Raw genomic sequence first — 72,089 nt, 5'->3', positions numbered from 1 at the left:
ATAGAGTTTAACCGATGTGCTCTTTCCTCTGCCGATTCTTGAGAACGCGCATTTCTCATCCTTTTAGCATCTCTCGAATTTCGAGATAAAGATGGTCGTTTTTTAGGTGGCATTGTGTATTTTTAATCGACGGTAACTGAAGCTACCTTACACTTACAATTATATATAGTTATTATGTAATAATTACGAAAATAAACTATTAATATAATAAAACACTACCAATTACGAAAATAAACTATTAATACAATTAAACACTACCAAAATAACTAATATAATAATAACGAAAATAAACTATTAATATAATTAAACACTACCAATTACGAAAATAAACTATTAATTTAATTAAACACTACCAATTACGAAAATAAACTATTAATTTAATTAAACACTACCAAATTACGAAAATAAACTATTAATACAATTAAACACTACCAAAATAAATAATATAAAAATTACGAAAATAAACTATTAATATAATTAAACACTACCAATTACGAAAATAAACTATTAATACAATTAAACACTACCAAAATAACTAATAGGTGTACCTACTACTAATACTATTAATCTAATACCTATTATATAAACTAACAACAAAACAATTCTAAAAATAAACTATTCAAAGACTAAAAGTCGTGCTGATAAGCACGGTTTGCAAATAACAATTATTGATTGTCAATAAGGTCGAACAGTCTGAACGTCTATTCGCATCAACAGCCAAATATTGTATGACGCACGAGCGCGGACCCCCCGCCTTTTTATACCTCCCGCCACGACGCGCGTCGAGCGCGGCAACCGATACACAAAAATAATCCTTATAGCATGACTCTGTATTCACGCGCGATTTCTTATTATTTCATGTATAACTTTGGTGTTTCTACACCGATTAACATGATTCTTTTTTTATTGAATAGGTAATAATGTTAACTTTTTTAATTGGGGATGAGTGATAGTGTTGTAAACGTTAGAGTAGACAAATACAATCAGAAATCTCCGAATTGCTAAGCTATCGGGAGTTTCACGTGTTATTGTGAGTCAACCATAAAAGTTAGACATATGCTGTCGAGGAATATTTTTTATATAATTTTAGGGAAAATATTTCCGTCATACATGATTTCTATGTAGCTTTAACCTATAAGCCTGCACACGTGACGGAAGCTTAAAAAATGGAGTAACTTACCCCGTTTTCCCAATATTTCCCTTCACTGCTCTGCTCCTATTGGTCGTAGCGTAATGAAAAGTATACTATAACCTGCCCAAGAGTATGAAGAATAATTGTGCCAAATTTCGTTAAAATCCGTCGAGTAGTTTTTGTTTCTATAACGAATATACAGACAGACAGACAGACAGACAGACAGACAGACAAAAATTTTACTGATTGCATTTTTGGCATCAGTAGCGATCCCTAACCACCCCTTGATAGTTATTTTTTAAATATATTTTATGTACAGAATTGACCTCTCTACAGATTTATTATAAGTATATAGAATATAGATAGATAATAATTAAAGAAAATGAACATTCTGGTGAGTCAATTTTTAAGAATGAAATTATAGCTCATTAAAATAGCTATTTCTATTTTAGCCATAATATTGAAGGTAATAAAGAAAAAAAAGTTATTGTTATATACATCAAATTGAAGTCAATTTCATAAGCACTTCTTGAATTTAAAAACAATTCTTCATGTTATTTTTTTTATAAGCAGACTCAGTAGTACCTTAGCTGATGTTTTTGTTTAACGAAGTAGTATTGCTAAAAAATATCAGGATTTCTAACCGTAAAATCTTATCTAAACATAAGACAAGCCTAGTAAAAGTCTGGCTCACGACTATTGATAAATAGGACCAAGACTTTCGCAGTTGTTTGAATGAGCATCCAGATGTTTAACCTCTACTTTGAACAAAAAAAAACGTGATCTTTCTGGCCCTATTGATAAGCAACAATATCCAGATTCCAAAAATTCTAGCCCAAGATTCTTTCCCGATAATTGTGATCGATACTTAATCAAACGTTTTGGGTCAGCCTGTTGGAATTCTTGCTCAAGTCTAAATAAGCTTCTAGACCAAGAATGTGGTCGAATCCTAACTTAAGAATTATCAAACTCATTAGACTTAATAATATTGCTCAATACTCTGATTAAAAATATTGACTAATTTGCCACTTTTCTAGATACTAAATCCTGATCAGCAATCATAATAAAAAAACGTTCAATTCTTTACCCATATTATGTTCACGTCATCGTGAAAAACCCGCCAGCACTCGATTTGAAAAATGTATTTGCTATCATTCAAAGGTTGAAGATCACACAAACAAATTAAGTACTAAAAATTTTAATCGGCTCGGTGATATTTTCGAGAACATGTGCCGAGCTTTGTTCTGACGTTAACGTCGCGTGTCAGATAATCAGTAGGATAAAACAGACAATTGAGATCGAGGCCTTCAGTGTTCGTTGAACATCGGTACAATCGTGTTACGCAGCAAAGCTACTGTAGCAATACTCTTCGCTCTTATTGGAACCTCTTGTAAGTAAAATAATTTTCTGTTTTATTTTCTTTAATGCTCTACGTATTGCGCAGTGAAGCATTAGATTGAGACCAGGAGTGGGAGAAGCGATTCTTTCTTTTAAGTTGTTGGTTCTTGAGGTGTCTGAAGTAAAACGATCCAGTATTTAACGAAGTTTATTGAAGAACGAAAAAAACGAAACATGCCTCGACCGTTGTGATCGGCGAGTGACGCTTACGCTCGCGTCGCCGCGTCGCGTTGGGCGTTCGCGCCCCCCGTCCCGCGCGTTCCCCTGTGCAATAGTTCGCGCGCTAACATACTCCCCCCCTGGAAACTTGGTTTTCAGCAGGAACAATGTCGACAGGCAGTGGACAAATCTTGCTGAAGCTGCGGAGTATGTCTCCGGAAGCCGTCCGGATCTTAGCCACACGAGAAACGCCATCTCTTCCTGTGTGCACCGCTATAATTCGTCCCAGTCGCCATTTTAATGGAGGCAAGTTGTCTTCTTTGATAAGAACGAGCGCGTTGACTGTAACTTCACTCTTGTTCTTCTTCCATTTTGTGCGCGTTTGTAATTCGCTGACAAACTCCTTCGACCAACGTTGCCAAAAGTGCTGGCGCATTTGTTCTATTCTGTCGTAACGTAGTAAGCGGCCGGTGACAGCGTCTGTGATGTCGTCGCAGGTCGGGGCGGTAAGTGGTCGCCCAACCAAGAAGTGAGCAGGTGTTAACGCTGCCAAGTCATTTGTGTCGGAAGACAAAGGCGTTAGCGGGCGGGAATTGAGTACGGCCTCGACTTGCACCAATACCGTGTAAAACTCTTCAAACGTTAGATTACTATTTCCTACAACACGTCTTAAATAATACTTGCAGGACCGCACTCCTGCCTCCCACAGGCCACCAAATTGAGGGGAATATGGAGGAATAAATTTGAATGAAATCTCATCCGCCGCCATACTATCTATTAATGCTGAGACTGAATCGCCAGATAGAAAATCTCCTAAGTCTCTGGCCGCGCCTACATAGTTTTTTGCATTATCGGAATAAATTATAGCAGGTTTCCCTCTACGGGATATAAACCTCTTGAGACAAAGAAGATACCCATCAGTAGACAGAGTTGTTACAAGTTCGAGATGAACTGCTCGCGTTGCAAAGCAAATGAATAAACAAATGTAACATTTAATTAGCCGTGCACCTCTGCCTTGACGATTTAAAATGTATACGGGACCACAGTAATCGGTACCCGTGATCATGAACGGAAAACCGGGTTTTAACCTATCAGAAGGTAAGTTGCCCATTATTGGGCTTAACGTTTTGCCGCTTATCCGAACGCAACGAACGCATTTGTGGACGACAAGTCGTGCTAAATTTCTCCCACCGAGAGGCCACCATTCCTCGCGAATGGTCGATAGCAATAACTGAGGACCTGCGTGAAGTAAGTATCTATGTTTATATTGAAATAAAAGCAAAGTGAATTTATGTTTGCTACAAAGCAATATAGGGTGCTTCTTATCGTAAGTAAACTCATTAGAATTACTCAGTCTACCTCCCACTCTGATTACTAAGTCATCACTAAAAAACAAATTTAGACCGGACATATTACGTGAATATTTAATATCAGACGATTTGTTCATCAACGAATCATACTCGTGTGGAAACGACTCCATTTGACACAATCGCGCAAGCAGAATAGTTGAATCGCGTATCTCGTCAACAGATAATGTACCCTGCCTACGTTTAGTTTTATAACGAGTGTTGTGAGTAAATCTCAACATGTACGCAACACATCGTGTCATACGAACGAAAGATGAAAATTTATCGAAAGGAAAACTATCACATGACGCATGTAAACCAACTGCTTTGTTTGATTTAAGTTCAGGTAAGTCATCAGGTAAGTCAGGCAAAACGCATTCATCAAAGGTATTTTCGAGAATGAACCCGGGACCGTTCCACCATAAGTTATTGTGAATAAGTTCTGGTAGATTTACCCCGCGAGTTAACAAGTCAGCTGGGTTACGCACGCCCTGCACGTGTGACCAAACACAACCAGTAGTCAAATCATTGATTTCAACTACTCTGTTTTGAACAAAAGTTTTTAAGGCGGTTGGATGAGTTCGCAGCCAACCCAAAACAATGGTTGAATCACTCCAAAATATACTTTATCAATGTTAAATTAAGTGACTCAATAATCTTTTTGTAAAGACGCGCTCCCACTAATGCGCCACACAGCTCGAGACGCGGAATGCTTACCGCCTTCAATGGAGCAACCCTACTTTTCGCGCAAAGTAACCTAGTAATTGGTTCAATTGATTGTATACTAACGCTACGTATGTAAGCACAGGCGCCATAAGCATCCTGCGAGGCGTCTGTAAAAATGTGTAGTTGTAAGCGATTCGCGTGATCTGTGGTCACGTGACGTGGAACGCGTATTTGTGACAAACATTGAAACGAACTAACGACTCCACTAAACGAACGAGCTAAATCAGAAGGAACAGGGTCATCCCAGCCGATTTTACGAAGCCATAATTTTTGTATGAGCATTTTTGTAATAATAATAAGTGGCGCTAATAACCCTAACGGATCATAAATTTGAGCTATGAACGAAAGTATTTTACGTTTTGTAACTTGTGAAAAATCAGAGTCGATATTAAAATTAGTATTGAAATGTAATTCGTCGCTACTGTTGCACCAGCCTAGACCTAGTGTTTTACATTGTGTAGTCTTATCAAGTGATAACGATTTCGTGAAGCTTTCTGAACAACTAATATCAAAATTAAATGACCACTTACGCAAAGGTAAACAACTTGCTTTTAAAACCTTACTATTTTTTTCACTCAATGTTAATAACTCCTCTTTACTTTCATGAGAAAATATTAAATCATCACAATAAAATGAATTGAATATAAGAGAAGAAACTTGCTCGTCGCCACATTCTAGTGCTAGTTGTCGTAAACACCTCATTGCGAGATACGGCGCTGAGGCAGTGCCATACGTCACAGTGTTCAACTGATACACAGATAACGGATCTTGTTTATTTTCCCGCCACAAAATGTGTGTAGTGTGGTACTTTCTCGTTGTACGCAGTGATGCGGTAAGAAATAATAAGGCGATGAAAATGTATCAATACGTGTCATGTGACCTAATGTTAAATATTCCTTAAGAAAATCAGAGTACATACACTTCAGTTCGGGTGAACGATCTAACCTTTTTTCTAACGACAGAAACCTATTTTTGGCTAACTCGTAAGAATCGCCAAGCGAGTCAGCTGATTCACGCAACGGCATTCGCACCGCGAATCTACCGTCATAGTCACGGGTGGTGGTGGACGTAAAAAGCTCTTCACACAACCTATCATCTGCTGTGTAAATGTTACTAGCCGATTTACCGCCGTCAACCTCCTCTACTTCCCAAAAACGTCTTAATTGATTATCTAATGAAGTTGAAAGTGAGCAACAAATCATATTGTTACGTGTATAATTATTTTTTAAACATTTATTAGCGGAAAACGTACCCGAAATAATCCAGCCTAAATGTGTATTTTGTAGGTAAGGCCCACCAGGTAACCGCAATAAACCTTCTTGTAATAAATTCCAAAATACATCCGCTCCAATCAATATGTCTATATCAGAGGGTATATTGTATTCTGGGTCCGCGAGCTTAACGTGTTGCGGTATTTGTAACGAGTTAAAGTCAATATGACTATTTGGTAAACGAAATGTAATTTTAGGCAAAACGGAACAATTTAGTAGTGTACTAAAATTACTAGTTCTTGAACGCATGACAAGGTCACAGGACTGTTCTGATCGCATGACGCTGTTACCTATGCCTGTTATGGTGAGAGTGGACTGTATAGTAGATAAACGTAATTTTTTGCATAACGCATCTGTAATAAAACATCGCTGGCTTCCACTATCGAGGAGGGCGCGCGCAGCTATGTATGTATTATTGTTATTACATACTTCAACGAGTGCTGTTGAGAGCAAAACCTGTTCTAATGTATTACGACCGCTTTCTATATTCGATCTCAATCCCTAATTTACGGATCGAGATTGACATTTGAATCCATTTACAACTTTTAGTGTTTCTATAACCGATCCATGGATCGTTTTTCTCGATCTTTTTCTTAAATCTATCTTTGAGAGGGCGGATCGAGATTTTAGATTGGTATTTGTATGAAAGTGACAGTTATGCGTTTTCTATAACCGATCTCTGGTTTTGACAAATCGATTTTTGACGTTTTTGATCTATAATTGCGATCCCCAATTTTTTACGGATTGTAATGAGAAATCTGTTAAAATGGAAATATTTTCAAGTGATAGTGATAGCGATCTTGAAGTATTAGCTCAGCTATTGGACTGGGATAGTAGTGACAGCGAAGTAGAACAAACTCTGTCCTTAAAATTTGTAATTGTGATTGTGATGTAGGTATCGAGTGGTTGTTCTGTACTTTACTTGTAAACGGGGGTCAAGGATTTAAGCTGAAGACCAGCGCTCAGTAATTCTTTTGGATTGCTAAGCATAAGCTGACGCTTAAACTTTTTTGCTTTCGGTATTATAGTTTTTGTGTACTAAGTACACTTTTACCAATATCTGTAATACTGGAATGAATAGATAACGAATATAATATTCTCGTTTTGATTTATTTATTTAAAATCATGAAGTATCATTACAGGGTTTACCCTAATGTGACAGCAAAGAACTTAAACTAAACAAAAATTGAAACACATTACATTATTAAAAACACATAAACACGTCAGTCTGATTTTGAAGAAGTTGGTGGTGTGGAGAGCTCTTGTAAGAGGTGCTTTGGCGAGCAAATATATTCTCGCTGTAGGAATTATCAGTAGGTGCGGGCTTCGCCGCCGCCAAACGTAGCGGTCCGGTACACACACTCAAGCGCTGCAATACTTCCGGATGATTCTCCACTCCACGAAGCACCTTCACCAAGTAGACGACCAGTGCAGCCTCCCGTCTCATATACAGTTGATTATTGCAAACCATGCCCAGAATAGAGTGGGATCCATGAGTAGGTAGAAAGGATACACCCCATACAGTTTCTTGTACAGATGGCGCGTGAACTTATTCTGAACGCGCTCGAATATTACCGCTGTATTCTATTCTATAACTGAGACATCGGAAAAACAAACAACAAATAAACTTGCGATTTTAAAATATATTATGTTAATGTCAAACTGACTGACAACTTTTTGATTGACTGACGTTCCGTTGCTCATCAATAAACGTTTATCGTCGTTTATGCTTTTTCTAATCTTGAGGTAGAATTACAGTATTTGTCCGCTACGACTTCCCAATCTTTTATTTTTGTATTTTTTTGCAATTTCTAGTGATTATACATAAAATAGATAAGCTCTAAGAAAAAAGCCACCATTTTACTCATTAATAATCGCTGAAGTACTTTTTCTGCACATGCGTAAAACAAAACGTTTAGCAGGGCGATCTATCCGTTCTTTTTCGATGGATTTCGAGACGAGATCGATTAATGAAATGCAGATTCAAGCTCAATCGAGGGATTGAGTAAAATCTGGATTGATCGGAATCTTAGATTCGGGATCGAATATAGAAAGCGGCCGTTAGACTGCACGGCTTGCTTTGTGTGATAAGAAATGTTTGAATGTGTATTTAATAAAGAAGTGTTAGCATGCGCACCGTCTGTCGCGGTGCGAGTCAGAGCGTCGTGCGCTTTAGTGTGCGCAACTGTAGGCATAAACGAAGTGAATTACAACTCGCGCTGCTATCTGTATGAATTAAGCTGTTATGTTTTTGTGAACATTGTTTACACGACCCGAACTGATAATCTTGTATAGTATGTCCGGCACGCAAACAATTTGGGCATATTGCACCTTTATTATTCGAAACGAATGTATGTCGATCTTGTACAGGTAGATTAAGAAATTTAATGCACGAGAACAACGCGTGATTGCCGTCGCACATAACGCACTTGAGGTCGCGCGACGAACCTGCACGATACAACAGCTGTTTATTTGTAACAAAGGTACGCACTTGCTGGGGAGGTTGAGATGGACTAATTGTTAACCTTTTTGTCGATTCGATATTTTGTTTGTGACCTTGAGCTTGCACCATATCAAGAACGTCCGAGCGGTCCTTTAAGAACTGTAATAGGTCGTCTAACGTTACTTTAGATTCTTTACTACACGTGTTTTTTTTATCCTCCCATTCTTTGCAGGTAACAGAGTCTAATTTCGTGACTATTAAATAAATAATAAGCGTGTCCCAGTGTTTCTGTGGGCTCACCCATAATTTTAATGACCTTAAGTTTTTTAATACAGAATCTATGAGTTTTCTAAGTTGTACAGGAGATTCCTTTGTAATCGTTTGTAACGTAAACAAAGATTTTACATGATTATTAATTAACAACCTATTGTTATCGAATCTATTGGTCAACAATTCCCAAGCTACCTCGTAACTATCTGAACAAAATTCTAATGATTTTATAACCTGTAAGGCACTCCCTTTTAATGAAGAACGTAAATAGTGATATTTTTGAATTGGCGTGATGTCGGTTGCGTTATGGATAAGCGAGACAAAGGTATCACGATATTCAAGCCAATTTTCAAGAGAACCGTCAAATGAAGGCATCGAGATGGTAGGTAATTTTATGGTTTTAGTATTTTGCGGCACACTTAGTGGATTTATCGTCACTTTTATTGCAAACACACTTAGCTGACGACATAGCCGCGTAATACTGTGATTCAATGGAGTCACGTATGTCCAACTGTGATAACAACTCTGCCTCGTCAGCGGCATCTTCGAGGCGACTTTGAAAATCACTAAAAAGTTTCTCCCGTACTAGTAACACGTAATTGCAGTTCCAAAATTTGTTCCTCTACTAACACAGATTTATCTTATGAGTTAACGTATTTCACAAAGAGTGTTAACCTGCCACGAATATTACCTCTTTTTTTAATTAAATCGCGTAGATCTGTATCTAAACCCATTTTGGTGGCTGCGTAAAACAAAGGGGAAGTACTTACAAGTATCACCAGGAACCTTTGAAGTAGACGATCACTGTTAGTTCACGGTAACGAATAAAAACGGTATTAATGCAATTCGAATCGTAATTCCACCCGCGCACACGCGACGCACTTGCGCTTCGATTTATGTTATTTCTTCGGTTTATCCGGCGTCGAAGGTCCAATGTTGGTTCTTGAGGTGTCTGAAGTAAAACGATCCAGTATTTAACGAAGTTTATTTAAGAACGAAAAAAACGAAACATGCCTCGACCGTTGTGATCGGCGAGTGACGCTTACGCTCGCGTCGCCGCGTCGCGTTGGGCGTTCGCGCCCCCCGTCCCGCGCGTTCCCCTGTGCAATAGTTCGCGCGCTAACAAAGGATTTGAGTAAGTCACAGTTGGGTTGGTAAAATTCTTAGAAGTTTTACTGTAATTAAAAAACAAAATAATAATGCAGTAATAGGTTATTTTTTTTTATTTATAACTACAATATTTTAAATATTACAATCTATCTATATACTTATAATAAATCTGTAGAGAGGTCAATTCTGTACATAAAATATATTTAAAAAATAACTATCAAGGGGTGGTTAGGGATCGCTACTGATGCCAAAAATGCAATCAGTAAAATTTTTGTCTGTCTGTCTGTCTGTCTGTCTGTCTGTCTGTCTGTATATTCGTTATAGAAACAAAAACTACTCGACGGATTTTAACGAAATTTGGCACAATTATTCTTCATACTCTTGGGCAGGTTATAGTATACTTTTCATTACGCTACGACCAATAGGAGCAGAGCAGTGAAGGGAAATATTGGGAAAACGGGGTAAGTTACTCCATTTTTTAAGCTTCCGTCACGTGTGCAGGCTTATAGGTTAAAGCTACATAGAAATCATGTATGACGGAAATATTCTCCCTAAAATTATATAAAAAATATTCCTCGACAGCATGTCTAACTTTTATGGTTGACTCACAATAACACGTGAAACTCCCGATAGCTTAGCAATTCGGAGATTTCTGATTGTATTTGTCTACTCTAACGTTTACAACACTATCACTCATCCCCAATTAAAAAAGTTAACATTATTACCTATTCAATAAAAAAAGAATCATGTAAATCGGTGTAGAAACACCAAAGTTATACATGAAATAATAAGAAATCGCGCGTGAATACAGAGTCATGCTATAAGGATTATTTTATTTTCGTAATTGGTAGTGTTTAATTATATTAATAGTTTATTTTCGTTATTATTATATTAGTTATTTTGGTAGTGTTTAATTGTATTAATAGTTTATTTTCGTAATTGGTAGTGTTTTATTATATTAATAGTTTATTTTCGTAATTATTACATAATAACTATATATAATTGTAAGTGTAAGGTAGCTTCAGTTACCGTCGATTAAAAATACACAATGCCACCTAAAAAACGACCATCTTTATCTCGAAATTCGAGAGATGCTAAAAGGATGAGAAATGCGCGTTCTCAAGAATCGGCAGAGGAAAGAGCACATCGGTTAAACTCTATGAGAGTTAGTGCCTCAACCTCTCGAGCCAATGAAAGCTCTCCAGAGAGAGAGATGCGATTAGCAGCTGACAGAGCGAGACGAGCTACATCACGGGCGTCTCAAAGCTCTTCTCAACGAGAGCTGAGGCTTACCATTGACCGAGAACAACATGTGTTATCCCGAGATGCTGAAACTGCGTCACAACGAGAATTGCGTCTCACTGCTGACCGCGAACGGCATACATTGTCTCGCGAGTCAGAAACCTACACTGAGAGGGAATTGCGTCTCACAGCTGACCGCGAACGTCATATATTGTCTCGCGAGTCAGAAACCTTCACTGACAGAGAATTGCGTCTCACAGCTGACCGCGAACGTCATATATTGTCTCGCGAGTCAGAAACCTTCACTGAGAGGGAATTGCGTCTCACAGCTGACCGCGAACGTCATATATTGTCTCGCGAGTCAGAAACCTACACTGAGAGGGAATTGCGTCTCACAGCTGACCGCGAACGTCATATATTGTCTCGCGAGTCAGAAACCTACACTGAGAGGGAATTGCGTCTCACAGCTGACCGCGAACGTCATATATTGTCTCGCGAGTCAGAAACCTACACTGAGAGGGAATTGCGTCTCACAGCTGACCGCGAACGTCATATATTGTCTCGCGAGTCAGAAACCCTACACTGAGAGGGAATTGCGTATCACAGCTGACCGCGAACGTCATATTTTATCTCGAGAATCTGAAACTTTAACTCAATATGAAGACCGTTTGACAAATGATAGGGTGCACCATAATGTTATTCGATCTCTCGAAGACGCACATGAGCATGAACAACGACTAGAGTCGGTACGCGAATATTATAATTCTTTGAGACAAGAACGATCAGTAAGTTTGTCTAATGAAAGATTAAGAATCGAAAATATTCGGTCTCTTGAAACGGACGAACAGCGAGAGGCCCGTCTTACTGCAGACAGATTTCGACATAGCCTTAATAACTTAGATGTACACATAGAAGATCAATCTAGAAATTCGGTGGCTTGGTCCGACAAATATAAAAGTGGGTTTGCTTATAACCTCACAATTGATTATGGATCATCTTCTGTAATAGGCGATATGAACGTGGTATGTCGTTTTTGTAATGCTTCAAAGTGGAGTAAGGAGTCAGCTGGTTTCTGTTGTTCTACAGGTAAAATAAATTTGCCTTCATTCGAAGACCCACCGGAACCTTTGAAATCACTACTTTTAGGGGAACATATACAATCTAAACAGTTTTTAGATAATATTCGCACTTATAATAGTGCATTTCAAATGACATCCTTTGGCGCTCAACAAATCTCAGAAGGTCATTTCATGCCTACTTTTAAGATACAAGGTCAGGTTTACCATTTGATAGGATCCCTTTTGCCTGAAAACCAACCTAAGTTTCTTCAAATATATTTTGTATCCGACTACAACGAACAGTCGAATATAAGAAATCAATATTTCCCGAATTTAAATACTGAACTCATATCACAACTTCAGAACATGTTGCATCAGGTTAATTCGTATGTATGCAGTTTTAAATCGGCATTAGAAGCTCTTCCTCGAGATGATGATAACAATTATAAAATTGTTATAAATGCCGATAGGCGTCCAACTCAGGAACACCCTGGGCGTTATAATGCTCCATCCACGAATGAAGTTGCTGTGGTATTGGTCGACCAGGAATGTGATAGGCGTGATATCGTTATCCGTTCCAGAGATAATCGTTTGCAACGTATTTATGAAACCCACAGGGCTTACGACAGTTTGCAATATCCTTTGATATACTGTCGAGGGGAAGATGGTTATAATTTTGCTTTATACCAAACTGATCCGCGTACAGGCGCACCTAATTATAATAAAAAGATTTCATGCCTTCAATTTTACTGTTACCACTTGCAAGTAAGACGGAATAGGTTTGTATACTTTCAACGTTTTCGTGGCTTATTCAATCAGTTTATTGTAGACATGTACGCAAAAATTGAAACCGAAAGATTAGTTTATATACGATCTAATCAAAGGCAGCTGCGCGTTGAAGAATACGTGCACCTTCGCGACGCCATGCAGCAAGATAACGATACGGTGAATATGGGTCGTTTAGTTATTTTGCCCTCTTCTTTTACTGGTGGTCCACGATACATGCACGAAAGTACTCAAGATGCTTTTTGTTACGTAAGAAAATATGGACGTCCCGACTTATTTATTACTGTAACTACCAATCCTAAGTGGGATGAAATTACTCGGGAGCTTCTTGAGGGTCAAGCACCGCATGACCGCCATGATATCATCGCAAGAGTTTTTCATTTAAAATTGAAATCAATGATAGATCTACTTACCAAAGATAAAATTTTTGGAGAAGTATTGTGTTATATGTATAGTATTGAATGGCAAAAAACGCGGCTTACCTCACGCACATATCCTGCTTTGGTTAAAAGATAAGGTTTCGACCTAATGATGTAGACAGTTTAATCAGTGCTGAAATTCCAAGTCCGATTGCAGATCCCGTGTTATACGACATTGTTAAAACTCATATGATACATGGTCCATGTGGTTCGTTTAACGGGAATTCTCCTTGCATGCAAGACGGTCGTTGCACTAAAAGATATCCAAAAGCCTTAGTGGATGGCACTGTAACAGGACATGATGGATACCCATTATATCGTCGCCGTTCAAGAGATAATGATGGTTTTACTGTTGAAAAGCGAGTGTCTGGACAACAAGTTACTTTAGATAATAGGTGGGTCGTTCCGTATTCTCCTGTGTTGTCCAGAGCATTTCAAGCTCACATAAATGTTGAAATGTGTAATAGTGTAGAGTCAATAAAATATATTTGTAAGTATATTAATAAGGGCAGTGACCAAGCTACATTTGCTTTGAGAAATGAACATGATGAAGTTACAAGATTTCAGTCAGGCAGATATATAAGTTCTTCAGAAGCTGTGTGGCGGATCTTAAGTTTCAACATTCACGAAAGATTATCCACCTGTGACTCATCTGGATGTTCATCTTGAAGGCGGCCAACGTATATATTTCAACGCCGAAAATGTCACAGAACGGTTAGAGAACCAAGTTTATTAGCATTCTTTCGACTTTGCCAAACTGATGATTTTGCAAAATCTCTTTTGTATGAGGAAGTTCCATCGTATTATACCTACGATAAGCAACGGGGTGTCTTTAATCGAAGACGCCGTGGCAGGCCTGTAGATGGCGAGTCAGGTATTTTTAAAGAACATGTTCTTGGTAGAGTGTACACCGTTCATCCTAACAACGCTGAGTGTTTCTATTTGCGATTATTATTACATACCGTGCGAGGACCAACCTCATTTATAGATTTGAGAAAAGTAGACGATGTTGTTTATCCCACTTATCAAGCAGCTTGCCAAGCGCGTCATTTGCTTGAAAAATGATCAGCATTGGGATGACGCTTTAGCAGAATCCTGTGTTAGTGATAATCCACGACGGTTACGCCCATTTATTTGTAACATTACTCACATTTTGTAATTTGTCAGATGCTGTAACATTATGGGAAAAATATAAAGAAAAATTTTCAGAAGACTTTCTTAGAAATATACCTAACAATGATGAAGGCACAACTAATGATAATTTCCGTGATCTTGCCATAAATCAGTGCTTATTAGCTCTTCAGGATGACTTAACAGCAGTAGGCGGTAAATCACTCTGTGAATATGGTTTGCCAACACCAACCTCAGTCGGAGAGGTAACTAATAGGGAATATTCCGCAGAGATTGGTTACAATTTAACGGAACTGCTGACAACATTAGAAAACGGTGTCCCAATGATGACTGCAGAACAACGTTCAGTTTATGACCGCGTGTGCAATAGTGTTCAAAATAATTTGGGAACAATATGGTTTTTAGATGCACCTGGAGGAACTGGAAAAACCTTTTTGACTAAATTAATATTGGCTTATGTTCGAAATCAGCGTAAAATTGCTCTTGCCGTAGCTTCATCAGGGATAGCTGCAACATTGCTACCAGGAGGTAAAACTGCTCACAGTATGTTTAAAATACCAATTGATTTAGATCGCACGGAAAATCCAACCTGTAGTATTTCAAGAAATAGCGACAAAGCTAAGGTATTACGCGAGTGTAGTTTAATCATATGGGATGAATGTACGATGGCCCATCGAAAAGGAGTAGAAGCGGTAGACAGAACCTTAAGGGATATAAGACAAAATGATCGACCAATGGGCGGTATCACGGTTTTATTTTGTGGTGATTTCCGACAAACCTTACCGGTAATACCACGGGGAACCCGAGCTGATGAGGTTAGGGCTTGCCTGAAAAGCTCTTATTTATGGCGAGATATACAATCGGTGCATTTGACTATAAATATGCGAGTGAGAACTGGAGATAACCCGGATGATAGTCAATTTTCTGACACATTGTTAAAGATTGGTGAAGGTACCTATCCACAACTACACCAAGGAAAACTTATACTGACGCCTGAATTATGTTGTATGGTGCAATCTCAACCACATCTTATATCGTCGGTTTACGGTGACGTAACAAATATATTAAATAGGGACAATTCTTGGCTATGCGAAAGATCTATTTTAACTCCTCGCAATGACCAGGCATCTGAGATCAATAACAAAATACTGTCGAATATACAGGGGGAAAGCAAAGTTTATAGATCAATAAATAGAATGGTCGATGAACAAGAAGCCACTAATTACCCGATAGAATTTTTAAATTCTTTAAATATGCCCGGACTTCCCTCTCATGAAATTTGTTTAAAAATTGGGATACCGATTATTATGCTCCGAAATTTAAAACCACCACAACTTTGCAATGGAACTCGACTAAAAGTAACCCAGTTGCAACAAAATATAATCGAGGCTCAAATTTTAACAGGTTGCGGTGCAGGAGAAACCGTCTTTATTCCCAGAATACCCTTAATACCAAATAATTTTCCATTCCAATTTAAAAGGACGCAATTCCCAGTATCGGTGTGTTATGCAATGACAATTAACAAGGCTCAAGGGCAGACTTTTCGTGTTGCTGGAGTAGATCTCAGTGTCAGTTGTTTCTCACATGGTCAGTTGTATGTTGCTCTTTCCCGTGTTAGCAGTTCTAAAAGTCTTTATGTTCACGTGCCGGACGGGTCAACTTTCAATATAGTTTACCCGGAAGCTTTGCACTAAAGTATTTTCGTTTTATAGGTACCTTTACCTTACCTTTATAAGGCAGTGGTACTTATATTGCCACCAGAATTTGAACCTTAACACATTATTATAAAGTTTAAAAGCTATAAATATTTTTAAGTTCTGTGTCTTATAAAGGGTTAAGCCTTATGTGAACGTGATCTAAACAATATTACCAATATAAATAATAATAATAAATATTACCAATACATTAACTTAATACACAAGGAGTTACACGCTGACGGAGTCGCGGACACAGCTATCTATACTTTTCTGCCGGAAGTCACTATTCCACGCGGACGAAGTCGCGGGCACAAGCTAGTATTAAATAACTGGTGGGTTTTGAGTCATTATAATCAGGTAAATATTTGTTATTTGCTTCAGCATGGCGGAGGAAGCATTGTGCTAAACCCCCACGTATGCCTTTTTCAAGAAATGTATAAATTTCTAAGTTACTAAAGAGCTCTAATTCAACATTAATGTAAAGAAGCATTGCATCCCAGCTTAAACTAGGTGAAGTCACATAGTGAGCAGGATCTAGTTTGTAAAAATGTAAACTTGTCTCTCTAAACTTCTCAAATATGTCACATAACAATAAAACATCACATTTCAAATACAGATCGTTGTACTCACCCAAAGTTTTTATATTAAAATTATCCCAAATATCTTGAGCGTGAATATTGATTCCATGGTTAAACTATTATAAAAACTAGCTTTTGAAGGTAATTGTCTTTCATCAAATTTTGACCAGTCGTCCATATAATCATATGGATAAATCCCTTTGTTATACAATAACTTAGGTTTACTTTTATCCGGAAATTCTATTGACAAATTGATAAAATCGTTCTCCGACAGACTTTTGCTTAAAGAATCTAGGCTTGAGCTAAGAAAATGAAACGAATCTATAAATTTAATCTGTATTGTGCGCGTACCTTTTGTTGTTTCAATTAACTTAGTTATGGACATATATTTTTCTTTAGTTTTTGGTATTATTTTAATTGAACCTTCATATTTAGCCAACTCTCTAATAAATATATGCGAGTCGTAACCACTTAGATTATGAAATACTACCGGTATGAATGGACACACTCTATATATCAAATTACAATTCGAATGAGCGGCTCCTCTATACTCGGAAGTAATATGATCATGATCACGGACTTTATCTCCAGACAATGTCTGCTTACATATATTTATGACACATAGTTGCATTTTGATATTCTTGTTCTTGTTTATATGTCAAAGGTTTCATTGATAAATGAGTTGATAAAATTTTGTTTAATCGCTTAACATCTTTTAGTAAACGTTTAATAAAGACTTCGACACAATCTTCACCCCTGTATGTGACGAACTTGTTAAGTTGGTTGTCATGAGAACAACATATGTAATATGCAAAACTTGACGGTTTATGTTTTTTTAGTGTTGTAGTATTTTTAGAACTATTATCACTGCAATTTATTAGCAAACTTTCAAAATCAGCATAAATAATAAAATTACTTTAAGTTTTCTTTCATAGTGATTAAATTTCAACATGGTATGTTTTTCTGGTAGTATAGTCAGTACTTTGGAACAAGAATGATTAATATATGTATTTTTATTTGTAAAAAATTGTAAACATGAATCACATAAAAACATTTTACCATGATGACGAGTAACCTGACGTCGCTCTAATCGAATGAGATCTTTTATTAAACAGTAATGTCCTTTACCGTTCCGTTCAATATATAATAAATTAATATGATTCTCTTTTTTCTTAATCGTCATATATAGAGGTCCAACAATTGTACACTTGTTGTCTAAGCCATATACGCTAATGCTTATTGTAGGATTAATCAATTCAAAAAGTTTAATATCATTGTGTGAAGGAGGTAATAACATTCCTTGTATATTGAGAACCTTGCTATAATGTGGATAGGATGTCGTTCTACACACATTTTTTACACAAGGAAATAATGCGGCTACGACACACCATAAAAAACAACATTCATCATTATTTCGTAAATTTAAATAACTTTTAGTATTTTTTATTATTGAGGGTAAATCAATATACGTGCCACCTCTCATAGGGCTATATTTACTTATATTCATTTCAATATGACTTAGCGAAAGGTATGTCCATCCTGACTGTACATGTTCAAATTCAGACATTTTCTGCATCAAGACATGTATTATATTTGAAAAAAACTCACGTGTGCATGTATTTTTATAGATAATGTTGTATTTAGTGTTAAAAGATTTCACCTCGATTTGTTCATGTTCAGATTTTATCAGGAGAAACTTTGCATATAGCTCAAAATTTACTTTTATACAGTCATACTTTTTTAGTATCATAGTTATTAATTTATCAATATTTGGATGTACAGAATTCAGGATCGCCTCAGGGGTAAGGTACTCGACATCCTGATCTGTGCGTATACATGTCTGACTGCCACTTGGGATCGCCTCGCAGGTGAGGTGATCCTCATCTTGAGCTAAGTTCAGACGAAAAGTTACAATTCTATTTTTAAGTGCTGTTGCCACAATAAACACATTTTTAATATTCAGTAAGCTATTTGTCTTGTGAAAATTAGTTCTTTTATGATATGCATACTGATTTTGTGGTATTTCAGTTTTGCATTTGGTACAAGTTCTCATCGCATTAGTTGGTCTTGTTATTGATGTTTTGCAGACATCGGACTGTAGAACTGTGAATTAAAACAACGGTTTTGTAAACTATGACATATTTTATTAAGATAATTATAATATGAAATATAGTATAAATTAATGAAATTAATTATAGTATGAATTATAGTAGGAATTAATGAAATTAATAATAGTATGAATTAATGTAGTTAATTATAATATGAATTGATGAAATTAATAATAGTATAAATCAATGAAGTTAATTATAATATGAATTGATGAAATTAATTATAGTATGAATTTATAAGAGTGACTGGACAGTTACTAAAATCTTTATCAACAGATGACATGAATGTTTTTAAATGACGCCACATTTCTGTATCAGTATCAAGTCTAGTTTTAATTGTAGCAATTGAGTGGCGCCACCTATTTACTGGCGGTAAAGCTCTTATTTCATCACAATTATACACCTTCACTTCTATATAATAGGGTCCTTTTTTGGTCTCAGAAATTTTTCGAGCATAGCCTTTATCGACTCGTTTTGTGTAGTACGAATAAAGAGGAGACTGTTTTTTACCCGTTGATGTAGATGCCTTTGTAGATGTATCTTCCTCCTCGCTTTCACTGCCGAACAAATCCTTTGCCGTTAACTTATTTTCGGATAAAGGCACTGGGTTTAATCACGTACTAAGAAGAGTACGCGATTTAGATCCCTCAGCAGGCTTGGAGCGCTTGCTTACAGTCGGCTTTGGAGTTGATTGCGGCTGCTTCGGCTGCTTTCAACATCCGATTCTTCATCAGGTGAGAACAATTGAGGCATTGACTTGGGCCTGAAACAATATAATTTGAAAGATTATATAACCTGATAGAAAATAATAAATGAATGGATTAATTATTATCTATGTCTCTCCGTTAAACTGGAAATTCAAAATATTAAATTATATCAACACAGGGAGCATCTAATTTATAGATTACGAGACCACCAAAAGCCCCGATAGGATGAAAAAAATAATTTATATCATTCATTTAATCATTTATATTTTCATTCATGTGTTCATTCAATTATTCATTCATGCGTTCATTAATGCATTCAATCATTCATTCATGTGTTCTGTTAATCCTAAGACTTAATAACAACTAACTACTTGGTTCACTACATTTCACGGAACCCTAATAAAGGGTTTAGGACGACACGGTTGAGATTAAGTACAGTAGCTGAAAACCAACAAGTTGGGGCGGGTCCTAAGATCACAATTATATCAGCAAACTGGAACTGTAAAAACTGAACGATGTCAAGAAAACGTAAATATTTATAGAGGATTATTGCTGATTTCCAATTCAATATTGACGTCAATTTTGTGCATTAAAATAAGAAATGCAAGTCTGCAATATGTCTGTAAATTAGGGATGTAACAGTTCATTCAATTATTTATTCAATCATTAATTATTTCTTTCATTTATACATGCATTCATTCAAACATTCATTCATTCATTCGTACATACATACATTCGATCATTCATTCATGCGTTCATTCATTCATTTATTGCATCATTTATAGCATTTATAGCATAGATGTACAGGGCATAGGTGTATCCATTGGTGGCTGTAATGGCTGCACTGGTCCCGGTAGTTGGTGATGTCGCGCAGCAGGTGTTGGTGAAAAAGTACCATGGATCCCTTCGGATCCCACTACTGATATGGGATTCGCCGCAAATCTGTACTCCCACTTTAGCGTTAAAGTCCCCCATGACAACGGTGTAATGGGTCTTTGTAGTGAAGTGGAGGGCCCTTGATATATCATCAAACATATCCTCCACTTCATCGTCTGAATGTGTCGAGGTCGGTGCGTACACTTGCACTACCTTGAGGCTATACCTGTCGGTAAGCTTTATGATAAGGAACGCTACCCTGTTCGAGACACTAGACACTTCCACAACGTTATCAGCTAGGGACTTATTAACCAGAAACCCAACGCCACCTTGGGATTGTTGGTCTGGGATCTCTGAAGTACATTAGGTGACCTGATTCGAGGGTTATGGTGTGCTCCCCCTCTCTTCGAACTTCACATAACCCTAATATGTGCCACCTAATCTTCCCAAGTTCCACCTCGAGTTGCGCCAGATGCGAGTCAAGCCGTAGCGAGCGGCCGTTGTACGTCGCAAGAGTCAGATTTATTTGGTGGCCTCCCGTAACCCGGAGATTCTTCGCACCCCCTGTCCCGCCGTAACCACGGTCGCCACCGTGACCGGGAATAGCGGGACTGCCGGGAACTAGGGGCCGTGGCTTTTGTGTGCTGCCCATAGAGGTATTTAGCCTACTGCTATCACGCTGGCCAGACGGGTTGATAGAGGGTTTTTTTCCGAGTTTTCCTTCTCTCGCACTGGTGTTCGGTGCATTTTTAGTCGACTTCTACGACACCCACTGGAAGAAGGGGTAGCGACATATGTATTCTTAAGCCGTCGCTACACGGCCCGTTCTAAGTAGCTTTAACTTTATTATGAGAATGGGCTATGTGTCTTTGATTACACATAGCTTGAAGATTATACATACATTTTCTTAATATTTTTGAATAATTTTAATACCTATTTTTATTTTCACTATTCTTATTTAGATAGTAGATAAACCTTAATGACCTTTTATTTTTACTACTAGTTCTAATCCCTCTGCTTATCCATTCACTCAACCTCCGTGGTCGAGTGGCATACGCACCGGTTTCAAGATGTCGCTAGCTCTGAGGTCCCGGGTTCGATTCCCGGTCGGGTCAATGTAAAAATTCACATTTCTACATTGTCTCGGGTCTGGGTGTTTGTGGTACCTTCGTTGTATCTGAATTCCATAACACAAGTGCTTCAGCAACTTACTTTGGGTTCAGAACAATTTATGTGATGTTGTCCGCATTTATTTATTTATTTAGGTTTGTTAATATCATATTTTTTCTTTACTCTTATACTCGGGAAACATAGTTTATAAAATAATATCAATGTATCATGAAATCTCTCAAATGCCTCATTACTATCTGAAATCTCATAAATTTCATTAAAACTTAAGCAACTAATATAATTTATAAACTTAAGTACGTTTTCCCTACTGAGATCATCATGATTTACAAAGTAATAGCTTTTTACATTACTAGCTTGCTCTTTTACCGTAACAGTTTGAGCTGTGTTGTGATCCGAAAGGTACAGATTATAAATTTCACCAACACCATTATCAACATTACCAATGATATTATCTATACATTTCTTTTGCCTGGTTGGCTCATTTATGTAGTGTTCTATGCCGTAATTAAGCATCAATTCTTTGAAAGTTGTGCTATTCTTATCTGATAGTAATAAATCTATATTAAAATCTCCACAAATTATTATGTTTTGTTTTTTATATTGAAGTCTTATAAGAATTTTTTCAAGATTATTAAAGAATTTGTTTACATCGGAGTCCGGAGTTCTATAGATACATAGTACTATAAGTTTGAGTTTTTTTATTATTATTCCACATATTTCAAAGTGTTTTTCTACTGCAAACTCCCTTGTTATATCAAGTTTAGAACTTTAATAAGAATTTTTACATAGTATACAAGTACCTCCGCGGCGTTGGTTATCACAAGAAAATATATCCGCCAGGTCGAACCCGCTTAAATTGAAATACTGTTCCTCGTGTTTTTTTATAAAATGTTCACTTAAACACACTACTGCAATATTTTTCTTTAAGTCGCAAAGTTCTAGTAGGGCTACTTCCAGGTCCTGTATCTTATTTAAGACACCCGCAATATTTTGGTGAAATATAGTGTAGGAAGACTTATTTACGAAAATTCAGGTTGTGATATTTTTGTTATAATAGGAGAATTTACTGAATTTACTTTTGGTTCATTCATCGACATTTTTTTATAGTAGGAAAATAGAAAGGTATTGTTCCTTTTTTTATTTCTACATTACGATCCAATTTTTGTGGTACATGAGGCTTTCTAGAGTTTCTTGCTAATATATTTTGCGAGCCAGTAAACCTTTTAGGTGTGCGACCGTTATAAGATAAGAATGTTCCACTATATACTTTTACATTGATGTGATAGATAATTTATTTTACAACGTTGTGAGTTCTTGTCTCAACAAATGTACAGTTTTTATAATTTCGAGTTAATAACTTCAACTTCTCATTTAATTTACATTCATTGAGATAATTATTGTGGAGAACATTAACAACATACACATTGCAATTTTTAAGATAGTGTAACGCTATAGACATTTCAGACATAAATTCAAGTGGGTTCGAGTCATTACTCCCAGTCATTATAATGACGTGATCTTTCTGTGAAATTATGTCAGTGTAATTATTACAGCCTGCTAATACATGTTTTGTTTTGGCATTTGGTTTTGTGATAGATTGCATTTTATAATCATGAATAATAAACTTATGCTTATGATTTACTTGTGTTTGTACAATGCCCTGTCCTTGATTATCCGAGAAAAGAAATTGTAGTGTATGTAAGTACGCGTGCATAGATGTAGGTGTGCGCGCGGGCTGCGTCCTCCCACCTTGCCTTACAAATAAATAGTGTGCAACGAGCTAGCGCCTTTGATTGACGTATGTCGCATTCCCTTAGCTTCCGTGCATAACACGTGGCGACGAGCGGACTCACAGTATTTTAAAAATGTCTACGGGGGCGGTGTATGGGGTTTTGACCACCTTTGACCACACAACACAAGAGTGGAACAACTTTAAACCGCGTTTAAACCAATGGTTTGTCGCGAACGACATAACCTCCGAATCGGACAAGGCGGCCATTAAAAGAAGGGCGATATTATTAACGTCTTTATGCGAATCGACGTTCAAGCTCGCTAGTGACCTGGCGCTACCCAGCAAGGTGGAAGAATTGGAATATGAGGCGATTGTGAAACTCCTCGACAACCACTTCACGCCAAAAAGGTTTGGGTTTGCTGAAAAATCTGTGTTTTATTCGGCAACACAGCGACCAGGAGAAACGCACACTCAATGGGCCGCGAGGATTAGAGGACTGGCGACTCACTGCGCATTCAAGAATGACATTCATGAACTCACAGCGCCAAACTAAGCCGGTCATCCCTAGGACCAGGAGCGGTCAACTACGCCGACGCGCTGAGGTCTAACGACCTTTGCGTGGCCGTGCGGTATGACCCTCACCGCGCCATCACAGAAGAGCAGTATCAGCTCATTCAGGAGAGAATAATGGAGGAGTACGATACAACCATCTTCTCCACCGACCCCACAGTGCGGACGCCAGCGTTCAGAGGAAGAACCTTCCTCAGCGAAGGCGTCATCAAGATGTGGTGCGAGGACGAGTTCGCCCTGAACTGGCTGCGCCGCACGACAAATAAGATACCCTCGCCGATACCCGGCACCAAGCTGGTCGTATGTCGGCAAAGGGATATCCCACAACGTGTCAAGGGGGCGGTCTACGTCCCCGACTTCACCGACGGCGACGTAGACCGCCTCCGCATCCGTCTACACAAAGCCAACGCCGACACCTACGACATCAACAGCTGGTGTCTATATAACGCACAGCGTACGCCCGAATGCGACGGGATCAGGCTACTGCTGGGGATACCCATGCAGGAGGCCGAAGTCCTGAAGCAAAAGGAACGGCGCTTGCGTTATAAGCTAGGGTCGGTCTACGTTAAATTCGTAGACGAAAAAGAAGAGGACGCCAACAAGGGGGAAAAGGCGCCCATCACCAACGCACCGAACGACGAGCCTCTTAACCTCGCCCCTGGCGAGGCAACAGAGGCTCCAGTAGAGGCGGTTACCAGCGTCCTGCGACACCCGGGTCCATCCATGGACCAGGAGATGTCTGCAGACACGCCGGCCCGGCCCCGGGAATCTACCCCGGAGGCTGTCGACTGGTGGAGGCGCGTCGAGAACGAGGCGAGGGAGGAGATGCTGCTGGGTAGTGATGGACCCGACAGCTCCCCGACCAAACCCCATTAAAGCCATTCAGGCCAACCTCCAGCACAGCCGGACTGCATCGGCCATGTTGTGCAGGCAGCTGGAGGACTCTACGGAGACCATAGCCCTAATCCAAGAGCCGTGGATTAGGAAGGGCAGGATTTGTGGTCTCACCAACACAGGACACAAACTCATTGTCAACAGCACCGTAAGTAACCCACGTACTTGCCTACTAATACCAAAACATTACAATGCAATAATCATGACTGAGTTCTGTTCCAGGGATCTCACGGCTGTGAGGCTCCTGGTAGACCCATCCAATAGCCTATCGAGTGTCGTAATAGCATCTGCCTACCTGCCGGGCGACGAGGTCACACCGACGGCTTCGCTGGTCGCACTAATCACCCGGTGCGAAGAAGAAGGTCTGGAACTCATCATCTCAGCGGACTGCAACGCGCACCACGTCATTTGGGGCATGGATAAGTCCAACGCGAGAGGTGAGGAACTCATGAATTACCTTTTTTCCACTAACCTTAATATCCTCAACAGGGGCTCAAAGAAGACCTTTGTAACCGCAAGAGCGCAAACAATAATCGACATCACCCTAGCCACCGAACGGATATCTCAGCACGTTTCAAACTGGCATGTGTCTGACGAGCTAACCTGTTCGGACCACAGGTGGATTCGGTACCAACTAAAAATGGCCATCGCTCCTGCAACACCAAGACGAAACCCCCGGAAGATAGACCGCAACAAGTTCAGAAGCTTAACCGCGGAAGGTCTGAGGGAGGCAGACGCCGAAATCCACCACGGCACCACTGCAGACATCGAGAAGCATGTGGAACAAGTAACGCATCTCTTGAATGACTGCTTTGAGAAAGCCTGTCCTTCAACACTACCCCAGGTCAAACCGAGGGGTGCGAACCAATGGTGGGGACCTGAGCTAGACAAACTCCGCCACAGGACAAGACAACTGTTCAACAGAGCAATGAACACCAAATACCAAGAAGACTGGGAGCTCTATAAGGAAGCCCAGCGACGTCTAAAGAAGCGTATCCGACTCAGGAAGACGGAAGCCTGGAGACGTTTCTGCGAAGATATTTCAAGCAACAACCAAGCAGTCAAGGTAAAAAAGATCCTATCATGCGAACCTGAGCGCAATATAGGATCCCTTAAAAAACCTGACGGTGAATACACCAGAACCGACGATGAAACATGCGAACTTCTACTCCAAACCCACTTCCCGGGCTGTAGGATTACCACGGAGAAAGGATGGCTGGGAACGGAGATACACGTGCCGCAGGCGTCGGACTGGAGCACCGCCCGAAGAATTGTCGACGAGGACAAAGTCAGATGGGCCATAAACACCTTCCTCCCCTTTAAAACAGCGGGCCTAGATGGGATATTCCCGGGTCTGCTGAAATGGAGCGCCGAGGGGCTGATAAAGCATCTGGCAGGTATCTACAGAGCCTGTCTGGCCTTCCGGTACACCCCGCAAAAGTGGAGAGAAGTGAAAGTAGTATTCATACCGAAACCCGGCAAGAGTGACTACACACAACCAAAGTCCTACAGACCTATCAGCCTGACATCCTTCCTTCTGAAGACGATGGAAAGGCTCTGCGACAGGGACATTAGGTCAAACGCGCTACTACAACATCCGCTTCACCCAAACCAGCACGCCTACAGCGCGGGCAAATCAACAGAATCGGCACTACACAGTGTGGTCAGCACGATCGAAAGAGACTTATCGGCAAAGCAGTCGACCCTAGGAGTCTTCATAGACATTGAGGGAGCCTTTGACAAAACCAACTTTACTAGCATTGCAAAGGCTCTAGTACGACATGGCGTTGATCCAACGGTAGCCGGATGGATAGATGACATGCTCAGAAACAGGGCCATACAACTCACCGTAAATGACACAACCAGGGCCATGGTGGCGAGAGGCTGTCCTCAAGGTGGAGTCCTTTCGCCGCTTCTGTGGAACCTGGTGGTCGACGAGCTCATCACAAGACTCAACGCACAACGCCATTTCACGGTGGGCTACGCGGACGACATCACCGTCCTAATCAGCGGACCATGTGAGAGTACTTTGTGCAATCTTATGAGCTCTGCTCTAAGGACAGTCGAAAAATGGTGCATAGACCACGAGCTTTCCGTAAATCCAACGAAGACGGAACTCATACTATTCACCAACAAACGCAAACTGCCAAGCCTAAAACTACCAAAACTATTCAACACCGAACTCTGTTTGACCAGTGACGTCAAATATCTGGGAGTGACCCTGGATAACAAACTGCTATGGAATAAACATGTAGAACAAAAACTCAACAAAGCCTGCATCACCTTCTGGCAATGTAAAAGACTAATGGGGAAAAGATGGGGCCTTTCACCCAAGATTACCCTGTGGTTGTACACAGCCGTAATAAGGCCAATCATCACATATGGAGCGGTAGTATGGTGGCCCAGGACCAAACTAACTACCGCCATGGATAAACTACAAAGCTTCCAAAGGATAGCATGCTGTGCTGTCACAGGATGCATGAGAACAACACCAACAGCGGCTCTGGAAGTGCTGCTTGGACTGCCACCGCTGGATCTCTTCATACAACAAGAGGCAGCGGTGGCTGCTACAAGACTACAACACTCGGGACTGTGGCGCGCACAATCTAGAGGTCATGGTGACATATGGCACAAAAGCCTTGAGTCCATACCAATGCTGAATGCACCATGTGACCGAATACCTAGGATGTATGTCTTCAACAAAGCATACACGATACAAACTACAGAAAACAAACAAGATTCCTCGGGAATACACGAGGTACGCGTCTACACAGATGGCTCAAAGACGGACTCAAGCACGGGCGCAGGAGTATTCTCAATGGACCTGAACATCAACATATCAATACCTCTGGGTGCAGATAACTCGATCTTCCAGTGCGAGTGTGTAGCCATCACCCAGGCGGCCAGAGCTATAGAAAGAAGAGGGATCCAGGACCAAGCCATCAGGATTCTCTCCGATAGCATGGCGGTTCTGAAGGCACTGGACAACTACATCATCACATCGTCGCTGATACAAGAGTGTCACCAAGCACTTGAGCGCATTGCTGCAAGCAACATGGTGACCCTGCAATGGATAAAAGGCCACAGCGGATCCCTAGGAAACGACGCTGCTGATCAGCTGGCAAGGAGGGGATCGGACACGCGGATCTTTGGCCCCCGGCCATACCTGCCTGTGCCCTTTGGCCAGTGCAGGTCATGGCTAAGGCGACAGACTACTAACAATCACAACGATCGCTGGCTACAGTTAACGGCTGCAGACAGTCAAGGGAGGCGGTCCCTATCCGTTCACCGAAACTGTCTCGCGGCCTGATTGGGCTAAAGCGGGTCGACTTACGAATAGTGGTGGGCTCGCTGACCGGGCACATTCCACTCAATAAACACCTTTTCACCATCAATGTTACAGATAGTCCACTATGTAGAGGCTGTCTTCAACATGAAGAATCAGCGGCACACGTGCTCCTGGAGTGCACGGGGGTCGCGGAATGCCGGGCAGGGATCCTCGGTTCACCGAGCTCCGTCACAGAAGCCTGCGAACGTCCCAGGAGACTTCTGCGCTTCTGGAGGGAGTTGGGATGGCTGGACTGACAGCCTCCCAAAGCCACCTGACGCACAATGGGCCGACTTAGAGCCTACGTGCGGAAAAAGGAGCCCATCACCAAGTACCAAGTACCAAGGCATTCAAGAATTTGGAAGAGGCCCTGTTGGACAAATTCATCATGGGCATGGCGGCAGGGCGCGAACGGGACAAGCTGTTTATGCAGGACCAGCGGGAGCTGACCCTCGCGAAGGCTATCGACGTGGCAGAGAGCGTGCGTTGCGCGCGCATGGCCTCGTCGCTGCCGACGCCGGGCGCGAGCGGCGCCGGCGCCGGCATGGGCCCGGACAGCGTGTTCAACATTTCCAAAAAAGAAAAGTGCAGTGTGTGTGGATTCAGTAATCATAGTTCTAATCAGTGTCGGTATAAAAAGTACAAGTGCAAAAAGTGTAATACTAAAGGGCATTTGCGTAAAATGTGTCCTTCCGAGGACAAGGTGAAATATGTCGAAGAAGGTAATGTGGATGAAGGAGGCGACGACGGTGAGTGTTTCTTTAATATTCGGTGTGTGAAGGGAAAACCCATGACGGAGAGCGTAATGATCGGTGGTCTGGCTTTGGAGTTCGAAATTGATAGCGGCTCTGCAGTTAGCGTTATCTCAAAAAAAACCTATGACTCGAAATTCAAACAATTGCCTTTATCAGCCACCAACAAAAAATTACTTAGTTACACGGGGGAAAATATTGAAACGGTCGGAGTTGTGTTGTTACCGGTATCATATCTTGGGCGTACACATATTCTTAACGTTTACGTAGTGCACGCAGCCGGGCCGCCGCTGCTAGGCCGCGATTTCATTCGTGAGTTCAACTTAGAGTTAGCGCCGGCCTCGGCGGTCGAGCCGTCACGTGTGCACGTCGTGCGCGATCAAGTGCAACCGATAAGCGAGTCTAATAATAATATCGATCAACAACTCTGTAACATGTTTCCTAAGGTTTTCTCAGGTAATCTAGGATCGTTTAACAAATATAGAATCGATTTACGGTTAAAATCAGATGCGAAACCAATTTTTTTTAAAGCGAGGTCAGTACCTTACGCGCTAAAAGAAAAAATAGATAAGGAGCTCGACCGACTATTATCATTAGGTATTTTAAAACCTGTCGAACACTCGGACTACGCGTCGCCTATTGTGCCTGTTTTGAAAAAGAATGGTAGCATCAGATTATGTGCTGATTACTCCGTTACGATTAATAAACAGCTGATAATCGATCAGTATCCCTTGCCGACGGTAAATGATTTACTAGCCAAACTACATGGGGGCACACAGTTTAGTAAAATTGACTTGTCTATGGCGTACAACCAATTTATTTTAAATGAAGAATCTCAGAGGCTAACATGCATCAATACTCATCGCGGCCTGTTTAATTTTACGCGTTTGGTGTTCGGGTTGTCTAGCGCGCCCGCCATTTTTCAGCGCGCTATGGAGTGCTTGCTCGCGGGAATTGATGGAATAATCTTCCTACTGGATGATATCCTGATAACTGGGGCAAGCAAAGACCAACACATGCAGAGGCTCGTCAAGGTCTTAGAACGTTTGGAGGATGCAGGATTAACGGTGCAGACGTGTAAATGTGATTTTTTTAAAGACGAGATTTCTTATCTAGGGCATGTCATAGATAAAAATGGAATTAGGAAGTCACCCGACAAAGTCAAGGCCATATTAAACGCACCTAAACCAACAAACGTGTCACAGTTACAGTCGTTTCTGGGTCTCACTAATTATTATCAGAACTTCGTGCCGGAAGCGTCGTCCATTTTATGCCCATTATATAAGTTATTAAATAAAAACACAAAGTGGGAATGGACTCGTATTCACGATGACGCGTTCGCTCAAATAAAAAACATCTTAGCATCCGATAAGACGTTAGCCCATTTCGACCCAACCGCCAAGTTAATATTAACGGTAGACGCGTCCCCGTCAGGGTTAGGTGCTGTTCTATCCCAAATAGACGAAGAAGGGCAAGAAAGGCCAATTTCATACGCGTCACGGACGCTGTCGTCAGCAGAGAAAAATTACGCTCAGATCCAAAAAGAAGCGACAGCGATCATTTTCGGCGTAAGACGGTTCCACCAGTATTTATACGGTCGATCCAGGCCCTTCGTGCTACAAACAGACCATAAACCCTTGTTGGCTATATTCGGGCCACATAAGGGTATCCCGGAAATATCGGCCAATCGCCTGCAAAGATATGCTATATTTTTAGCTGCATATAATTACAGCATTGAGTATATCGGTAGCAAGCATAATAGCGCGGACTATTTATCGCGGGCGTGCGAGGTAGGCGAGGACGGCCGCGGTGCATCGGTAGCGGATGAGCTCGCGGGGTGCGAGGACCGCGCGGCTTACGTAAACTTTGTTCTGGACGGAGACTTACCGGTGACAATAAGCGACTTTATTAAATGATGTAACGGTTTACTCACGCGTATTTATCGGGGTAGCCCGGGCTACCCCGATAAATACGCGTGAGTAAACCGTTACATCATTTAATAATGAATCAGTCTCACGATAGTTATTATAAAAATATAGTGAACCGTTACGGTGCGGTATGGCTAGATAAAGTAAAAGAATTTACGCGTCTGAGAAACAAACGTAAGAGACTCGAGTGTGGTTTAAGGTTTTTAGTGCAGTGCCGTGATAATGATGTTGTGCCCAAGTTCGCCCAGATAAAACCAATACAGTGCATTCGGGATTACGAAGAGTTTTTTAGCGTCGCGAGTAGAAAACTATTGTGCCGTGCGATATCAGACTACCGTCGTAGATATATGTGCGTGAGTCAGTGCGTGTATGAATTACATCTACAGTTATCGCGGTTCTTAGATAATGATATGTGGACAGTGCTGGACGCCATGACACACAGCCGGGCTGAGAACATAGGTACGCAGACAACAAAACGGCAAGAACACAAATTGACGAACCTAATTAAACACATCTACCCGCATAAGTCGCTCAAGGTCGCGACAAAAAGTACTGAAGCAGTGACGGTCGTCAATTTGTCATCCAAAGAATTGTCCGAGGACACTGTGTCTGTGTTATCCCGTGGACTCAACTTTGCACCAACACCGCGCAGAATACCCGTTGAGGATATTATTACAAATATTGAAAATACCATCTTCAGAAATAAAATACCTCACGGAGATGCTGATTGCCTGCGCCAGGATGTGTCTACGTTATTGCGTAAGTCTCCCCTGCCTAAGAGCAATATTACCCTCAAGGAGGTTAGTGCCCTGCGGGAGTTGCGCAATGATGACTCATTGTTAGTGCTACCGGCCGACAAAGTTAACGCCACTGTAGTCGTCGACACCGAAGCGTACGAACACAAGATAACGCAAATGGTGGGCGACACAAGTGTTTATTGTAAAGTTAGTTACAACCCTACATCCCGAGTCACGACGAAGATAAACAAACTTCTCCACATCATCGGTGACAAGGAGCTGGTAGCACAACTACGTCCACTCAATCCGACACCACCCAAAATTTATGGTTTGCCAAAAATACACAAATCAAATTGGCCCCTACGACCTATAGTTAGCCAGATAGACGCACCGACCTATAAACTGTCGCGTCACCTGGCTACACTATTACAACCATACACGGGCAAAACGAGTAGCTACGTGAGAGACTCCCGTCATTTTGTTGAGTTGCTAGAGGGTATACAGCTGCAGGACACAGATATTATGGTTAGTTTTGACATTACGTCGCTGTTTACCAACGTACCAGTAGATGAGGTCATACGAATAATCACAACCCTTTTAGGCGGAACTACACTACCTACTGGCTACGTTGAGAGTACCTATCACGTATTGTCTTAAAAGTGGATATTTCCTGTGGCGAGGGGACTTTTACCTCCAAATTGACGGAGTGGCTATGGGCTCACCACTGGCGCCCGTTGTGGCAAACATCTTCATGGAGTGGTTTGAGAAAAAAGCACTAGACTCTGCAAACGTGAAACCGCGATACTGGTGGCGATATGTAGATGATATCTTTGCTGTCGTCGCCCGGGACGCATTGAAGGACCTGACGTCACACCAAAATCGGGTGCACGCGAAGATAGAGGTCACCATAGAGGAGGAAAAAGAAGGAAAGTTACCGTTCCTGGACGTACTGGTCATCCGAGAGCCGAACGGACGGGTGACTCATACCGTATACCGGAAGCCAACGCACACAGACCGGTACCTACGAGCCGACTCCCATCACCACCCCTCACACCTATCTTCGGTGCCTCGTACGCTGCTGAACCGAGCACTCGCTCTCTGCGCACATGAATACGTCAATGCGGAACTGAGGCATGTACGTGACGTATTAGAGCGCAACGGATATCAGTGACGCAAGTGTAGACGTCTCCTGGGATCTGCGGGCGAAGCTCGCAAGCGTCCGGCGGAGGCTGAGCGGACTCCTGCGTACTTACCATACGTGCAGGGTGTCACAGACAAGATAGGTCGCTTGTTACGCCGGAGATATAGCATCAAGACGATCTATCGGCCACCCGGACAACTGCGACAGATGATCCGCTCTCCCAAAGACAAGGATCCTTTAGGCTTCCCGGGAGTATACAAAATACCGTGCGACTGCGGCCTGAGCTACATTGGGGAAACCCGGCGTAATGTAGCAACCAGACTTGGCGAACATATACGCAGCATGAAGAACATGGACACCGACAAGTCGGCAGTGGCAGAACATGTGTGTAATGCGGGGACGGCACACTACATACGTTGCGTCAAAGCCTCCGTACTAGCGAAGGAGAAATACTTCGTGCCGCGAAAAGTACGTGAGGCTATAGAAATCAGCCGTCACCCGAATTTCAATAGAGATCGTGGATGGACACTGCCACCAGCGTGGAAACCAGCACTGAATGCTGCGTTATGTCATACGAAGCCAAGCCTGGAAAGCGACGCGGTCAGCATAGTATGCACTGACTCAGCCAGTACGGGAGCACGGACGATGCCAATGACGACAGCAGACCCCCCACCCGCGCCACCGGCGTCGCCGGCCCCACCGCCGCTCACGGCGCGGGCGCGACGCTACGCAGCGAGATGCGCGGCCGCTGACGTCAGTTCGACTCGCGATCCCGCCGCGTCTGCTCATGATTAAGGACTCCGGTTGGGTCCGAAACTAGTCGGGCTACCCCGATAAATACGCGTGAGTAAACCGTTACATCATTTAATAATGAATCAGTCTCACGATAGTTATTATAAAAAATAAGCGACTTGCGTCGCGAGACGGCTCGCGACACACATCTGGCGTCTATTAAAAATTATGTTCTAAACGAGTGGCCCAGAAAAAGTAAGGACATAATGTTAAAACCATTCTTTAACTGTCGGACACAGTTATCATACGAAAATGGAATCTTAATGCGCGGGCATAAAGTCGTTATTCCGTCGTGTTTGCAAGAAAGCGTATGTAGGGAATTGCATAGTTCACATTTCGGGATAGTAAAGATGAAGGCAGAGGCTCGCAAACGGTTGTGGTTTCCAGGAGTCGACGCAGCGTTGGAGCGAGTAGCAGGCGCTTGCGGCGTGTGTTGTGCACTCCGCCCCGCACCCCCGCACGCTCCTTTCGCGTCTTGGCCATTGCCGCCGCATTCCTTTTACCGAATCCACATAGATTTTTTAGGACCGCTTCACAATAAAATGTACTTGATTATAGTGGATGCTTATAGTAAATGGGTTGAATGTTATGATATGGGTTCAACACACAACTCAACGGCGGTTTTAAGTAAACAATATGATTTTATGTCACGATTTGGAGTTCCACATACGTTGGTGAGTGATAATGGAACATCCACTTCACTAGAATTTAATGATTTCTGTAAACTTAACGGTATTAAGCATGTGCTATCTCCTGTATACCACCCGGCTAGTAACGGCCAAGCCGAAAGTTTTGTGAAAATTATAAAAAAAGGGCTTAAGGCTATCATGTTAGAGGGTTGCAATAAAAAAAATATACACGAGAAAATAGCAAAATTTTTGTTCGACTACAGGAACTCTAAAAACAGTACCACTGAGAAATCACCCGCGGAGTTGGTTTTTGGGCGCGCGTTACGCTCACGGCTGGACTTAATAAACCCCGCCGCGCCGCCACCTTCATCCACAGACCTAACGCAAAGCGTCGCGCACTATCAGTCCTTACAGGCTAAATACTAAAGAGGTAAACACAAAGCAGACTTTAAAGCAAACGAATACGTTTGGATAACGAAAAACTTAAATAATAAAAAAATCATTTGGATCCAAGGAATAATTAAGAAGAAAATTGGCAATATTATGTACGTGGTATACGTGCCACAGACAGGAAATGAAGTCACGAGGCACGTTGATCAAATACGGAAAAGACTGGACTCATCACCCATCGACCAAGACAACTGGGACCCGGATATAGTGCCTGATGTGGTGCCGCCGGATAGTTCACACCCGGACACGGGGTCGCAACTAAGAGCGGAAGGAGGACCGGAAACGGACGTTGAGCAAAACGCGATGTCACCAGACATTCCAGTGACGCCGCCGCGCGCCGCCGCTATTACTCAACGGCGACTAGCAATAAGTCCGATCTTTGCGACACCTCCCTCGGCCCCATAGGGCAGTGAAGACTTGGACATCCATACATCATCATCAACATACATCCATAGATTAAGAAAATAGGTTAAATAAACATAAGAATTTCCTAGCTTAAGGGGAAGGGATGTTGTGTATGTAAGTACGCGTGCATAGATGTAGGTGTGCGCGCGGGCTGCGTCCCCCCACCTTGCCTTACGAATAAATAGTGTGCAACGAGCTAGCGCCTTTGATTGACGTATGTCGCATTCCCTTAGCTTCCGTACATAACAGAAATATTTTGCCAGATTCTTCATAGGGTTTTCCACGATTGGGTTGACTAATATCCACTTGAGAGTTAACATTCTTCTTTGAATCAGAACTTTTTGGAATGAATGCCTCCACATCAATTAGCATGTCGGGAGTAGTTTGACTAATGGTAGTTTCTGAATTATCCTTAACTTTATCAATTTCCGTGGTAGTATACTAAGCAATATACTAAGCAGTTGGTCATACGGCAGGTATTTTCTGTAACATCTAAAATGCATTGCACGAAGAAATCTGCGTTGATCGTTTTCTATTAATTCGATGCATCTCTTATAGTACGGGTTCCAGATGGGAACGGCGTACTCAAGCTGAGAGCGGGCTAGTGATTTATATAGACAGAGGTACGATGATGTCCGTTTAAAGTCATGAGTGGATCTCATTATAAATCCATTCATCTTATATGCTTTATTTACAATGTTCTCAATATAAATCAGACTTACATGTCTAAACAGAGCTTACAATCAAGTGATATGCCCACGAACTGAATTTAGTGTACGCAAACCTAATAATGTTTTTATTTTGGTAAAAATTATAAAGTTGCACTTGGGAATGCTTAGAAGAAGCTTACTTGAATAACAATAGTCCGTCAGTCTGTCCAAGTCTTCTTGCAGTAGAAAACAGTCCTGCATGCTTTGAATAGGCCTGTATATTTTAAGGTCGTCTGCATATATAATAAAAATTTCGAAATGCGAAAGCAGTTGCCAATATCATTTATAAAGAGGATGAATAAAAGAGGACCGAGAATGGAGCCTTAGGGGACACCCGAGGTAACCCGAATAGCGTCAGAATGATAACCATTAATAACAACCCGTTCACAGCGATTACTGATGTAAGAAATAAACCATCGTAACAAGTTGCCACGAATACCATTGAAGGCGATCCGGTTTAACAGTAATTCATGATCCACCTCGTCGAAAGCTTTCTATGTACACTGAAGGTCTGTGTACACTGCATCAACCTGTATACGATTATCCATCTTTTCAAATAGGTCACTAGAGAATATCAACAAATTCGTTACTGTTGACCGCTTCCTAACAAAACCATGTTGTTGTTGTATAATAGCGTTATGGAAAACAGGATAGACTTCGTTGTACAAGTCTTTCAAAAAGTTTCGATAAGGTAGATAAAATAGAAATTGGTCGATATTGCTCAACACTATGTTTAGATCCGGCCTTGTGTACAGGTGTGACGTTAGCGTGTTTCCATGGAGTCGGCATGACCCCCTCAGTGATGCATTTATTGTATATTATAGCTAAAGGTTCGCATATAACAGTGGCGGCATTTTTGAGAAAATATGCCGACAAACCATCTAGACCTGGGCCCTTAGCTGGATCCAGTAATTTCAGTTACACCGTATCGGAAGGCGGGTCCCAATGAGAGAGGGCAGGTGATGCAGGCTCGTAGACAAGACTATTAAAGAAGATCATCTTCTCTAATAGGCAATATGAATGTAGTATGTGTTTTTTGTAATGCTTCAAAGTGGAGTAAGGATTCGGCTGGTTTCTGTTGTTCTGGAGGTTAAATAAATTTGCCTTCTTTCGCAGACCCGCCGGAACCTTTGAAATCACTACTTTTAGGGGAACATGTGCAATCTAAACAGTTCTTAGACAATATTCGCACTTATAATAGTGCGTTTCTGACATCCTTTGGTGCTCAACAAATCTCAGAAGGTTCTGTCATGCCCACTTTTAAGGTACAAGGTCAGGTTTACCATTTGATAGGATCCCTTTTTATATAAAAATATATTTCGTACCCGACTACAACGAACAGTCGAACATAAGAAATCAATATTTCCCGAATTTAAATACTGAACTAATTTCACAACTTCAGAACATGTTGCATCAGATTAATTCGTATGTGTGCAGTTTTAAATCGGCACTGGAAGCTCTTCCTCGATATGATGATAGCAATTATAAAATTGCTATAAATGCCGATAGGCGTCCAACTCAGGAACATCTTAGGTGTTATAATGCTCCATCCACAAATGAAGTTGCTGTGGTATTGGTCGACCAAGAATGTGATAGGCGTGATATTTTATCCGATCCAGAGACAATCGTTTGCAACGTATTTACGAAACCCACAAGACAACCCATAGACAAACAACTTTATTAGCATTCTTTCGACTTTGCCAACTGATGATTTTGCAAAATCTCTATTGTATGAGGAAGTTCCATGGTATTATACCTACAATAAGCAACGAGGTGTCTTTAATCAGAGACGCCGTGGCAGGCCTGTAGGTGGCGAGTCAGGTATTTTCAAAGATCATGTTCTTGGTAGAGTGTATACCGTTCATCCTAACAACGCGGAGTGTTTCTATTTGCGATTATTATTACACACAGTGCGAGGACCAACCTCATTTATAGATTTGAGAAAAGTAGACGATGTTGTTTATCCAACTTATCATGCAGCTTGCCAAGCACGTCATTTGGTTGAAAATGATCAGCATTGGAATGACGCTTTAGCAGAATCCTGTGTTAGTGATAATCTACGACGGTTACGCCATTTATTTGTAACATCACTCACATTTTGTAATTTGTCAGATGCTGTCCAAGTATGGGAAAAATATAAAGAAAAATTTGCACAAGACTTTCCTAGGAATATATCTCACAACTAGCTGTTGCCCGCGACTTCGTCCCCGTGGGTAGAAGAAATAGGTTATGATTTATACATGCCTTATTTTTTCCACATTAGCTCCTATTAGTCGCAGCGTGATAGTTTATAGCCTAAAGCCTTCCTCGATGAATGGTCTATTCAGCACAAAAATAATTTTTGAATTTGGACCAGTAGTTCCTGAGATTAGCGCGTTCAAACAAACAAACAAACTCTTCAGCTTTATATATTAGTATAGATTATGAAGGCACAATTAATGATAATGTCCGTGATCTTGCCATAAATCAGTGTTTATTGGCTCTTCAGGATGACTTAACAGCAGTAGGCGGTAAATTACTATGAATATGGTTTGCCAACACCAACCTCAGTCAGAGAGGTTCATCATCATCATCATCCACATTCTTTATCCTCCCACTGCTGGGCATAGGCCTCCCCTTTTTCGTGCCAATTTCTACGGTCCTGTGCTAGCCTCATCCAGACTCATCTTGCTCCCGGACGACCGACGCTTCTTTTGCCTTGTCTTGGCCACCATTCTGTCACCGCCTTAGTCCACCTGCCATCACTTCGTCTGGCCAAGTGGCCTGCCCAGCTCCACTTCAGCCTCGTTATTGTGTCACCGACGTCTCGAACTTTGGTTCGTTTTCGGATATCCACATTACGGACTCGGTCTTGGAGTTTGATGCCTAGCATAGCGCGCTCCATGGCTCTCTGTGCTACTTTAATCTTATGGACAGCCTCATGTGTAAGCGTCCATGTCTCGGCACCGTTAGTCATAGTGGGCAGGACGCACTGGTTAAAGAGACGAGTTTTCAGACACTGCGGAATTTGGCGTGACTTCATTATATCGTCCAGATTCCCGAACGCCGCCCATCCAAGTTGCACTCGTCTGGAAATCTCCTTAAGCTGATGCTCCTTGCTAAAAGATAGAATATGACCATGATACACGTAGCTGTCTACAGTCTCCAGGACTTCATTGCCAACTCTTATGGAATTGAAAGAGCTGGAGACGTTCGACATCACCTTGGTCTTGGACATATTCATCCTTAAGCCCACCTTTAAGGAAGCATCCGAAAGATCTTTTATTAAGGTTTGGAGATCGGTTGAATTTTCTGCAAAAAGAACCAGATCGTCTGCAAATCTAAGGTTAGACAGGAAGACACCATTGATCTTAATTCCACGTGAGTCCCAGTCAAGCTTTTTAATGACGTCCTCTAGAACAGTGGTAAAAAGCTTGGGTGAAATCGTATCACCCTGCCTCACTCCCCTCTCGAGTGGAATAGGGTTGGTCAAGTCATGCAGTCTCACTTGCATTGTTGCGGAAGTGTAGAGTTCGCGGAGGATTCTAACATATTGAGAATCGATGAAGCAGTGATGGAGACCATTAAACACAGCCCAGTGCTCGACACTGTCAAAAGCCTTCTCAAAATCGATAAAGGCCATGCAGAAGGGCTGGTTAAACTCCTGGCTCTTCTCCATTAACTGCTTCACCGTGTGGATATCCAATGGCTGGTAATCGTCGAGCTGTCTTGTAAGTCTATTGCAGATGATTTTAGCAAAAAGTTTGTAAATTTGAGAAAGAAGGCTTATGGGTCGATAGTTATTTAATGATGCTTTGTCTCCCTTTTTGTGAATAATGGTTACTATTGCATTTTTCCACGAATCTGGTGTGCAAGCTTGATATAAAACGTGATTAAAGAGCTCCACAAGAACTCGACGGACTGGTAAGCCACCTGCTCGGAGCAGCTCTACTGTAATACCATCCTGACCAGGAGATTTGTCACTTTTCATTTCTTTCAGTGCCTTTTCAACTTCAGAGTTTAAATTGGTGGTAGAGTCTCAGTACTCGGTTGGGATTGTACTGGTAGCGAGGGGCTTTCTCCTGATATTATGGCATCTGCAGCTCTTGACGCATATAGCTTCCCGTAGAACTCCTCAACCACCCCTAAAATTTCTTGCTTATCCGTCACAACATTACCATTTTTATCTTTTAGCTTTATTATTTGACTTTTACCTAATTGTACTTTTCTCTGAAATACTTTTGGCCCTCTATATTTTTCTATTGTATTAATAATATAATAATATCTTTTCTAATAGCTTTGTGAACTTTCTTGTTTGCGTCTAAAATCTGTTTATGATCTGTTTTTGTATTTTGCTTTATGAGCCTCCTATTTTCTATTAGGGTTTGGGTTTCTGGAGATAATTTATTGTTTTTTCTGATTACTGAACCTAAATTATTGCTTGCTGTTTCTTTTAAAATTTTACTAAGCTGCTGATTTATTGTATTTACGTCTAAATTTGTGAAGTCTAATGTATCAAATTGGTTTTTTAATTCTATTTGAAATTGGTCTCCGAGTAAACCTACATCATCATTATTATACTTGGTTTGAGATGTTACCAACTTTGCTCTTTCTCTACTTAAATTAAATTTGAATGTGGCTCTTACTAGTCTATGGTCACTACCTGTTCTGAAACGGGATAAGACTGATACATCCTCCACGACGTATTTATGTGAACTAATGATGTAATCTAGCTCATTTTTAGTTTTTCCATCTGGACTTGCCCAAGTCCACTTTCTTGCGACCCGCTTCTTAAAAAATGTGTTCATAGCATAAAGATGTTTTTGCTCAAGAAAGTTAACTAGAGTTTGACCGCGGGTGTTGCGCAGTCCTAAACCGAATTGTCCGATGCACTTCTCCTTGGAGAGGGGCTTACCGACTTTGGCATTAAAATCACCGATTATGGAAGTATAGTAGCACGGTGTATCTTCGAGGGCTTTTATTACGTCGTCGTAGAATATATCAACCTCTTCATCAAGAGCCGCTGATGTTGGAGCGTATACCTGGATGATTTTAATTGAGTAGCGTTCGTTTAACTTTAATACAATTAAACAGACTCGCGGTGATATGCTTTTGAAGTTTTTGATAGATGGTATTAATCTTTTGTTGACTAGAAAACCTACGCCTCCATACGTAGTGTCATCATGGCCTCTATAATAGAAAGCATTTCCTGAAGTCAGTGTCAGCATATCTTCACCTTTTCGTCTTACTTCTGCTATACCTATCAAATCCCATTTAATATTGCTTGTTTCATTAAGGAGTTCAAATAATCGTTCGTCCGTTCGCAACGTCCTAGCATTGTAACATGCTAGGGTCAAGGTCTTGGTGTTATTGTGGCAGCCGGGTCTCTTCCAGGGATTCTTAGCACCCTCTGCCCCACCTTTCCCGAGATCGCTCTCAGCGAGATTACTAATGGGGAATATTCCGCAGAGATTGGTTACAACCCTGTCGAGCTGCTGACGATATTAGAAAGCGGTGTCCCAATGATGACTGCAGAACAACGATCAGTCTATGATCGCGTGTGCGAGAGTGTTCAAAATAATTTGGGAACAATATGGTTTTTAGATGCACCTGGAGGAACTGGGAAAACCTTTTTGACTAAATTAATATTAGCTTCCGTTCGAAACCAGCGTAAAATTGCTCTTGCCGTGGCTTCATCAGGGATAGCTGCATCATTGCTACCAGGAGGTTTAGATCGCACGGAAAGTCCAACCTGTAGTATTTCAAGAAATACCGACAAAGCTAAGGTATTACGCGAGTGTAATTTAATCATATGGGATGAGTATACGATGGCCCATCGAAAAGGAGTAGAAGCGGTAGACAGAACTTTAAGGGATAGAAGAAGACAAAATGATCGACCAATGGGCGGTATCACGGTTTTATTTTGTGGTGATTTCCGACAAACTTTACCGATAATACCATGGGGAACCCGAGCTGATGAGGTTAGAGCTTGCCTGAAAAGCTCTTATTTGTGGCGTTTAACTGGCATTTAACTATAAACATGCGAGTGAGAACTGGAGATAATCCAGATGATAGTCAACTTTCTGATACATTATTTAAGATTGGTGAAGGTACACACGGCAAAATTATCTGCTGCGCAGGGCACACTAACATACATGTCGGTGTGCATAAAAGAAACTAGTGTATCACACCGTCTATTTAGTAGTGTTCACTTCACAATAACTCGTTGGCCACGCACACACTTGCAATTCTTTTCGCTTTAATGATGGGGAGAACATAAAGCACAAATTTAACAATATTGTAAGCAAAGCCCGTGGCTTAGGTAGAAAAGTGATGGCCAGGTTATGTAAACGTCTTAGGATCAAGTCTCACTGCCCAGCACGATATTTTTAATTATTAAAATATTTTTTTATAGTGTCGTATTCTTATTTTTGTAATTTACCTGATAATAAGAACAATGTTCGATGTAAAATATAATGGAAAATAAAATAAACAAATTGTAAAATAAATCAACAAAGTTTATCGGGTCACCGTCAGCGACAACTTTTTGTATCTTTGAAAACATTATTTTATAGTGTTATAATAATAATAATAATATAATAATAAATGCAGACAACATCACATACATTGTTCTGAACCCAAAGTAAGTTGCTTAAGCACTTGTGTTATGGAATTCAGATACAACGAAGGTACCACAAACACCCAGACCCGAGACAATATAGAAATGTGAATTTTTACATTGACCCGACCGGGGATTGAACCCGGGACCTCAGAGCTAGCGACACCTTGAAACCGGTGTGTACGCCACTCAACCACGGAGGTCGTGTTGTATTCTTATTTTTGTAATTGACCTAATATTAAAATCATTATTCGATACAAAAGTAAATTTAAGTAATTTAAGTAAATTTAAACTTATAATCAACAATATTTAATGACTAGGTTTTTCAAAAATATAATTACAAATTATACAAGTTTTGTGCATGAGAAATATTTTAAGTCTGACAAGAATTACCGTTATTTTCCATGTTCAAGTGGATATTAATTTATTTGTGATATGAATAAACATGTAAGGAAGTTTGGTATTAAGATACAGGTATCCCAAATTGTAAACTCACTAACAATGACATCTCTCACATAAAACAAACATAATATCCACTTCATAATAATTTATTAATAGCTGATTGGTGCGCCTTCACTATCTATCACTTGTTGCAATCATGACCTCATCCTAGCAACCATATTTGAGCACAAATCAGTGCCACGGAACAATTCCCAAGTCGAGGTAACGACATCATCTAAATTTGATTTTGACTTGACTTCAGATGAATCCCAGTTTAGCACCATGTGTCCCCAGAGATTTTCAATGGGGTTCAGGTCAGGACTTTTTGATAGCCATTCAATCACAGTAAAATTTTCTTGTTCGTTTAACCAACTTTGCACAAGTCGCCCGCGATGCACAGCGCAATTATCATGCACGAAGTAAATGTGTTCTTGCGGGTATGCAACGCGCACAGTTGGTAGCATCACGTTTTGTAAAACGTCCAAGTAACCTTTACTGATATTGCGATCGCCTACCTGCACCAATTCACCGGGACCCATTGATGACATCCATCCCCAATAACCTAAAGTAATGCGGCCACTAGACCTGCATGTGTGGTGTGGTCTATGATCACGTAGTGATTAGTCAGTATTGATAATGTTAAGATAAGTAGACGATAGGAATGCCTCGTACAGAATAGGAAAAGCTACGTGCTTATCTTAACTAATTACTATCTTATTAAATATCTTATTCTGTACGAGTGTAACGGTGAGGGCCGCACAGGTAGGCTGTGCGGACCGTTAACCAATTAGGGAGAAAGAAAACCAGAGGTAGATCTCCAAAAAGGTCTTTAATGGAACTAGGTCCGGCTAGGTCGCGGGTTTGTGGCACAGGTAATTAAGTCCTCGCTTTTATATGAGTGAGGGGGTACCGTCCCTGGGGGGTCCACGTAGGGTGCCCGGTGAGCTGGCTGAAGCTGGCTGAAGCTGCACGGAAGCTGGCTGAAGCTGCACGGAAGCTGGCTGAGCGGCCCGGGAGCTGGCTGAAGCTGCCCAGAAGCTGGGGTCGCTGGCGTGACAACGGCCGCGGCCACCAGTAGGTGCTTAGCCGCCGGCTGGAGAGCGGGACCCGCAGAAGGTAGTGGGACGGCGGTAACCCGTAGGGTGACCCCTGGAAGCGTGCATAGAGGTGCGTAGGTTAGCGGTGCCGAAGATGTTGGCCCGCATGCGATGTGGATGCTCCCCTAGTGGTCCCCAGGGCAGCACAGAGGCAGGGAAAGGGAAAGCTCACACATCGCAGCGGTTTACAAGGCAGATGGGTGCAATGACACGTGCTCAAGGCTGATGCAATAAAGTGCTTACACTATCCAGAGCTCATTTTAGCCTTTAAAGGGGTGGCAGGAGGCTAGTAACAGCTGAAGGCACACTGAGTATTCACTTAACACTATTGAGAACAAGGGCAATGCAGCCCGCATGCATGGGATAACCTAAAACCGCGTGGTCGGCCAAGGCAAGCGAAACAGAACAAGCAGAATGGGATTAAATATGTGAAAATTAATATGAAGTAGGTTATCCCGTACACGGCACACACTTAGTTTAGCAATAAACATAGAAACTCACCCAAGATTGGGGTATAATTACACCTTAGGAGTCGTGGCAGCAGCCGCCAGTTATGGCGATCGAGAGGGAATGTCACGTAGCCTCTCACATCTTGACGTTTAGGCACTAGGGTGGACCACTGCCGCCGCGTCCATGGACAATTAGTAAGTTGGCCATAGACGCGACGTTACACGAGGCATTCCTATCGTCTACTTATCTTAACATTATCAATACTGACTAATGACTACGTGATCATAGACCACACCACACATGGAAGAATATTTTTTTGATTATAGCGCTCACAATTTTTTCGCCATAATATTTTGCGACCGTCCTTGTCTGACTTAAAACATTTTTCATCACTAAATATAACAATATTATTGCACCAATCAAAATCCAAATATTCTCTTGCGAATCACACCCGGTTTTGCCTGTGCAGGTCTGACAGCAAAATTTTCTTGGCTGGCCTACCACACTTTTAACCAGCTGCATGTAAGTGGTTTCGTACAGTTTGCAACGTCACATTATGTTTAGCTGCCGTGGAACGAGTAGTGAGGAAGGGCTCAGCCATATGCGTAGCAACTATATCACGATGCTGATCATTGGTATCTGTGTATGCAAATCCTCCCTTTGGCCCTGATCGGAGAGGGTCAATGCTTCCCGAATCTGCATAACGTTGGACCCGCAATTGCACAGTTCTCCTCTGTGAACAATAACAAAATATTATTAAAAAAACAACAATCAATAAAATGTGTTTTATTTTTTTTATTTATTCACAAACATACATTACAAGCCAATGAGCCAAAGTGTAAACAAACCAATTTAGGTCTTCCTGCATCGCATCCCGCTCGCACACAATGTATATAAATATATTAAACTTCTAAACATATTTTTTTTTGTTACTCACCTTCACAACTGTTATTCACAACTTCAAACGCCTTGCAATTTCACTTAACGAAATGTTTTACTGATGCAAAATAATAGCTCTTAAAAGTGTAGTTAAATGATTCATATTGATTAACAAATTAAAGCAGTTCTCGAAACACGCAGGATATAATGTCTAATAACGTTAGGAAAGCCCGATAGTCAATAGCATTATAACGATGCTCTTAAGCCGCGGTAAGAATATCTTAATTATATGAATTGTCATTTAAAGAGGGTAGATTATAATAATTAATGCATTCCAATTCACATGTTAAGAAGACTTATATCTAAATTATATGAATTATCATTAAAAGAGGGTAGATTATTAATGCATTCCAATTCAAATATAAAGACCTTGTTATTAACAAGGCCTTATTTCGTTAAGCAATGAATTGAACAAAGAAATGTAAATATTTTATGAAATCTTACAAAAATTATACAGTTAATATAGTGGACTTGAACCTACGACGCCCGGCGATCACGGACACCGAGTATCACTTGCTCAACCATTCAACCACGGAGATGATTAATAGAATAGAATAGATTTTTTTTCAACATAAGTGTTACAATGTATACCATAACTAAAAACTAAGTATTCCTAAATAGACCGACAGAGATTACATACAGTTTAAATACAAGGATCGTCAATAGCCGCTTTTTTATTGATTTCTAGACAATCTAGGCACTTGAAAAACCGATGTTCGAACTACATTTATAATGATTAAAAATTATGGCCAAGTAAATAACATAACAAATGGCGTACCTACAATAATAAATTGGCGGTATACAGATAAAAATTCTTTACCTTCCGCGCTAGTCAAAGACTGTGTAACGGCAAGGTAAGATTCTCGTCTCCTCAGAAATACCAACTATAAACTTATTGCCATTAGGTCAATTTTTCATTGTCTAATGTTTTTTAAAGAAGTGGACAATAGGTGCGATAAGCTAATGAGTTTGGCGTAAACAAGTAGTAAAAGCAAAACTTTCAGACAACACATTTTTTTTTTTTTTTTTGTTATTTTTTGTCATTTTTTTTTTTTGACATCATCTCTATTTCGTATAATATTACCTATAATAAATATTTTATTCATACCAAATAAGTTGTACAATAGTGTAAGTAGTATGAATATTCATACATTAAATATTATGTATTATGTAAGTACATATAAGGAATTAAGAATACATAATATACGTATTATATAATTATATAATAATAGATATAATTTATTTGTGTGTGTATATAAATTGTTAATATAATACATTTACTTGCATATTTGTATGAATTTTTCAGTCCGATCATAATCCATGCCACTCAGAAACTCATCCAGAGCCCTCTTGCAAGTGAATACCGTCATATCTCGTAAAGTCTTAACTTTACTTATGCGATTGTAAAGTAGCGGGGCAAGAAAGTAAGAAAAAGATTGTGCAAAGGAAGTTTTACATGAAGGAACTTTATAAACTTCATGTGATCTTCGAATAGATTGATTAGCAGGTCTTTGGCAGGAGTGCTGTCTAAGAATAATGCTTTTAATGTAAAGTTGACGCACATTTAAGACTTCAAACTCTTTGTATAAATTCGTAGTAGAATACTTAAATGGCTTGTAATTAATTACCTTTAAAATACACCTCAGGGCACGTTCTAATTTTATAAGTGTACTTTTTCCACCAATGAAAAATTTCCACTTTTTATACCAATGGACTCCAGTTTACGTATCAGTAAGGGAATTGAGACGGTATCAAAAGCCTTGGCCAAATCTAGGAATACACCAATGCATTTTCTCTTGTGATCAAGGTTCTCTGCTATATTAGTAACCAAGTCCTCTATTGCACTCACGGTTGATTTATTTTTCCTAAATCCATATTGATTTACTGCCAAGATATTGTTTTTCTCTAAATAATTTACCAATTTATGATTTATAATTTTTTCAAGAATATTGGCTAATGTGGGCAGCAGGGAAATAGGCCTATAGTTAGTGATACTAAATATTTATGTTACATATAAGCTTTGTATTCCCTGCAACATTAGCGATAAGAATTGCAAGTGTGTGCGTGGAAAACGAGTTATTGTGAATTGAACACTACTAAATAGACGGTGTGATACACCCGTTTCTTTTATGCACACCGACATGCATGTTAGTGTGCCCTGCGCAGCAAATAATTTTGCCGTGTGTACCTATCCGTGGAAAACTTATTTTGACGTCTGAATTATGTTGTATAGTGCAATCTCAAACACATCTGATATCGTCGCACAGTGTGTAATATACGCTTAGTTTTGGCCAGTCCTATTTTATGTATTATTTCGAAAGAACACTTATAAATGTATAATTTTGGCACCATGCATTAAAATTTTGTGAATGGTGACAGACATATTGTACCAATCATATTTGTCTATTATTATTTGTTTGCTACACCATTGCAAAAATCTTGAAACTTCTTAGAATCAATTTCTAAGCAGTTTAAAACCAATAAAAATAGTAGTAAAAAATATAATACAAATTGAGTACCTTTATCTAAATCGGTTTAAAATGTTTAGCTAGTTTTGCGAGTGTCATATAATCATTTAAATAGCCTAGTATAAATCAAATGAAAATTTTAATAATAAGCAAAATAAATTAATCAATTGTTTCAGAGGGCTAGAGACAGCCCTAGAGGAAATTTAAAAAAATTATATCTCAAAAGCCCTTTATTATTTTACGCTGATATTTTTTACTCAAATGTTTTATCATATTGCACACATTTTCTATCAAAAAGCAAATGCGGTAATTAAGAAGGGGACCGATTAAAAATATTTTATATTTTTTGCTAAAAACTTGTTTTACGCGTTAATTATAAGTATATCATATATGGTTTTTGGCAATATTACAGTTATTCATTTTCTTAATTAGACGATATTTAATTTATTCGTAACTGAGGCATCTGAAGGAAGTTATTCCATTTTTATGGTTTCTATGGGTTTTTCTCGATAATTGCAATATAACCAAAACTAATTAAAAAAAATCATCGGTGTGTTTGTTAAGCCTGTAAAATAGTAAAAGCTATCGTATAAACACATAAACTATACTTGGCCACAACTAAGCCTATATTACATACTGTGCGTCGGTTTATGTCACCGTACATAGGGACAATACTTGGCTATGCGAAAGATCCATTTTAACTCCTCGTAATGATCAGGCATTTGGGATTAATAACAAAATATATATATAATGTCGAATTTACAGGGGGAAAGCAAAGTTTATAGATCAATAAATAGAATGGTCGATGAACAAGAAGATGAATGACGTTTTAACTTGTTTTACTTTTTTCCGGAGAATCACCCAGAAACCGTCTTTATCCCCAGAATACCCATGATACCAAATAATTTTCCGTTCCAATTTAAAAGAACGCAATCCCGGTATCGGTGTGTTATGCAATGACAATTAATAAAACTTAAGGGCAGACTTTTCGGGTTGCCGGAGTAGATCTCGTTATCAGTTGTTTCTCGCATGGTCAGTTATACGTTGCTCTTTGCCGGGTTAGCAGTTCTAGAAATCTTTATGTTCACGCGCCGGACGCAACAACTTCCAATATAGTTTACCCGGAAGCTTTGCGCTGAAGTATTTGCGTTCTATACGTACTTAAGCCTCATGTAAACGTGATCTAAACAATATTACCAATACATTTACTTAATAACACAAGGAGTTACACGCTAACAGAGTCGCGGACACAGCTGTCTTTTCTGCCGAAAGTCACTATTACACGCGAACGAAGTCGCGGGCAAAAGCTAGTGATTAATATTATAAGATTTCATAAGTTTTTGAGATTTATTATTATAAAATTTTGTACCGTTATCAGTTTGTATATTTTTAGGCCTGCGATCCTCATCCAACAATCTTTTAAAAGCGTCACATACATCATCTTTATTTTTAGTTTTCAAAGGAAACGCCCAAGCGTATTTCGAAAATGTGTCAATAACTGTAAGAATAAATTTAGAATTTTTATTTGCTTTAGATATTGACTGCATATCAATTAGATCAGCCTGCCATAGATCGTCAATATCTTTCATAATAATAGTTCTTCGCGGAAAGTTAACTCTCGCATTTTTATTAATTTCATTTACTACATCAGACTTACTCATATTTAGAAATTTCTGTATACATATGGTTTATGATTATTTTTTAGATAATATTTATTTTTTAACATATTATCATGTAATTAATAAAATATTTAGATATATTTATAATTCATATCATAACGAATGGTTTAGTAATACTAAATTAAATGCTATTTATTCTGTAATTATGTTAGCTTCTTTAAATTTGTGTTGCCTGCATCTCTTGAAGCTACTTATAATTTTAATCTCTTAACTAATTCATTGGGATCATCCCAATATACCAAGTCGGTGTTCGTTTTATATTTTTTAAGCTTTGGCAAGCTACCTCCAAGTTTAGACAGCTTTTTTCTATTGTGAAGTCGCTAAATAACGGCTTGATTATTTGGCGATACTTAGTTCCTTTATCGGCTCTTATTTGACCTTTAGGATTAAATCTCTTTTGTGAGCATTAGTGTGGTATAATATACCTTTATAGACAAGTTTATCTTTGTTTGTTATTAACTTTAAATCGGGTTTCTTTCGAAGTAAAAGTTCTTTAAGTCCGGGGGTTAAATTGTAAGTCTTACCACCAATTTTAACCAAGACCGTATTATCGTCGGTATATACCGTCTAAACTATCAATTTTAGAAAATAAAACAACTTCGTTGCCCATCATTAAAGTTTTGTTTTCGGTTCTTATTCCAAAAGGCACATTCACTCCATCGTAAATACCATGAAGGTCTTCACTTTCCAAAGATGTTTCTATATCATTTTCTTTTTCTTTTTTAGGAGTGCTTGCAGAATTTAATACAGCATCTTGAAATCATCACACTTACTCGAAGAACTTGAACTATTTTCGCCTGACTCCATTGTCATAGAATTTGCGGATATTACATTTTCCACGTTAATGTTATTTCCTAAAAATCTTTTAGATTTCACAAGGGTATTAAGAGGTTCGGAAACAGGTTTGAACATTTTATCTAGTGATGAATTCATATTCCTGGTTTTTCATTTGTTTTATTTTACTTTTTATGGAATGGACAGACTTCATTAATTCTATTTAAATATTTTTTTTCATTTTCCTTTTATAACAAGTGAATTCAAGTAAGATGAGATTTACACTAAACTGTATTCATATGAAATTCGTTTATAAATATATAACTTCATTCAAAGTAAAAAAGGTATCGAAGTTCAGTCTGTATCTTCCATTATTTATCGGAGAGTCTTTGTTGATAATTAAAAGGAGTTTTCCAAGCCATTTTACAAATATCTTTAAATTGATTCCATTGTAAATCCGAGCTGACATGTTATTCATAAATATGCTTTAAGTTCACATAATCTTTTAAAAAAGAGTTCACATCATCTTGTTTACAAATTACAAAATACATCGAAATTTTGTCTGAACTGTCCATTATTTAATGATGACTCTTTGTTAATTAGAAGAAAGCTGTAAGGATTACTCCAAACAGTTTTGCAAATATCTTTGAATTGATTCCACGATAGATCGGAATTAACATGCTCTTCATAAATATGCTTTAAGTTAACATCATCTTGTTTAAATATTATGAGAAAGTTAGTATTATCGCGTAACAACTGTTTCGGGATTTTTGAGTATGTTTGCGATAAGTAGAAGCAATGAATTAGCTTGTGTCTGCCCATGCAAAAATAATTACGAATGTTTATTTGATTTTCACATGCAACGTCATCAAATACAAACACAGAATTTGGCAAAGCTTCACTTGGAGATAATATAACATCTTTATCGTCATTGAACTCTATGAATTTTATCTGAGGCACTCTTCTTAACACTTATCTTAAAAAACAATATTTTGGTTGAAAATTAGGCTTCTAGCCGTTAAGGTTTTGAAATTTGAGCCCATTCTCATGCAATAACAAACTGATCACTACGTTTGTTTAACCACAATTTGAGGGACCACAAATTATGCAACGAATCGTATTTGGCAACAAAGCGCTATGTCTAATCTTTTGAGTAGACTCGTCAAGAATTATATTTTTAACGTCTAGTTATATAGGTTGTTTGATCAACTTCATCTTGTCAATTAATTTAATTATCACGTATCATAGACATTATATACTTAATTTTGAACTATCTTTAGACTTTAGGATATCTTTCAATTTATTCATTGTCTACTTATTTATTTATTATTCGGAATTACTTATTGCATTTTTTTAACAGAATCATGTCGTGCTTTCCATCCTACAGCCCCGTTTTAGACACGATCGACTTCCGAAATTCAGCGGTATGTAACTATTATAATTAACTTACATAAAACATTGAGTCCGTAATTCTTGCTGTTATAATATTTTTGATATCCTTTTTTCAGAATGTGATGGATGACCCAAACCGTCACCAATCCATTCTACTATGCTCAAGACAGAGATAGCTGGGACATGGAACTAGCGTCTAAAGCAAGTGAGGAGAGTCGACGAGAAAAAGCAGAGGAGCGAAAATTAAAGAAGAAAAGAAGTAAATCTTTTAAAAACTCGTCTTTTGTCATGCGTAAGAAGCAAAGACAAGTTCGGCATCTAATCAAAGTTATGATCTATGATTAGGATGGCTGTAACATGGAAGAAATAGACACTACAACTAATAATGCGAGTGTAAATGTGCAGTATTTAGTGACAAATGATTACTATGACATTATGAGTGAGACTGAACATTTGGTTGCAAAAATAGTGAAAAAATTAAGCAGGCCTGATATATAATATTTGTGTAATTTACTACAGTTAAATGTGTAAGTTTCATTTAAAGTTCTTAAGATTGGAATTGTATAAGTTATAATGGAGTAAGAAATTAAACAACTTTTATATAATTACATAATATTTTATTATACATATTAACGAAACACAAAGTAGTACAATTCACTAAACTAATTAGTTACAGATTTTTTTTACTTTTAAATAACTGTTATTTGAATGTAGTATCTATTATACTTACTTAAAGGCAAACCTTATTACAAGAAGCTCATATGCTATAAATATTTTTATATATACTCTATATATCTATACTAATATATAAAGCTGAAGAGTTTGTTTGTTTGTTTGTTTGAACGCGCTAATCTCAGGAACTACTGGTCCAAATTAAAAAAATATTTTTGTGTTGAATAGACAATTCATCGAGGAAGGCTTTAGCCTATAAACCATCACGCTGCGACTAATAGGAGCTAAGATACAATGGAAAATGTGAAAAAAACCGGGCAGGTATACCTAAATTATAACTTATATCTTCTACCCACGGGGACGAAGTCGCGGGCAACAGCTAGTACTAATATATAAAGCTGAAGAGTTTGTTTGTTTGTTTGAACGCGCTAATCTCAGGAACTACTGGTCCAAATTGAAAAATAATTCTTGTGTTCAATATACCATTCATCGAGGAAGGCTTTATGCTATAAACCATCACGCTGCAACTAATAGGAGCAAAGATACAATGGAAAATTTGAAAAAAACAGGGCAGGTATAAATCATAACTTATATCTTCTACCCACGGAGACGCGCGGGCAACAGCTAATACTAAATATTATTCATGAAACCAAACATTTGTTTCACTTAAAATGCTGTTTTATAATGACCCCAGGCTAAAATTGTATCATCCATTATTTGCCTTTTTTTTCATCGTTTTTTGACAAAATTACTTTATTAATCTTTTGGGTAAACATTTTATGATCTTTTGATCTAATGATATACATATCGTCTCAAGTATTTCATTTCCAAGTGATACATTTTTATATTTTTCTATATTTCTAATTTTTTCCACACATTTTTTAACACCTTTAGCTTTCTTTATCGATGTAACTTTAGTATCTATACAATACAATTTTGCTCCTAAGCCATCAAATTCAGAAATTATTTTTCCACCCATTCATCTTTAAAGTAGCCAGGTATCTTACCATTAACCTCTGGTATATTAAAAGTATTATTATTTTCAAAATAACTTGTATCAAAATATTTTAAATGCACCTTCATATCTTTGTAAAAATCTTTTGTACGTATCACTAAATATTATAAAACAGGACCGCTTTTTCTGTCCCTATTTCCCCTTGACCACTTAAATCTTTGAAACTACTCAACGGATTTTGATGAGATTTTCTTTAATAGATAAAGTGATTTATGAGGAAGGTTTTTAAGCATAATCTATGCATATTTTTGTACAGGAACATTGTCAATTTTAGCGATTTCAAATGTATTTACTATTTTTTTACGCTTTCATTGCAAACGCTGGCTTAACCGCAAGAGATACTTCAAAATAATGTTCTACAATATTGTGCACCATAAAAAGATCTACAAAAAAGTCCACGAGAGCATATCTCTACCTCTTAAGGTTGGCTCACAATAACCACTTTTTTGTATTATTTTTATTTTATACTTTCATTGCCAACGCTGACTTAACCCCAAGAGCTACATCAAAATAATGTTCTACAATATTGTACACCATAAAAAGATCTACAAAAAAGTCTCAAACAGCATATGTCTATCTTTTAAGGTTGACTCACCATAACCATTTTTTTGGCTAATATTTTTATTCCAAAACAAAACTTCTTTGCGAAGCTGTTTTTGTTGAGATAGTAATCCTTATCAAAATCAAAATAAACGAGACAACTATTCAATTTTTCCAAACGTTTATTCCAAAGTTTTTTCATTACGATGCAACGACTACTGAACCGATTGTAATGAAATTTGGTACATAGATTGTCTAGAGCCTGAGGATGGATATAGGCTACTTTTCAACTGGAAAAAGGGTTGTACCTAAGTAAGGTAAAGTAGTAAGGTCCAAAAGTTTCCGACCTACCCGCATTGGATTAATCAAAGATATCAAACATGATATTGAATAACTAGACTTATATTGACATTCCCACAGTTAAATTTAATAGTATATTAAAATTTCATTCATATAAAGTTATAACCTTTTAAAGTTAGAAAGTCGACGGAAAATTCGAAATGGATAAGATTGAGTATCGAGCCGAGGGGGAAGACGCCGGCCGAAATCAAACAACGTTTAGATGCTGTATTCGGACAATCCTCCCCGTCATATTCCACTATAAAAGAATGGGCGAAACAGTTTCGTTTAGGAAAATGAAGCCCGCCCAGGACGTCCGTCCGAGTCCATTACTGATGAAAACATTCAATTTGTCGAAGAGACAGTACTGAAAGACAGGCGGTTGAAGACAAAAGAATTAGCAACTATAACGGGACTTTCGAAGGGTATTCTTTAGAAACGGGCTGCATTCGTAGGGGGGTGGGGAGGGGGAGGGGGGGGAAGATGCGGAAATGTATAGTTTTCGAGATATTTCAAATTTTAGTTTTGAGGTTAAGTCCGGATAACATCTCAAGTCCAATGTAAAATAATCACAGATTCTGAATAAAAAACAAATTATAGCTCTATCTTTAGCTTGATGGGTAGGTTTGCCCTCATGTCCCCAGGAAATAACACAAAAATAAAACAAAATTTGGATAATTATCTATTTATTCCATAAACATTCAATTAATTTTACATAAGGGTCATATTTATTTTTTTCCACCCAGCGCCTCCACATATATTCAACTATTATATCTCCAAAATTGGCTGGGTGGTTAAAGTTGTCTTTTTTAAAAAACCTTTTGACGACTTTCCATTGGGACTCAATTCTTTGTGTATGAGTCCCGTCTGGGGCAACAAATGGGTTTTCAGAGTCTGAATGGTTCATTTTTTTATGAATATAACCATGTTGCCCCAAGCCGTCATATCCAATAATCTGTATGAATTGTTGTCCCCTCAATTACATGTTTTTTGATGAGGGGAATTAAAACATCTGAAGATCGCACGTTGTCTGGACAGACTTCTAATCGTAGATCTTTGCTTCCGTCTTCAATTAACCCAAGAACCCAGTGCCCCTCAATCGAACGTCCTACAACAAAGATACAATTTATGATTAGACAAAATATAATGCTATAAAAACTATCAGGACCGGGCGTGGTCGACGGAGCCCCGCTTCGCGGGGCTCCTACTTCTGGGTGGTTTAAAAATAAATAACCACAAAGGGAATGGCGGGGTCTATTCGCTCGCTTCGCTCGCTCAATAGACCCCGCCATCCCCTTCTAACCTAACCTGTCCATGTCGGGGTGCTCTAAGTCGGGGTGTTAACTATTTTGTTTAATATATTTTCTTACTTATAATAATTGCTACTATATATGTCTACATAAATTGATATATTTACCTTTGTTATATTTCCTTTTTCCAAATTTGCTCTCATCTACTTGTACAATCTTTCCTGGACCGCCAATTCTCCCAATATATTCCTGATGTTGTGTTTGATATATGACTACTGTCTCCCGACAGTAACTGTACCAGTCAGAGACAGTAGCCATGGACAGGCAGCCCTCCTCTGACTTCTCTGGGTCCTCATGTATCACTTCCCTGTATGTTTTGCGATGCGCAAAGCAATACATTAAATAGAAGACACGTGGCAGAGAAATTTTTATGTTATCAAACCATGTGCCTTTTCCTCGAGCCACCCTTGACCGAGCTCGGCATGCTCCTTTATTGCACACAAAGGAGCCAACATTTTTGTTATGAGAGTATGAAATTTTCATGGGAATTCTGTGTACCCGGCACATCTTGACACTTTCCACGAGTTCATTTCTGATTCCAAACTCCACACATTGTTCGCGTGTTCCCAGTTCACGCCACAATCTGATGAGGTTCCACATTGAAGCTATTACCGCAACATTCAAATGTCGGGCTTCATAGTCGCCGTAACAATCGTCAAACAGTCTCGCGTCAGAGGCTACTACGCCTCCCTCGGACGAGGCAACGGACGCCGAACTCGTCGACGGTTATTGTTCATCAGCCATCTCTAGCACTTCAGGCAAAACAGTGTCCAAAAAACAAGCAGGGGTCAGCAGCAGGCAAATCAAGGGTCCAGTAAAACAAGCCGGGTCGTAAAAGACAAGGACACAAAAGGACAAGTAAACAACACACGGAGTACATTCCACAATCGCGAACGAAAAGGGAATGAACTTTTGGCAAAATAACACGTTTTTGACAGTTGAATGACACTTAAATACCACAGATAAAATAGAAAAGACTGAGAAAACACTAGACTTTGCCATACATTGTGAAATTTTCTGTTTCAGTCTACCGTAATTTGTATGGATTTTTAAGAACTAACCTCAAAACTTTAATTTAAGATTTCTCAAAAACTAAACATTTCCGCACAAAAACACTTTATATTATAACTCGGGGCATCATTGCCGATCTATTAAAACCAAAAACACCCAGTAATTCGTGCAGCCCGTTTCTAAAGTCAACCCCTTTCGAAAACAAGTGTACTTAGAATCCTTCATAAGCATTTGGGTATGAACAAGGTCAGTGCAAGGTGGGTCCCAAAACTTATTTCCGCTGTTCAGAAGCAAGAACGTGTAAAGTGCTGTGCTTAATTTTTATACCTGTGTGAAGGCCGTCAGAAAGATGTTTTGGATTCAATTGTAACAAGAGATGAAGCTATGGTTCTTTATCATGATCCTTTTTCTAAAAAGGAATCGATGGAGACTGATGGAGTGGCGACGCAACACAACTGTAATGGGCGAGGACTACGCTTCCTTACTACATCAATTGCGAGATGCTATTAAAAAAGAACGTCGAAGGAAACTGTCGCGAGGAGTGTTGCTGCTTCATGACAAAGCGCCGGTCCACACATCGGGTATTTCCAAGGCTGCCATCAAAGAATGAGGTTTCCCTGAGCTCGATCATCCACCCTATAGTCCCGATTTGGCCCCAAGCGATTATTATTTATTTTCAAAATTGAAATCCGACTTGCGAGGAAAAAGTTAGAAAAAAGTTTAACACGGATGAAGAGGTGAAGCCCGCGGTTTTTTTAAGGGAATTGAAATGTTAATAAAGCGATGCGAAAAGTGTATTGACATTAAGGGGAACTATATTGAAGAATAATAAAAGCTGTTTGAGATTTATCTTTCATTTTATAGTTCAGGCCAGAAACTTTTGGACCTCACTACGTAAAAAGGCGTAATGGTTCGATATGTAGCGGGCGGGCGGTTTTAGCGAGTAATAAAAGAAAATTGTAACCATAGCCACTGTCAGAATGCCGTTGTTATTGTCATTACATTTCCAAATTACAACTAAAATCATTTGTGGAGTAGATTATTATCTATATTAATAATTTCGATCAAAACCTTATGTTACAAAACATTTTGAGTCGACAAAATATGTCGGCAAAATTCAGATTATGGATCAATTTCGTTAAATTCCAATCGGACTGACAAACAAACCGCTGCCGCGCTGTCGCCATTTTTACCGTTGACTTTTCGCAAAAATGTAGTTCAAAAGTCATTTAGTTTCGCATAGTGGTTTTACTGTCAAATCTGTTGATATAGATGGCCTCGATCTCGAATCGACTGGCCTGTTGGTCTAGTGGTTAGTGACCCTGACTGCTAAATCGGAGGTCGTGGGTTCGATTCCCACCCAGGGCAAATATTTGTGTGATGAGCACGATCATTTGTTCTGTGTCTGGGTCATAGAAATCTAAATAACAAGTATTTAGATTTCTATGGTCTGGGTGTAATTTATCTATATTATGTATGTATTTAGAAATATATAAGTATGTTTATCAGTTGTCTAGTACTCATAATACAAGCTATGCTTAGTTTGAGGCTAGATGGCGTTGTGTGTAAGTTGTGGAGTATTACTATTATTATTATTAATAGATAAACGAACTCTTTTTGTAATTGCAGCGTGCCGTCGCTTTGATTACTATAGTAGCATTTGAAGTTGTATTTACAGGTCTGCTGGAGGTCATGAGAACATCTGTGTTGTATTAATTGATTAAAACAAGGTGTAGACTAGGTATTCGTCATCTTCATTCATAAATAGAAATATGTATATCTTCTCATAAACGATTGATATCACAAATAGATAGAATGTTTTCTTCTTGCTCTTTTGGGTTTTAGTAATTTTTCGTTAATAAATTGGAACCGGTGTCGTGGATACCTAGGTACGGTTATGTGGCGAAACTTTGGAGAGGACTATATTGTATCTTGCGGTTGATGGCGATAGATTTGTTGAGTTGTTTGATTGACTTTGGCATATGCCGATAAACTGTGCATCTTTCCATACTTATATTATAAATGTGAAAGTATCTCTCTGTCTGTCTCGCTTTTACACCAATACTACTGAACCGATTATATAGAAATTTGGTATACAGATAATCTGATTAAGGACATAGGCTACTATTTAAATGAAAACAAGGGTTGTAATGGGGGCTAATGGTAAGTCAAAACTAATAAGAAACCCCCAACATTGTCTGTTAAAAGTAATGAAATATGTGCACAAGGGTAGTTTGAATTTAAGATGTGTAATGGGGGGCCAAGGCTACATTTTATCTCGGCATTTCCATGGAAACGGGGACCACTGAACACAAATGAAGTCCACGCGGATGGAGTCGCGGGCAAGAGCTAGTAAAATATAAAGTATTTTCAAATTAAGTCACTTTACTCCAAAATTATGTTTGTCATTCTATGTTTTTTTAAGAATTAAGTCTGTTTATGACACATATTGGAAGTAATTCTGTGGGCACAATAAATAATAAGACACCGTCATACTGAAAGTTATTTGAACATAGGATACTAAATTAAAATGCAAGGTTATAAAAATCTGCATGTATTTATTTATTTCAGTCTTAATAACAGTCTTTATTATATTTATTCAAGTTTTATCATTAATCAAGTAGTAAGTAGTTATACATTGGCATTTCGCCCAGCAAATAAACTAATTATTTTAAAATCTTATTGTTGCGTTACCCGTAATTAACATTATGCTGTTCCAGTTTGTATCAAGTAGACATTGATTTTTCCAAACTTAGCAATTTTGGAAGTCTGATGTTTAATCACTTTAGCAAACTTAATAACTAAAATCACAAAGAGTATTTTTTTAATTAGACAATAAAATTCTCATACTTTGAAACCAAAAAAAATATTTCTCATACTTTGACAAAATCCAAAAACTATGTTTTTTATTACTAAAAATCACAGTAAATAGTAACTATTTTAGTTAGAAAATAAAATAAGTACTTATAGTTATAACAAACACAATAAAAATATCTTCTGAATTGTTCTCATTTAGAGTAACTTGTTTTAATAATAATATTATCTAATCTATAACAAAAGATTCTTGAAGAGCAGCATAAACACTTGGAATCAAGTTCTTGCTAAGTAAATCACGGAGATCCTTTTTTTGTTGGTACTTAGTTCAAGCCTACTTGAATATATGTATGTAGTTTTTTCAATTCTAATTGTTCTATTGTTGGCACTTTCTTCCTTTTGTTTCCGACGTAGAGTTTCTTAAAATCATCTTTGTAAGATGTCTTGTAATACATAGATAAGAAATGGTTCTTCTTTAGTAAACTTCAACTTCAAAAATTACGTCAACTTTTTTCCTTCCTGATCGTGCATCAATGGATTGAAGGAAGTTAAATAAGCAAGATCCTAATTCGTTTGAGCCTCTCTTACCGTGAGTTTTGTCCCAAAAATAGGATTTCACGCTTTTATAGCAGCAATATTTTGGATCAGATTTGGCTTCCTTTGGTTTATCTAACTCAACTACAGTAAAATTAAAACCGTTGAGCCGCGATTTATAGTGAAAGGCAGAAATATCGCCCGTTGGACGTTGCATCACAGCCTGGAGATCAAAAACTGCGCAAACAGTCGTATCACTAAAATTTTCGCTTTTCTTCTCGGGACAAAACTTTCTCCTCTAAATGGTCGCCATACTTTTCTTCAATATCTTTTCTCTTAGCCTCTGGACATAGTAAATATTGATTGCATAAATCGCACTGATCTTTTTTTGGCTTAAAAAAGTCAATATTAAACTCTGTAGTAAATATCTCATAAAACTTGTTAAACTTTCCATAGGTCTTACCATTTTGTTTTTTATTTTCAACGTAGTCTTTGTATATTTCTGTAATCGTTCTTGAACCGTCGATGTACTCTCGTGATGTATGTGCTCTTAATTGAGACTCGATCCGGGGAATATAATTAATGTGGTCTCTCATATCTTGAACTTGACCCCGCGGCTTCGTCCGCGTGGTTAGAAGATATAAGTTATGATTTATACCTGCCTTATTTTTTTCACATTTTCCTCTGTATCTTCGCTCCTATTAGTCGCAGCGTGATGATATATAGCCTTTAACCTTCCTCGATAAATGGTCTATTCAATATTTTTTCAATTTGGACCAGTAGTTCATGAGATTAGCGCGTTCAAACAAACAAACAAACAAACTCTTCAGCTTTATATATTAGTATAGATATTATTCCCGTCAATTTTTATGTGTCTATCATGCTTTCCTCTCAAGTGTTGCTGCACGAAACCTTCACTGTCTCTCTTGCTTTTAACGGTGCGAATCATGCGATCAGATATGTCTAAAGTTTTCAAAAAAAATGTTTTGCATTCTCGCAATGAGTGGTTAAATTTTCTTGGATTTTGAGCATTAGAGTAACGATATTTTGGAGTTATTTCGGTCATACTTGAATTTATAAAGGAGCGCTGTAGATTTATGTCATTTAAATCCCAGAATTTAAAAAAAAATACTTAATCTCTGCTCTTCGTTAATCTTTTCTCGACATTTCAGCCTACACTTTTCAGAACACGGTGGCTTTACGGACCGTGCTTCGACTTGACGTTTTGATTTAGAATTAGAAATACAAGCTTGGCCACTATTCCTTGCAATTTTAGCCGACATCTGCTTCCACATTTTTGTATCACTTTTCCTTTTCCTGCTAATGGGTAAAGAACTGTTACCTTGACTATCGGTGTTTTGGTTGTGTGATGCACTACTGTTAGTTGATGAAGATCTACTGCTGGATGTGGAACTGCTGCTGGACGAAGAACTACCGCTGGATGAAGAACTGCTACTGGATGAACTACTGCTGGAGGACTTTTTCTTTGACGCCAAACATCATAAACATTTATTACATCACTATCAACATGATCCTGATTGGTATCTGTAATAAGGCCTTCACTTTGAGTTGTTTGTGTTGGATGTAGTAACGAGGATTCATCCGGCACAGCTTCAAAATAAGGTTGATTTTCTTTTTCACCTCTGCATTCATTCGTAATAGGTTGTTCATTGTGACATGATACTGATTGTCTACTCATTGAACAATATCGCTATTAGAACATTCAATCAAAGGCTCTCTGTCTTGTTTCTTTTCATCAGTCTGCAATTTTGGAGGTGTTATTCCCATCAAACTAAACATATCTTTAACTCGTTTTGATGTCATTTTGAGAAGTAAAATCGTTAATTAAGTCTGGAACAATATACCAGTTCATTACTGAAGATCATGATCATTATTCTTTACACCCAACTGTCTGAATACACTTATGTGTGGCTGTGTGTACCTAAATATCTTAACGTACCACACAAATTTCATATTATAGGGGCAAAAGTTACAACATAAACTTTTTAACTTTAGTAATAAACAGGTTCAATACTAAGAATAACAAAAATAATGAATATGCCTTCAGTCATAGACCGACCTATTATTATAAGTGTCGTTCGTCTTTCATTATTATTTTTCACTAAATATACCTTATCCTTAAAAGGACATTGAATACTTTTACATATTTTATTCTATAAAGACGTATTTTGCAAAAGGTCACTTAATGACAAAAAATATTGTGTAACTTGCCTTGGCAGGTTTCGCAATAAACAGACACTTTTTGAGATCCGCCGATGTTTTACACGGTCACTCGCGAGCGTACACACACACAATATGCGTACACGAATAGCGGAACGAGTGAAAGAGACCGAAACATGCGTTGTCTCTGTTATATTTAGAAATAGGTCTCTTTTTCTTTACAGGGTTATAGATTATGCTTTTTAAAGTCAGTTTTTTTGTATAAACGAGTGTTACAGAAATTTTGAGTTAAGTCACTTTTATTCTAAGGGTGCGGTATGTTTTTGTAAGTTTATCGACAACATCAATTCCGCTCTTTGTCGAGTTGTTAAACGTTATAATAGACGGCTTTCTTTTGTCTCCGCTTTCTGGATCCACCTCATCGTCATGATGTAATGAGGACATCATGTGTACACATTTTCGTGGCTTTGGTATGTAAGATACAATAGTTATGTCTTTTTGGAATCGAAACACAGATGATTTTTCTTCACGTCTAGCCTTGAACTGAGGTGGAAGGCATTTCTTATTCGACCTTAGTGTACCAACGGCAGTCAATTTGTGGTTTTTTAGCAAATTTTCAGCAGTTTCATAGCTCATAAAAAATTTATCCATGAAAGAAAGAAAGAAAAAGTGTTTTATTGCGAACTTGAACGCATACATAACACAACAGACTAATATAACATAAAAAAAAGATATAACAAAAAAGAAAAAAAATATGTATATAAAAAACAAACATGAGGGGGTAGTATGCGTAACAATCTCGCAATACGGCCCTTGCTCAGCATAATGCTGCGACCTAATTCGGGAAAAAGTCACAGCGCTGATTTTCAGCGATAGCCGAAACTAACAGTGTGACGTCAAAAGGGTACAAACATAAATAAATAAAATACATATAATATAAGGACAAAATAAACTCACCAATTTGCCAGTCCCTATTAACAATGTTGGATCTGAAAATTCGAAATTTTACAGTAGAGTACGTCAAAGTTGAAAATGTGTATATCTTTTTTTTATATGCAAGTTAGATTAATAAAAAAAAATCCATAAATTTTTATACTTTTATTGTGATGTGTACATAGGAACAAAGTTTTTTTTTTCTTTTCTAAGTATGTGAAAAGTCAGTAATGGCTTTCTTAGCCGTACTAGGCTCACTGTATTTTGACGGATCTGACATATCCTACAAAATTACCCGGAATTTTTTATTGATTATTTGTCGTAAGTTCCACATATTATCATTCTTAATTGAAAGCCATACAATTTTCTTGTCGTATGTAAAATATAATGTTCATAAATAAAACAATATTATACTGTGTATACATTATTATGTACAATCCGTACAAGTATTTTAGCAAACAAACGTATTTTTGATATAGGGCGATAGTTGGCCACATCTGACTTGTCTTCTTTTTTAAAGATGGGAGTTACAAAAGCTGACTTCCATATGTTTGGAACTATACCTTATGTCAGTGATCGTTTGAAAAGAATACATATCGGTACAACAATACTTTTTGCACAGCTAACAATAAAAATAGGAGGTATCTGGTCAGGTCAGGTCCGCCTGCTGTGGAAAGGTCCAAAGACTTTAGTAAACCCAACACTTCAGTTTAACTTATCTCAATAGAGCTTATACATGTTGAGCACTCACCTAAGCTAAATTCGGAGAAATCCATGAGTGTTAATGGGTCTGGTTCTTTATAAGCATAGCTGGGCACCGTCAATCAAATAGTTAACTTCGTTAATCGTTAATCCGCTACAAAAAAAAGTTAGCTTCGTTAAGCGTTACATTTCAGAAGAATTAACGCAAGTTAACTTTAATCGTTAATCCGTTAATATGTTTTTATAATAACTATCGTGAGACTGACTCATTATTAAATGATGTAACGGTTTACTCACGCGTATTTATCGGGGTAGCCCGACTAGTTTCGGACCCAACCGGAGTCCTTAATCATGAGCAGACGCGGCGGGATCGCGCTCCCGCCGCGTCTGCTCATGATTAATGCGCGTGAGTAAACCGTTAATATGTGTAAAATTGCATTTTTATTTCGTTGCGTTAGTGAATTCATACAACGTATTGGTTTAGGTTCTGGAACTTAACAGGTTAGGAATAAAACAAAATACTTGTATAATTCAAATGTGTAATTTAATCGTCGGGTATAAGGTGCATATTCCCCTTCATGGACATTAACATGTTGAAGTTATCGTCTGAAAGCGAGGCTCGTTTTGGTGTTAAAATGTCTTTACCCGTGGAAAATAGACGTTCAACTGCAGCGCTTGAGGGTATAGCAGTATTGTATTTAATAAATAGATTTATGAATATCTGTTCCCCGAGGAATGCAGCATCGTTGAACGAGTCTTTTGATTTCATATCCAGCCACATTTTAACGAGACTTTGCGCTTTACTCTTTAAAGAGTTGGAGCTCTTTGGTTTTTCTATAGACTGAGTGACAGAATTGAAAAAGTCTTCCTCCTCGTCATCATCATTGCTCGCATTGCTCCTTCCGCCAGTTAAACTATCTCTGTCCTTCGAATTTTCCGCTGCTTCTTGTCGTACAGCATCTTCTACCTTTTTTTCCATGACCTTTTTTACTGCATCCACTCTACTGCTGTCATACGTTTCCAGCCATATCAACCGGAACTTTGGGTGAAATTCTGAGCTTCTCCTTGGATACGATCGAGGGCGACGATCGACCTGTAAATAAGTATTTAATATAAGTATTGATATGATGTGGAAATTTTAGATTTTAGTTCCCGACGTTTCGAAACCTTTGCAGGTATCATGGTTACGGGCAGACTGAGATGGCGTTCGTCTTGACAGGAGATGTTGCTCGTTCTACCTTCATATTTTAATTAATTATTTGTGGTCCGACCTACGCAGTATGAGCTCACTGTGCCTTGATCTCTTGCAGCGCTGCTCTTGGGTTTGGCCTTGAGTTTATTTATTATTGGATCCCAAGTAGGTGATATCTTCCAGCCATCTTCTCTATTGAAATTAGGGTGTTTTTTAATCCCAATAGCCTCGCGAAACATCCTAGGTAGGAATTTGGATTCTTTAGCGAGGATCTGTGGTTTCATTTCAATGTCTAATATTCGCGTAAACCTAAGAAACCACTATGATGTGGAAAGAAAATAACCTTACTAAAACGTTAATTTAAACTATATACATATATGAAATTACCTTTGCGTACTCCTTCATTACGTTCACATCTTGGTCATTGAAAGTTGGAATTTTTAGTTGAGTCATAACCCTGCCCCTACCGTACTACGTGATTACTGATTCCAGAGAGTACGTGCCTTGGCTAAGGCACTTCTGTTGGGAGTCTTGAAAACAGTTATTTGTAGAGCAGCATCTGCATCTTTGCTAGCGACCAGATTGAACGTATGTGCAGCACATCTCATGTGAACTGGCAAAGTATTCAAGTTTTCTAATATCTGTTCATTGCACTTGAGACGATCAGGAGCATTCAGTAAGCTTTCTACTGAAATAAATTCTAAGTCATCATTTTCTTCTGAGTTTGGATTTAAAAGATTGGCAATATCGGGGTCAAACTCAGACTCTAAATCACACGATGGCAACTCTGGAAGTATGTCGATCTCCGAGCCGAATTGCACAAATGCCTTTACGAAGTTTCTGCCATTATCCGTAGTAGTCCTAAAATAAAATTATGCCTGCTTTTTAAGGTAGCCTACGTTGAGAATATGTGTACAAAATTACATGTTGATCGGCTAAGTAGTTTCTATGTGAAAGCGTAACAAACGAACAAACTCACATTCATCATCAGTCACATCACGAAAAATAAACTTAACTGACCTTGTGATTTTTTTATCTATGTGAAATTCATAGTGAATATCTATCATTGCTTGGGCCAGGATGTCGTATGTATGATGACCTTGTAGGCGTATGCACGTTAATACTGCATGCATTCTGGCTCTTGTGATAGCATCTAACCAGTGAACTGTCATGCCCAAATAACTTTTGTTGTGAGCTGACCAACAGTCAGCCGTCTTTGCCACCCAATCAATTTTTCCAAGTAAACTGAAATTAAAATTATAAACACATCACGTAAAAAAATGCACTATTAATAAATGAAAATTATATACATATGTATATGCATGCATACAAATTTTATGAACCCCTAAAGGCGGGTTCGATTCCCGCTCGGAGCAACTATTTGTGCGAACCATAAATAGTTGCTTCTGCAGGCCTCCGTCACTCCATGTACTTGCGCGCTATAACTACCTACCGCTCGGCCGAGCGGTCTCGGGCCGTTTGCGGACCAAATTCAGTGAGGTTTTCGCAAGCGAGGCGCACGCATTTTGTAAATATTTTTGTTAATATTGTTATTGTTGTAGTAGTAGTAGTCTTAAAAGTGCTAACAGATGCATTTTATAATTATCTAAGAAAACTTGAGACTATTTTTATTAATTATATTGAAAAAAATATGAAACAAAGGCCGAGTAGTTCTCTTTATGAAAAATATGAATACAACATGATTTTTTTTTAGAAACGTTACAATTTTAAACTACCACATATAAATCAGAACATTTTCACAGTTCTCAATAACTTAAGACACAAAAAAATATTTTAATTTAATTTTATCGAAATGCAGCCCTGCGGTTGCTGTGGGATCGCGCTGTGCGAAGCAATCACAACTGTACGCTCGGTCTGTTAGGCACATTTTAGCATGCAGCGATTGCTGATGCGACGGAGTAGGCTATTATAGCAGTAGGCATTGGAAATTTTGTGCTGAGTGAAGTAACTGTTACCTAGTAACTATTTAGTAATCTGTGCTTCTGGTCTGGGTGTTTGTGCATGTGTTATTGTATGTTTGTAAACGCACCCGCAATACAAGGGAAATCCTCAGTGTGGGGCAACGTATTAAAAAAAAAAAAAAAAATTCGAATACAATTATACCTACGTAGGTATACGTAAGGCGACGTTTATCTGTTAAAAATAAACAGAAAATAGGTATTAATTTTAGTTACTTACCTAATCAGGTGTTGCTTCAATTCAATGTGTTTGTCAGTAATGCGTCTACCCAAAGTTCTTCTTGAAATTGAATTTTTGCTCGGGTTTAACGTTTTTATCAACGCACCAAAAGACTTGCTTTCGACAACATGTAAAGGAATCATGTTTGAAACAAATAAATTTACTATAAATTTGTCCACTTTGGTTTGGGGTACACTGCTGCCAGTAGCTGCAATCCCGAACGATTCCCCGATGCTCAGCTGTCGAACCTGTTGAATTCTTCTTTTAACGGGATTAGGATTACCGCTACTTGTGCTATCATCATCGGCAGAATGAATTCTCCTTTTTGTCTTGCCCCGGTTAGAGCCCGCCTTAACAATCTCTTCAAACTGTACGTACTGTGACTCATGTACCCTTCTTACATGTTGTTTCAAATTATTCAGGCTTGATACATGAACTTTTATTTTGGTGTCTTTCGGCAAGCATCGCTTACACGCAAAAAGTATTTGCTGGCCCGATCTGGATACAAATTCCACATACTTAGTCAAATGTGGCCATGGATTCTCATCAGGACCGCTGGAATCCGATTCCATGTCTTCCATGATATGGTTTTAATTATCACACTGCACAGCCTACACTTTTTCTAACTAAATTACATTCACTCTTCTTTATCAACACGCAAATGATCATTGAGAGTAATTTATAATAACAGTAACAACAAACAAAACATTCGTCACTCTAAGCACTGGCGCTAAGTAATGAAATGATCAAACGAAAAAATATCTTCGCAGTTTAACGAACACATAGCTGACGTCAAACACCTTTCTTAGGTTTACGCGAATGTTAAACATTCAAATGAAACTACTTTTACGGACTTTATCGCGGTTTAATTTTTGATTTTAGCTCCCGACGTTTCGAAAGCAAGAAAAGCAGCCCAGTTCATGTATCAAACATAAAATGCCCCTAGGCGCTATTCAATTTTTTTTTATCATCAATTAATATAATAGGTACGAAGAAAAAATTATAATACGCGAGAAATATCAAACATCCTGTTAAAAATGTTTACGTTCCAAACTGTAGAGTATACCTACGCACCGCACGAGTCGAGCAGATCATTCCATCTCCATTTTTTACGAGACAAAATATTGCAAACCAAATAAACCAATCCAGCACAGTCCACGTGGACTGTCGCCCAATCAGATTGCACAACGCTATCCTCATTCCTTCGTGGCGCACGCGACGCCCCGTCCCTTTTACTTGAACTAGGTGAAGGCCAATATTAGTGCATCTTAGTTACGTCCGAACACCGAAAGCGGATGTGCGCAAGCGCTTTCGGTTATCAAGCATTGCCCGCGATCGATATTTGGTGCAAGACGAGTGAACCTTCCTAATAATGAGTGATCTAGGGAACTAGGAACTATCGCTTCTCAAATGTGTGTACGCAATAAGTGGTGACAATTTACGCGAAGCACAAAGATTATAGGTACTCTGCTCCTAACCATCTCGAAATGTGACGCAACCGAGGAGTGATCCACCCGCAAATGCCAGGACTGCCAGCCATTTCAGCAGCAACACAACGGCTGCTTGGTCACAACCAGTTTCTCAGCCCAGCTGATCTCGAAGATAACGTATTACTTCGAAATACACCCGCGTCATTGTACTTAGTACGGTTGCTGCTAGACTTTCGGCACAGTAAGTATCTACTGCTACCTGCTACATACTTAGTGAGAAAATCAAGATTACAATAATAAGAAAGAATAACTATTTTGCGCTAGGGCTAATGAACTGTGATAAAGACGCCGCGGGCTGCTCGCGGCCGCTCGACGCCGCTTGCCGCTGCCCGCGCCCCTCTCCATTGTTACGGCTCGGACCGCGCTCGCAACAGAGTGTTTCGAAAACTACGCCTTGAGTTATAATATTGAATAAAAATTGCATTGTAAATTTATCCTTTTTATTATTAACGTTTTCTAGTCATTGGATACATGAACTGGGTTGCTTTTGTAAGACGACTAAAAAATCACCGTGTATTTATCTCTGAGTTCATACAGTTTACTATAGAAGATTGTTACTGCCTCTTTCAACGGTTTTGGCAGCAACAACTCATCCCATTTTACTTTATATAATCATCTATGATTGCTTCGTAATTACCCTTTGAATAAATTCATTTAGTTGTTTTATCCGCAAGTTAATGAATTTCTAAAAAAATAAGTTTTTTTAAGTTTTTATTAACGAAAAGTATTGCAGTGATTACATTACAGTTGGATAGTTTAACATAGTTTATATATATAATGTATCTACAACAAAGTGGGTGTAGTACTGCTCTCCTAGATAGGCTACTAAGCAACCTGTGTTTAAGAGAGACAGCCCTGGGCCCCTTATTCGTGGGTACTTATTATATATAGCGGACGTGGGATGTTTACAGTAACAACTGAGGTATTCTACAAATACTACAATACAACACAACTATAGTAAGTATAATTGAAAGTTAACATTTTTATTCTAAACATGTATAATGTGCGTGCTCGCGCGCGCGCCCGCGTTTGTGTGTGTTTGTGTGTGGGTGTGTGTGTGTGTGTGTGTGTGTGTGTGTGTTTTGTGAGTGCGGGTGTGTGTGTGTGGTCACTTAGTTAGGTAAGCCTCGGTTTCCTCATAGTCTAGATTCAAAAGAAATGTACGGATAGTGCTTTTACAGCTATGGTATGAAAGATTATACACAGGGCATCTTGCATTGATTTTATTGTATAGTGATGGTCCAAGATATAAAGAAAATCTTTTTATAAAAGATGTATGCACAGGTGGTACGTCGCAAATTTTGTATTTCCTGCGTTTGGTTATTTGACGAAATGGTGTTCTTTGATGTTGTAATAGGACAGTATATAATATGAATTGCTGTCTCACATTAAGTACACTGCAGGCTTTATATAGCTCAGTTGTTGGGAATAATATTGGACGAAATGTAGCAACTTTTAGGATGGCTATGTGAGCAATCTCTAGTGGTTTTAATATGGTTTTCGCGGCACCACCCCAGCTAGAAATGCAATATATAAGAAGTGTTTGACATAGGGCATGGTATACATTTCGGATGATTTTAGGGTTTGCTACATGACGTAAAGTTTTAAAAACGAATATTAGTTTACGAATACGACCTGAAAGAACATTAATATGAGATTTAAAATTTAAGTTTTTATCCAAAATTATACCAAGATATTTAATCTGGTCAACGGGGGTTAAAAGTGGACACTGACAGTTAAGTTGTAGTTGTGTGGAACAGCAATGAGCTTTTATGGAGATTGGAGTTTTTGTTTGGGATACTTTACTAATTGAAAAGGTAATAAAGGTTGTTTTAGCAGTATTGAGTGTAAGAGAGTGAGAGAAAAGCCAGTTCAAGGTAGAATTGAAACCTATTTGCGCAAAGGTTTGAAGTTCCGACCATGAGTTTGCAAAGAAAGTGATGGCAGTGTCATCTGCGAAGGATATAATTTTGGCATTCGGGATATTAAGGTTGCAGAGGTCGTTTATGAACACGAGGAAAAGTGTTGGACCTAATATACTGCCTTGAGGCACACCGTAATGAATGGGAAGTTCATCACTCCTAAAACTATCTATTGTGACACTTTGTGTTCGATTTGTGAGATAACTGTTAAAGAAGTTTAGCTGAACTCCCCTGACACCTATATTTTCTAATTTGAGGAGAAGGGTAGATATGGGAACCGTGTCAAAGGCCTTTGCGAGATCCAAAAATATGGTCAACACTTTATTTTTCACGTTTAAGTTATGTGCTATATTATCAGTTAGTTCGTGAACTGCGTCAGAAGTAGATTTGTTTCTGCGAAAACCGAATTGGTGTGGCGATATAAGTTTAAACTGTTCAAGATAGTGGACTAGCCTCTTATTCGTTAACCGTTCCAGTACCTTAGATAGAGCACTCAGCACTGCAATGGGGCGATAATTATTCGGCAAGTTCCCATCACCACCCTTAAAAATAGGATGTATGATAGCCTTTTTGAAAGCAGTGGGAAAAGTAGCGGTTTGAAAACAAAGATTGAATAAGTAGCATAGTATTGGTGCTAGGATACGAGTGTATCTTCTCAGGAAAGTTGGAGAAATACCATCCCATCCAACAGTCGCATTAGCTCTCAGCGAATTTATAGTAGAGATAATTTCAGCAGGATTTGCTCGATATTGATGTGTGTAAAGGTGGTGTGTGTGAAAGTGAATGATTATTTTTAATATCGTTTGCAAGTTTTTGCCCTATATTTACAAAAAAATTATTAACATTATTGCAAGACTGTAAGGAAGAATGAGATAGAGATAGAAGATGAGTGGAGGAGTTTTTTGTTTTTAATGTGTTCGTTATACTTTTCATAGTGTCCCAGAGCTTTTTAGGGTTATGACTAGCCTTATTTAACTCTTGCGAGTCGAAATGTCTTTTCGTTTTTTTAATAGGGCTGAACAAAAATTTCTGTACCGTTTGTATGTAATTACCAGTATTTCATTATCAGGTGATTGTTTGGCTTTTTTGTGAAGTGAGTCACGATTACGTATACACCTCAGCAACCCTGGGGTTATCCATGGTTTAAGAATTTTTTTACTAGCGGGTACTTTAACTGATGTCGTGCATGATGTTATGGATGATTTTAATGATGTTATAAGGTTATCTGTGACTTCGTTAGGGTCTGATATGTAGAAAAGGTAAGTTAAATCAAGGTTTTCCATTATTTCGTCTAGTAAAACATAGTCCACCCTAGATATTATTTTCTGAGGGATGATTTTTGATTTGCTGTGATTAATACATAACAGGGAAGAGCAATGATCAGTCACCGTTGTATCATAAACAAGAGTTAACGATTTGAGTCTGGTGCGCAGCACAATGTGGTCTAGGCAATTATTTCCTCTGGTAGGTTGAGTGTGTGCAGGAAGAAATCCGTGCTAAGCTAGGGTGTTAAGATATTCGTGAGAACGTATATCAGTAGTTGTAGTTTTAATGTCTAAGTTAATATCTCCTGTTATTATAACGGTTTTATAGTTAGAGAGGGAAGGAAGAATGGTATTGAGTGAAAAGAGGAATGACTGAATGTTGTCGTTTGAGGGCGATCGGTATATACAGAGTATTGCCATGTCCATTAGTTTTATTACAAGACCTAAGGCTGATTCATTAAATTCTGGTTCTTCAT

The 72,089-nt window shown here is 38.8% G+C and overlaps 1 pseudogene; it reads left to right on the top strand.

Moving 5' to 3' along the window:
* The first annotated feature begins 22,716 nt into the window (after window positions 1–22,716).
* Window positions 22,717–35,307, top strand: LOC113506059 (annotated as a pseudogene).
* Window positions 35,308–72,089: the final 36,782 nt, after the last annotated feature.

This window comes from Trichoplusia ni, chromosome 28, assembly GCF_003590095.1.
Source record: "Trichoplusia ni isolate ovarian cell line Hi5 chromosome 28, tn1, whole genome shotgun sequence".
Lineage (NCBI taxonomy): Eukaryota > Metazoa > Arthropoda > Insecta > Lepidoptera > Noctuidae > Trichoplusia > Trichoplusia ni.
Note: the sequence above shows the minus strand (reverse complement) of the source record. Positions and strands in the feature narration are given on the sequence as shown.